The sequence below is a fragment of the Rhinoderma darwinii genome, chromosome 3 (genome assembly GCF_050947455.1).
Source record: "Rhinoderma darwinii isolate aRhiDar2 chromosome 3, aRhiDar2.hap1, whole genome shotgun sequence".
In the NCBI taxonomy this organism is placed as follows: Eukaryota; Metazoa; Chordata; class Amphibia; order Anura; family Rhinodermatidae; genus Rhinoderma; species Rhinoderma darwinii.
Genome location: NC_134689.1, coordinates 90,995,064 through 91,067,152, shown reverse-complemented (window position 1 = coordinate 91,067,152; position 72,089 = coordinate 90,995,064). Strand labels below are relative to the sequence as shown.

General features: G+C 44.1%; 1 protein-coding gene across 2 annotated transcripts; it reads right to left on the bottom strand.

The window, feature by feature from the left end:
* Nucleotides 1-32,698: 32,698 nt before the first annotated feature.
* On the bottom strand, nt 32,699-65,612 carry GDF9 (growth differentiation factor 9). 2 transcript variants are annotated; one of them, XM_075860002.1, is made up of 2 exons: nt 65,465-65,612; nt 32,699-33,741 (listed from the first exon to the last, which is right to left on the bottom strand). In XM_075860002.1, the coding sequence occupies exons 1-2, from the start codon at nt 65,595-65,597 to the stop codon at nt 32,816-32,818; spliced, it is 1,059 nt and encodes a 352-aa protein (XP_075716117.1). In that variant the 5' UTR covers nt 65,598-65,612; the 3' UTR covers nt 32,699-32,815. The 2 variants fall into 2 exon arrangements, with proteins under 2 accessions (XP_075716117.1, XP_075716118.1); XM_075860003.1 differs by lacking the exon at nt 65,465-65,612 and adding an exon at nt 60,195-60,274.
* Between the last annotated feature and the right edge of the window lie 6,477 nt (nt 65,613-72,089).

The window sequence follows — 72,089 nt, the reverse complement described above, 5'->3', positions numbered from 1 at the left end:
CCCTCAATTAGAAGTGTTATACAATGCTTGCCGTCAGGAACAGAGAGTTGGTGTCTAGTCAGGAAGCAGGAGCAAGAGGCAAGAGAAACAAGTGTGGGACAGTTTGTCTTTTTAAACCTTCCTGTGCACTTCTGTATGACATGTGCAAGTGGGGGGGTGGGGGCAATGAGACTGTTTATGGCTCCCCCCCCCCCTCATGGAATCTCATTACTTGGCGAGGGGGGGGGCGAGGGCAGGCAGTGGAAATGCCTTGGATGTGTCCACTGTCTTCTCCCCATTCCCCCGGAGGCCTTCCTGGAGGGACAAATATATATAAATATAGCCTCACATGTACATATAAATAAATATATAAAACACTTCCCTTTACAACCTTGCTTTCCCTGAGTAACCCTTGCTGTAACCCTTGCTGTCCCTGAGTAACACTTGCTGTCCCTGAGTAACCCTTGCTGTCCCTGAGTAACCCTTGCTGTCCCTGAGTTAACTCCTTGCTGCCTGAGTCAACCCTTACTACCCCTTGCAGTCCCAGAAGAGGCTGGACGCAGCTGCAGGCTTGAGGGAAGCCGACATGACCGTCCTGGTAGGGAAAGGGTTAATGTTAAGAGGTGAGGGAAAGGTGAAGAAGCTGAAGGAGGGACGGGGAGGAGCTAGGGGGGACGGGGGGGCCGTTACTGCGCTTCCCGCTGTTTCTCGGCATTGAGCCGGAAGCAGCGGGAGGAGTAGTACACAAGAAGCAAAGCTCCCACCCTCCCACCCTTGTTTTGTTACTCCTTAGGTCTTCTGTACGTCCGTATATGAGCGTTGTGTTTTATTTTGTGTGTTTATTTAACATGTTTTTCTTTTTTCCGGAGTAGGTTCTGTTGTCATGGCAGCTGGCGGGGGGAGTCCTTGAGGCCAGTCAGTACAAAATGGTGGGGGGGTCGCATCGGGGGTATGCGTCCCCCAAAAAAGGTACATGGTTGAAGACTTCATCGGGTGTTATCCCTTTGAAGTGGTCTTCTGGTAGAAGGTATGTCACTTGAAGGCTTCATCGGGTGTTATCCCTTTGAAGTGGACTTCTAGTGGTCGGTATATCACTTGAGGGCTTCAACGGGTGTTATCCCCTTGAAGTGGACTTCTAGTGGGTGGAGCCATCTGCAGAGGTGAACGGTGCTTCCGAGCTGGTTTACGGCTGGAGGTAATTAGTGGTTTGCAGATGGCTAATTCGGTGTGTTCTTGAAAGGAACATCTGAAGGGGCTTCAAGGACTTCCTCTGCTCGGGTTAATGTTAACGTTTAATGGTTATTTATGATTCTGACCCATGTTGGGTCATGTGAATTATTAGGAGGAATTCTCTGGTGGATTCCTAACTAGTTATCCGAATGTTTCGGATTTAAATTGTTTTTATAAAACTGTGAAATTAATAAACGGCTGCTGTGGCCATTTCACATCCAACCTCGGTGTCATGTGTCGTTACTAAATGGGGGTGGGGGATAGTATGGTTTAAGGTTAACACACGACTCTACCTAGGCAGGTCATGAGTTAACCCCTTGCTTCCCCTGAGTCCCTAAGTTTAAACCTTTGCTGACCTGCTCATCCCCTGTTGTATCCCTGGTTAACCCTTGAAACGATTAACCCTTCACATTTTTAATCCTTTACCTGATTAACCCTTAACATACAGGGACAGTTATATTAGGAGGGAGTGGGACAGAGATAGTGAGCATGTGAGAATTACAAGTAACTTATGTGTATTGTATTGTAACGTAACTATATGTTAAAGGGGTGGGGTACACTTACTAGTGTCGCCCACCACAACTACCTCTTTTATAATCAGGGTCACTAGGGTTATGCCTAGCTTCCCTACCTTTCTCTTGAATTAACATTAGTCTACTTGCTTTGCTACGAAGTGTATACGACTGCATAGTAAATAAAGGGTAATATTTATTAACACATACAGTAATCACACTTAGATATAAAATACACCAAACACAGTAAATAATCACAGTACAGTATCAGTGCATCCCAATACACATAACAACGTAATATGTATTGAATACACGGCACAGTATAAACAAGGTATCACAATCCTAATCTATACCACCACTCACTTACATAACATAATTCACGATATAGCATCAGCATACCTCAGTGCATATAATAACTACACATGCCACAGTACCAGTACAATATAGTATAGTACTATACTAACACCCACCCACTTAACTAACATACATATAAGTTACAGTACACTCACTCATGCTTGTTTCTATGACCCACCCCCACCTGGCTCTAACTTTCCCTATACATTCAAGGGATTAAATACCAGGGGAAATCTGTAGAGCAGGGAAGGTAAAAGGCAATTAGGGTTAATGGGGAGAGGGTGGTCCTAGGTTGGTCAGTCAGGAAAAAAAGAGTTGGTGTCTGGTCAGGAAGCAGGAGCAATAGGCAAGAGGAAAGAGAAAGAAGTGTGGGACAGTTTGTCTTTTTAAACCCTCCCGTGCACTTCTGTATGACATCACATGCTCATGCACGTGCAAGTGGGGGGGGGCATGGGACTGTTTATGGCCCCCCCTATGGAATCGCATTACCTAGTGAGGGGGGAGGGCAGGCAGTGGGAATGCATTGGATGTGACCACTGTCTTCTCCCCACTCCTCCGGAGGCTAGAGATACACCTTTCTGGAGGGACAAATAAATATATATATCTATATCTACACTCCCATGTAGATAGATATAAATATATAAAACACTTCCCTTTACAATCCCCCTGTTGTCGGGAACACGACAATGACATTTGTGGAAGTGTTTGTTCTGTATTTACCCCCTCAACCTTGTTACTTTTTACTGGTAATGGTCGTAGATGGAATGAATTGTAATTTTGGATTTCGATACTTTGGACATCAATTATCCCCTCAAGGACACCTTCCTGCCAGTCCTCAAACTCAAAAGTCCATATAATTAAACTCTGTCCATAGAAACGCAAAGCCCATCGAACAAACCTCAAAGTCCATAAAACAAAGCTGAAAGTCCATAGAAACTCAAAGTCTATAACAAAACTCAAAGTCCTGGATGTTCTTCGATCTTGATCTTTCTTTATGAATCTTTTCCTCTTTAGCGGCGTCAGCAGGTCTTTCCAGCGGCCGATCCCATTTTAGGGTGCCGACCCGTATAAGGCTACTTATTCCCTCACACGGTCAGCTTTGGAATGGCTTAGTCCAGCCTTACGACAACCTTCCTTCAACACAGTTTGTTAGTCGATCCTTGCGGCACCACCTTCAGCTAGGTGTGTGGTCAACTTGACTTCTTCCAAATCTCCCTAGCACCTTGATTGAAACGCAATCTTTGTGGGCCGATACCCAGGTCTCTACCATGGCAGGTTAGCATCCCTAAGTAGGAGGTGATGTCTCGGTACCCTATATAATTGTGGGGCAGAACATCCTTCATTTTCCCCTCTACCTAACCTTCAATCCATCATCGTATGGACCATACCAGTTCTAAGATTGAGGTGGAAATTACCTACAGGGGTGTGTGCACCTTACCTGTCCCGAAGGGTTTCTACACACTACCCAAACATACACACAAAATGTAAAATATTCAAACATACAAAAATATCCCCCCCCCAAAACCATACGTATATGTACATATAGAGATTCATGTTTAAACAGCATCTCTCACTACTCCTCCATAAACAAGTGAAAGGTACACATATAAATGGGGTGACTACAGGCTGCAAATATGTGCCCGCCTACACGTACGTACACACACACTCACTCACTGTGGGACAGGCATGTCCTCACTGAGTATGCCTATGTTGCGGGCACATATCTACACCTAGAATGTCTATTTGTACACCTTGAAAGCTATTGTACGACACATTGATTCATATTACACTACACAAATATAAATATATATATATATATATATATATATATATATATATACATAAACTTGGCAATTACGGGTCGCAGGACAGTATTGGTATTATGTCCTTAGTCCAAGTTCATTCTTTTACGCCTGACCTAGTTTAATTGGTCGGCAAGTCCTTTCACCCATCAGTACTATCACAGGGTGGATGAGCAGGATGAAGAAAAAAATTGCTTCTGAGTCTCTTTCAGGGAATGGTATGGAGGCTCGATTCTCAAACTCTTTAAGCTTCTCCACGATATCCTCTTCCTCACTGAACTCAAGAGGGATCATCTGGAGTCTTACAGGAGCATCTGGGCGGACATCGAGCCTCTACTCAGGGGTGACTGCAGTTCTTCCGTTCTGCTACATCGATACCTGTGACAATACAAAAAGGTACAATGCTCCTTGGAGGAGTATTCCTCTTCCGGTGCAATTAGTCGCACAGATGGTGTAGTAAACATATTGCACTCGGTACCAAAACCAATACCCTTGACGCATGTATCTTAAGCTTGAAGAGGGTATTTGGTTGACCTTCATCTCACAGATCCCCTGAGTATCTCAACACTGGTGTCTAAGCACCCGGTCCTAACTACCTTGGCAGAGGATCGCATCCTCCTTCTTTCAACATCCATGTGTACAGACAGATATGGATGGCTGCCCTTATGGGTTAGGATATCCAAGGGAAGCTGTAGATGAAGCACTGTTTTGTGTTTCTTCACAATACTCAGGTTTGTGGAGCTATATCCCAGTCTTACCCAAGCCGTTTTCTTAAAATCAAGATACGGGTGTAATGCCAGGGTTACCTACCCCTGTCAACCTTTCCTAAAGGAACACTCCAGTTAAACACAAAAGAATCAGCCATACTTTTATTCGCTATATTTAATTGCACTCACAAGAGGCCTCAGATGAAATTGTGTGAAATAACAATTCCAACGTTATTATCCCGAATAGAGAGCAATTAAAACATTTTGCGGTTATAGATATAAATGCATTACGATCCTGAACTTCAAGGTCTAGGTGCGCAGTATAACATAACACTACAAGTGAACTTATGTTACCTGTTCACACCTCTATATCTAATCTTAGTTCGGAGAACTAGCAAAAACACCACTATCCAATGGTTGATTCTCTAGACGTTTTCCTGGAGTGGTTTTCTAATTATGTATTATAAATACAGGCAACACCCATATAGTATAACTACATATTACTGATAACCAGGGATACACCACAATAGAATCTATGAAGGAAACACAAATGAAAACAAAAAGGACAACTGGGGACAAACACAAGATCATAAACACACAGTACAGACATCAAAGAGATAACGCCTCACTGTAAACATGGAATTTATGGACTACTTAAAATTCACAGCTGAACTCCTCCCCAGTTGTGGTTGGTCATTTAGACCCTTGAGCACATGGTGGAGCAGACGGCTTGAGGAGATTCTCATGCAGCCATTTTGTCTTTGTCTAAATCCACCATTTGATGTAATGTGGCAATTTTCTATTGCTTCATTACTAGGCTTTCCACAGTTGCTTATACCATGGCAGTTCCTAGTAATGTGTCCCATCTGACCACATTTAAAACATTTAACAGGACCACATTTCTTAGTACCCAAAGACTTGGAGTACTTAGCAATGTGGCCTGAGCCGGCACATGCAAAACATTTAATAGTAAATGATATGCTGGACTTAAAGAGGCTCTGTCACCAGATTATAACTTGACTATCTTCTACATAATCTGATCGGCACTGTAATGTAGATAACAGCAGTGGTTTTTATTTTGAAAAACGATCATTTTTGAGCAAGTTATGAGCTAGTTTAGATTTATGCTAATGAGTTTCTCAATGGACAACTGGGCGTTTTTTTACTTTTTACCAACTGGGTATTGTACAGAGGAGTGTATGAGGCTGACCAATCAGTGACCCATCAGTGTCATACACTTCTCATTGTTCCAGCCCTGCATGATCCACAGCACAGTGTGATTGTGCAGTGAAAGATTGTGCAGTTTTCAAAATAAAAACCACTGCTGTTATCTACATTACAGCGCCGATGAGATTTTGTAGAAGATAGTCAAGTTATAATCTAGTGACATAGCCTCTTTAAGGCAGTCAACAGTGCATGATCTCTTAAAGGAACAGTGTCATCACAATTTTTTTTTTAATATGTTAAAGATGTTAGTGCTTTATTAAAAACGTTTATATTTGTGTGTTTGTGTTTTACTTTTTCTTATTTTTACACTTTTTCTTCCCTATGAGGGCTGCCATTTTTTTTTCCATTTCTGTATGTGTCGATTAACGACACATACAGACATGGAATACGGCAGCCACAGTCCCATAGGGACTGCGAACGGGTCCCGTCCCATCCACTTCTGTGTACGCCGTCTGTGTGGGAACTGCGCATCCGCCGCTCCCACACAGTCCAATTTGAAATGCGCGCCGTCCGGCGCCATTTTCCTGTGGACCGGAAGTCGCGGCCGGACAGTAAGATTACTACTTCCGGTCGCGGCTTCCGGACTTGTGCACTTGGACCAGCGGCAGCAGACGGACCGGACGGGCCGGAGGGAGCCGCGGCGGCAGGAGCAGGTAAGAGATTTCTATGTATGTATTTCTATGTATGTTCGTGTTTGTGTGTGTTTTACTACTGTATGTAAACCTACTACACTCTGTGTTAGCTCAAAAAATGGCGACACACAGTGTAGGAGGTTAGACCGTTCAAACCCCTCGTTTATCCCGGCACTAGCCAGGATAAAGGAGGGGGGGATTCTCAGAGCTCACTAGAGCGAGTGCTTTTTTCCCAATTTTGCAGCAAAAAGCAATGTGCACATGCAATGCTGCAATTTTAGGAATAGCTCCATCTAGTGACAAGCAATGGGAAATATTATAAATTAGAATCTAATTTATAATATTTCCTGACTCGTGAAAAAAATAAAAAAAATGTGAACAATGTTTAATCACCTACACACTAAATGTTTAATTAAAAAAAAAAAAACATGTTTTGCTGGCAACACATTCCCTTTAAAGTTCTGCATGGCTAGGGACGCACTTCTAAATATTGTACGCTTACATTTGTGTAACACTTTCGTAACAGTGTTACCTTCAGGTTTTTGGATGGGATCACTATTTCTACTCCCCCTTTTTGACCTGTAGAGGGCAAACTTACAGCAGAATCAGGCCTTGACTTTAGTGAAAAAGACAGGGCCGGTAACATTTTTGAAAAATCCTTTATGATGTTTTGCATGCTGGTTACCAATTGTGACCTAGCAGCAAGCTCATCATTTAACTTGGCAATGATCGCATCTGTAGATGCCGCCTTATCCTTAAATGCATTGATCACAGCGTAAAACTCAGTGAGCTGTGCATCAATATCATCACCATGATTTTTCAAAACTATCACCTGTGATTCCAGCATGCAAATCTGCTAATCTCTAAATCTAAAACAGATATATTTAGCAGAGGTTGTTGGGTTTCTCTGCGGCCTGTACCCGGTCCCGCATGCCCAGTAGAGTCCTGTTTCCTGCGCTCCCGTTTGTCGGGTTCGCAATTCCTGTCACACATCGATGGGAAACCCCTTACTAGGTGTCAATTTTTGTCAGTGTTTAGATCGACACTAGCGGGTTCGGGCCTCCCGCCCAAAGAATTTGGGACACATTCGTTCCACATTGGCGCAACTACCACTACTAGCGTAGATTTTGTGGGTATTTGAGCCAAGAGAAACCACCATTATATTTTTACCACTACTAGCGGCCTGGGTTTGCCCGACGACGAAGTCCACCGTATCAGTCCTTGGCGGTCAGATTGCTTTGCTGTGTATATCCGCCCTGATTTGGTTTTTCATTACATTTTGTTTCTTGTTTCAGGTTCACGTCCCACAATATGGATCCTCGGGTGCTCGTATGTTTTCTGGGCAGAGCGGAGAGCGACCATACGACCAGGAGTTCTCTCGCTGGGTTTGATGGGGGCCGATGTTCGTTGGAGGGGTCTCAGAGGCCTGAGATGGTTGGACGTTTTGCCCGGGGTGGTTGCTATCAGCAGGAATCGTTCAATTTCTACGGTGTTGGTGATCCATGTTGGGGGTAACGATTTATGTTCGTCCGTTTGGGGGAGCTGATTGCTCTCATCCAGTCTGACCTGGAGAGGTTCACGTCGTTTTTCCAGGACTTGGTTTTGGTCTGGTCAGAGGTAATACCTAGAGCGGTATGGCAAGGGGCCAGAGACATGCATGCCATTGAGTGGTGCAGGCGCCTCTTGAATACCAGGGTCTCAAGGTTTGTTAGAGCCGGTGGCGGCATTGTGATCAGGCACAGGCAGCTTGAGGGAGACAACTGGTGTCTGCTACTGCAGGATGGGGTGCACCTGACCGATATCGGGTTGGACATATTTTTGTCCAGGCTCCAGCGAGTATGGAGGAGGCCATTATGAGGTTGACCGTGGGTCGTGAGGAATAGGTGTGTGCAGTGGAGAGTGCACACCCTCCTCATGGCAGCGTTGGGTAGAGATCCGACCTAAGTTAAAGGTTATACATATACAGTGTTGCAATCAGTTATTGTTATAAATAAAAGCGAAGTAAATAAACAAATATAAATCTAATAAAGCTGTGGCCGACCCTCGTGTCAACCCACGCTATAAAATAAAGAAAGCCTCGTTTGAGTTATTGTTATAGGGCTATGTATTTCTCCCTAGCCAAATGGGGGGTATCATCGGTATGCACACAGTCATCACAATCCTAATCTATACCACCATCCACTTACCTAACATAATACACGATATAGCATCAGTATACCCAAAAGCATTTAATAACTACACGTGCCACAGTACCAGTACAATATATTATAATTCTATAATAACACCCACCCACTTAACGAACATAGATATAAGTTACAGTACACTCACTCATGCTTGTTTCTATGACCCACCCCCACCTGGTTCAAACTTTCCCAATGCACTCAAGGGGTTAAATACCAGGGGAAATCTGTAGACCAGGGAAGGTACCAGGGAAAGTAGGGTTAATGAGGGGAAGGGTAGGATAGGGGAGAGAGAAGGGGAGTATACTTAGCACATTGTTCCTGACCGACCAACCTAGGACCACGAGAGTTAGTGTCTAGTCAGGAAGCAGGAGCTAGGAGCAAGAGGCAAGAGAAAGAAGTGTGGGACAGTATCTTTTTAAACACTCCCGTGCACTTCTGTATGACATCACATGCTCATGCACGTGCAAGGGGGGCCCATGGGACTGTTTATGGGTTTTTGAGGCAGATTTTTCCACCTGCAAAAAACTCAATGTGAACAGGGCCTCATAAAACTATTAAATGGGAAACATGATTTTACCGGGAACCAAATATTTAACTGCAAGAAATACAACACCAAGCAACGAAGTAGGCCCAAAACCAGCAGAGTGGAGGAGGACAGCGAATTTATGGCATGCACTACACGGAGGTTGTCATTCCAAAAGCACACTTTATCCTTTGAACCCCACACTTCCAGAGCAACAATTATAGGAAAGAGTACCACCCGGGGAAGATTGCGGCACAAGCCACGCTCACGCCAGTCAGAGGGTCAGGGGGACGCTCACCAGGAGTCACCCAAAACAGCCCCAAAATCCAAACGAACCAGCAGCATCAGTCCATAAAGCTACATCCACATTTAATACTTCACCCCACATCCAGCAAGAATGATCATCAAACCCAAAGATCAGAGAGGAGGGAACATGTCAAGCGGATAAATTGGTCCGGGACCTGTACCCCCCATCACCAGAGACAAGCTTCAAGCAGAACCTGGGTTACTGGGTGAGCCACGGCTCCAACTTTAGTATGTGCACAGACATCACCTCTGCCACCATTACTCTGGTATTGGTTTTTGGCCCTAGGTTTTTGTTTTTTTTTGTTTTTTTTAACAGCACAGTGAAGATTGGGCGCTGCCGCAGAAAGCACATTCATGCCGGAACTTGCACATGGAGTAGAACCAGCAATGCCCTTAGTTATACAGCCAGAAGGCTACTGATCCATGCGCTTGATCAAAAGGGCACTAAAGATCTGTGACCCATCATCAGACAGATTCAGACATTCGTGGCCTGGGAATCCCAACCCGCATTAGGACGCAGAACCAGGTGCCTATGAAACTCCTCATTGTAGTGTAACCAGGCAGAGCCCCATGTGTTCGGTAAGCGCTAAAGATTGTCAAAATAGACAAAAAGCCAGGACCTCCAAATCTTGTCCCTTACCTCTTCAGACAGGTGCGGCCGAAGGGTAGCAACCCTACAAAAATAGGTATTGTGAACAGCCAAGGCAGCAAAGAGGCACTCTGCGGGTTGAGAAGCAACGGACTGTGCTGTAGGACCTGGGAGAAGGTGAAATCCCTGTGGCCGCAAAAGGGGCACCTGAAAAGGATTCTAGCCTGCACAACAAAATCTGAAAAACCTCCAATAAATGGCCACCTTCAACACCACCCTTTCCCCACGTCCGAAGGCAGTCAAACTCACTGGACTGTGTTAATTGCGACAGAGGAGAATCCATGACAGGAAGAAAAGTGGACAATCCAGAGGGGATGACAGCCACAGGAGCTGATGGGGGAGCAGAGTTTGGAAGTTTCGGAGAAACCGTTGCAGAAGCATCTGCGGGTAGTCTTGTGCCGGTAGAACTCCGCTCTACCAACGACATGCTCCTGCTCGGGGGGGGGGGAGGACTGTGAGAGCTAGATGAAGCTGAACGACTCCTGGTGGACGAGACAGACTCAAGGAAATCCCAGGCTGATCTAGGCCCATGACACTGGACAGAAGACCCCCACATACCCCAAAGGGGGCTGACCGAGGAAACCCAACACAAAGCCTGGCCATGCATGTGCTGGCATTTGAGGGGAGGAAGGGATAAGAAAAAGGGAAAAACAAAGAGAAAAAAAGACCATCTCTCCACTGGTCTCCGCCTGGATACTGTGGCCAGTTCTAGATCTAGACCCGCATCTGTCAGACATTTATGCCATATCCACAGGAAACGCCAAAAATGTCTAAGATGGGAAAAATCCTTTAAGTTATATGGTCTGCAACGCGCTTGTGTAGGACTGGTGTCCACCACAATGTGGTGGTAATATTGGTCTTTGGTTTACTACACACGTTTTACTACACAATTAAGAGTGGTCGCATTATTTCTATATAGCTGCCCAAGATAATCCAGTCCGACACTGCAGATAGAATAGGTTCACACAGGTCTGAACAGGCTGCAGATCTTACATGGGATGAAGCATCATCCCAGCAGCATGGAGAACAAATCTGGGGAACAAGGAACCATCACTACGACAATGCCAGGGAAGTATAGACTTCAATTTAAACAAATCTTGTTTTTTTCTTAAGAATTTGAATTTTTTTGCAATGGATCCTGAGCTTTTCTGCTGCAAAAATCGCAACATTCGATATTTGTTGCAGCTTTTACCTTTCCATTGGGCTCAATGGGAGGGGAAAAAAAAGAAAAAAGCCCAACTAAGAGCATAAATGGTCATTGAGCCTTTGAATGAGATTTGTTCAAATCTCATCCACTTTGCTGCTACTGTAATACGATGCATACTTTCCACAATTAAATATGTTGCAGAAAATCCGCCAAGTGTGCACATACCCATAAGCAAGGGGCAGGAAGACTGTCACTTTCCAGTCTTGGCATTAAAGTGGAGCATTTAACCTCATTCTTTGCTGCAGCTATAATGCAAATGCATGCCATGCATGTGCCAGCCAGGGGTGTAGATATAGGGGTCGCAGCTGCGACCGGGCACCTAAGCTATCGGGTCCAAAGGTCCCTTTACCACACTGTGCACTACAACCAAGGACGTGGGCGGAGGTCTTTACGCTTAGAAAGTGCCAAGGGGGGGTGTGCAGGTGGAGTTATTGACGCTCGTCCAAGCGAACTTCTGACTCCAACCCATCGCAAACTGCGCCCGTCAACACTGTGTGACTAATGCGCTCCGTTCTTTATGGGCAAGGGGCTAGGTGAGTAGAAGGTTTTTTATATTTGGGGGTATTGTGTGGCCCGATCTACAGAGGGCACTGTGGCATTATCTACAGGACGCAGTGTGTGGCACTATCTAGAGGGAGCAGTGTGGGGCACCATCTACAAGGGGCACGGAGTGAGACACCATCTATGCTGGTTTTTACGCTACCAGTAGTGGTCAACACATGACTCCCTTTATCACTAGGGCTAGGTGATATCATCTGCCTGTATACAACCAAATAAACAGTGGGAGATACCGGCCACCATAGTAGAAGTCAGACAAACTAGTGCCGAAATCGCGAGTGGCTTAAAAAACTTCTGAAAATCAGGAGCTGTTTTCCCCTAAAAACAGCCCCGTATTTTGAGATGTTTTTTATTTTGTGTGTGCACATACCCTAATACCACACAACCGGTGGACAGATGTGGTACAGTTTGTAATCTAAAGCAGTCATAGTTTAAAAAAACAAAAAACAACACACGTCCATCAAGTTCAACCAAGGGATAGGAGAAAGGGAAGGGATGAAACAAAAATGCCACACATTTCACTAAGCAGCTGATATTTTTCATTCTAGGAAATTTTCTAAGCCATCTACTGTTGCTGCTGTGACCAACTCCTGCGGTAGGCTATTCCATAGATTCTCAGTTCTCACAGTAAAGAAGGCTTGTCGCCTCTGGAGATTGAACCTTTTTTTCTCCAGACGGAGTGCCCCCTTGTCTTTTGAGGGGGTTTTACATGGAACAGGTTTTGACCATATTTCTTATATGGGCCATTCGTATAGGAGTTAATCATGTCCCCCCTTAGTCGTCTCTTTTTGAGGCTAAATAGGTTTAATTATTTTAATCTTTCCACATAACTTAGATTCTCCATGTCCCTTTTTAGTTTAGTTGCTCTTTGTATTTTTCCCAACTCCAGGGCATTCTTTCTATGAACCAGAGCCCGGAACAGAACTACATATTCTACATAAGGCCGCACTAATGCTTTGTAAAGTGGTAATATTATATCCCTGTGCCACGAATACATGCCTCTTTTAAAACATGACAATATCTTGCTGGCCTTTGAAGCAGCCGATTGACATTGCACGCTGTTATTTAGTTTATGATCTACAAGTACATCCAGATCCTTATCAACAAGTGACTCTCCCAGTGTAGCTCCGCCTAGGCCATATGATGCATGCCGATTGTTGGTACCCAGCTGCATAATTTCACATCTACATTAAACCTCATTTGCCAAGTGGATGCCCAAACACCCAGTGTGTCCAAATCGGCTTGTAATTCATGAACATCTTCCATAGACAGAACAATACTACATAGCTTGGTGTCATCAACAAATATAGAAATAGTGCTATTAATCCCATCCTCTATATCAATAAATAAGTTAAATAATAGTGGTCTCAGCACTGAACCCTGCGGTACACCACTTATAACCGGTGACCACTCAGTGTAAGAATCATTGACCACAACTCTCTGGATACGATCCTAGAGTAAATTTTCAACACAATTCAAAACTATACTTTCCAAAACTGTCCTTAATTTACCCATTAGATGTCTATGAGTGTCAAATGCCTTCTCAAAATCCAAAAACACTATATCCACAGCAGCCCCTCTGTCTAGGCTTCCACTCACCTCTACACTAAAAAAAAAAAAAGTTGGTTTGACAACTACTGTCCTTTGTAAATCTGTGCTAGCTGTCACTTAGACTACAGTTTTTTGTTACATACTCTAGTATATAGTCCCTCAAACATATTCCCCACAATGGATGTTAAGATTACTGGTCTATATTTACCCAGCCCTTTTTGAAAATAATTACCACATTCACCCTTCGCCAGTCCCTTGGCGCTATACCAGTCACTAGAGAATCTCTGAATATTACAAAGAGAGAGAGACAGAAATAATTGAACTAAGTTCTTTAAGATCTCTTGGGTGTAACCCATCTGGTCCTGGAGCCTTGTGCACATTTTATTTAACTTAGCTTGGACCAGATCTACATTCAGCCAATTCAGTAGATCAACTGATATATTAACAGCACTGGCAGCGGCTACAACTGCTGCTCTTTCTTCTGTTGTATATACAGAGCTAAAAAAAAACATTTAGTAACTCTGCCTTCTCTTGATCCCCTGTTACCAATATTTAGGGGTCCTACATGTTCAGACCTTGGCTTTTTTGCATTTATATACTTGAAGTCTTTCATTTTGTATTTTTGATGATTTTATTACCGATTTTATTAAGCTTTTTATAATTTACAAAGGCTACAGCTGTACCCTCAGATTCGTATTTTTCAAGTGCCCTTTTTTGTCATTTATTGTCCTTTTTACAGAAGGTGTAAGCCACGTGGAGTTTAATTTTAGTCTTTTATACTTGTTACCCATAGGAATAAATTTTGCAGTATAAATTATTCAAAGTGGATTTTAAGATTTCTCATTTATACCATTATTTGACATTAGTTGTTCCCAGTCTATATCCTGAATTGAAGCCCACATACTGGGGAAAATGGCCTTCTTAAAATTAAGTGCTTTTGCCCTCCCAGCCTGTGTTTGTTTTTTACAGTATAAGCAAAACGTAACTACCGTGGGATATAAAAGATCTACACACCCCTGTTAAAATGCCAGGTTTTATCATGTCAAAAAATCTGCACAAGAAGAGTAATTTCAGAACTTTTTCCACCTTTAATGTGACCCATAATCTAATAATAATGCAAAATTACATTGAAAAACATACTCAAATCATTTCACCCCCTTGAGGACATGCAACGTACGGTTACGGCACGGTCGCCAAGGTCTTTACACAATCCAACGTACAGTTACGTTGGATCGTTAAGCTCTCATCATGTGTAAGGACATGGTGACCAAGTAAAGAAAACGCCCCCCGCATCGGCGATCGCAACGATTGGCCGGTCAATTCTGACCGGCCAATGGCAGCTTTTTTCGGCATACACCGATCACTTTGCCACACAACACAGTAATAGGTGGTGATTGGTGCGGTCTAGGACAGCACCAATACCTGCCTTGCACTCACTTGCCGGTGGAACCCGGCGCCCCCTCCCAGATCACTACAATTAGTCGGTTTGCACAGACCGACCAATCGTAGCCATTGCGGGTGTTTCAAATACCCTGTACCGGCTCTGCCCGCCAAATTCCGGTTAGGAATGGTGAGCAGAGCTGGTGCATACCCTCTGTGAACCGTACTGACTTAATGCCTGTGTTGCTGGCGATCGGCATCTCCTGTATCCTTCTGTCATCATCATCAACTGTGCTGCTGCTGTTTTTTTGGGGTGTTTTTTAGCAGTAGCACTGTGATCTGTACCTAAATTTCCCTGTCCCAGTCCCTGACCCCCACCACCCTTCCCTGTCCTGCTGCCACTGAGCGCTGATCAATTTTTTTCCACAGTACTTATTTTTGGTAAATTTTTCCTCTGCACCATCTCAGTGTGTGCGCCCTAGGCCGATCAGCATCTGGTAACTTTTTTTTGAAGCAGGTTTTTTTTCCTTTGCCTGCAGCCGCTGAGCACTGATCAGTGACTGCCATCACGGATTGGTATTCGTGCAGGTTTTTTTTTTATTTTGGGCCTCTTTACTGCACCATCTTTTTGTGTGCACCCTGCGGCCACTTAGTGCGGAGTCTACAATCAGCTGCAGTGTTAATTTGTTGACGCAGGTTTTTTTCGTTTTTTTTATTTTCTACCTGCACCAATTTTATATAGTTTTAGTCTAAATTTACTGTAGTAATTTTTTTTTACTACAGTGTTTTAGTAGTAATAAATAGCGTTACAGATTTAGCGTCAGTTAGTGACGGACGTTCAGTTTGGCTTCTACTGAAGTTCGTTCACTAAATTTTACATAGCGTAGCTTTTTAGTTTTAGTCTAAATTTACTGTGGTATATTTTTTATACTACAGTAAGGGATAATTTTTTCGTGTTAGGAAGTCAGAACTCTTTTTGCAGTTTCATATTGCCATATTTTTTTTTACTGAAGTTTATTCAGTACTCTTTACTTTCCAATTTTTTTTTAATTTTGTACATCTATACACATGTAAAAGCACAACACAAACCAACCCCCTGTGTAAAAAGAAATTGGGTTTTACACATGTAGAAGCACTACACACCCGCCTAATAAAAACGTCCTAATCATCCCAAAGGGTCTATCTTTCCAGGAGGCATACACCATCCTGGCCTGACACTGATTCTGCCAGCGAGGGAGAAGAGAAATTCCTCAATGCCCCATACATCTTGTCCTCCTCCTCCTCCTCATCTGGTGATGAGGAACCCCCACAAAGGCACCCCAGAACATCAGCTGAGGAAACCCCCCAAATCACTGAGCTCATGTGGAACCCAACCCCCATAAAACGATCAGCCTCAGATACCTGATTTCATGGGCAACTCCGGAATTAACTTTTGAGATTGAAGGCCTCACAGAAATAGATTTTTTTTAAAGTTTTTTTTTAGTGAAGAATTTGGGAATTTAATGGTGGCCCAGACCAATTTATATGCTCAGGAATTTGTTGCCAAGAAACCCACATCATATGCTAGACCCCTCAGGTGGACCCCCGTAGATGCAGCGGATATGAGGACATTTTGGGGCCTGGTACTGCATATGGTTCTAGTGAAGAAGCCGAAGATTAGGCAGTACTGGAGTATAGATATTTTGTACAACACCCCAAATTTACCACATGGCCATGAACCGGACTCGCTTTGGAGCGATTTCAAAGTTTTTGCATTATAATGATAATGCACAGTGCCCGCCCCATGATGACCCCACATATGACCGCCTATTTAAAATCAGGCCAGTCATTGATCACTTTAGCACCAAATTTCAAGAAATGTACACCCCCGAAAAGAATAATGCATTAAGGAGAGGCTAAAATTCCACCAATACCTGCCAAGTAAGAGGGCAAGGTATGGGTTAAAAACATACAAAGCAGTGCGAGAGTAGCTCAGGGTTATGAAAGGAAGGACTCCAGGATTGAACCTACAGAACACCCCCCCATCCTGGGAGTTTGTGGGAAAATAGTGTGGGATATGGGGTCACACTGTTGGACCAGGGTTATCAACTTTATGTGGATAACTTCTACACCAGCATCCTATTATTTAAATGCCTCTCCCCCAGAAATGCTGCAGCATGCGGCACCGTGCACAAAAACCAGAGAGACCTCCCTAAAACCCTGCTTGGCCATTGTCTCAGAAGGGGTGAGAGCAGGGCACTATGCAACGAGAAACATGCGGTGTCAAGTACAAGCAGGATGTCCTTCTATACATGGGAATGGTAGTACCCCTGTCCCTGTACGAGGTACCAGTACAGTGACCCCCAAACCAGATTGCATCCTGGGATATAATAAATACATGGGAGGGGTTGACCTTTCCGATCAAGTGCTGAAGCAGTATAGTGCAACGCGGTAGACAAGGGTGTGGTACAAAAAAGGTGGCCGTGCACATTGTACAGATGGCATTGTAGAACGCTTACGTGCTATCCCGAAGTGCAGGCCGGACAGGGACATGACCTAAGGTATGTTTGATGCCTTCGCTATCTATGACCTCCCCCCACCAGTAACCCAATAAGGGACCACGACTTGAATTGGTGTAAAGACCACAGCAGCCATTTATTAAATACACAAAAATACTCAAATGCAATCAAATAGCATAACACATTATATAACAAACACTCCATAAATTAACATCCTGCTCTATTCTGTAACATTCCCCTATTAAAGGATCGTTGAAGGCACTTCAGGCATTATATTTTCACTCCATCCTTTCCTTCTTAGGTCTGGAACCTATTGCCCTACAGCCGTACTGCACCTGACCCGAGGGCACAAACCATCTACAAGACCTCCCTTCCTGGGGACCCTGCCCATCAGGAATGTATGAAACAAGCTGGATAACCACTCCCCAGCCCCTACGATACTACCCAGGGTTAAATGCCCAGAGTGCTTTTCCAACAATGCCATATGTTGTTCTCCTTCTTCCCATTACATGCCTTCAAAGACTCCCTCCTCCTACCGCAAATGCTACTGTGACAATCTCAAACCCACCGTCTGCAACCTAACAGAAGAAAAAAGCGACGGGCGGTCAAACTCCCGCTGGACAACAGAAGAAAAAGAGGGCTGCCTCTATCCCACCAGGGTTTATATACACCATACTCCTCCCTCCACTTAAGGATACACCCCTATGGCCAATCCCCTTTTCCTTAACCCCTCAAACTTGGCCTCCAACTTATAGCATTACCCAAACCACCTCGTCATGCGCTCTCTTCATTAAGTCTGCGTCTACATTACGTTGGGCAGACTTTTCTTCAGGTTCAAGAGGTAGTTAAAGGCACTTCTATTTCGAAACCAGGAAGGAGAGGGACCAAATACATCTGCGTGAAGCGAAGGCCCCTTTATTGTACCAGGGCAGCACTTTCCCAGCAATGTTCCCCAAAACAGATAAGAAGGGAACGACCCAAAACAGGTGCAGAAGGTGTTCCAAAAGGGGGATAAGGAGGGATACCACTTATCAGTGTGACACCTGCCCAGAAAAACCTGGCCTATGCATAAAGGAATGTTTCAAAGTGTACCACACATCTATGAATTATTATTATTAATGTATCCCTTTTTTATATACGAACTTATTATACCATGATGCACTCCGCACAGCTTACATATGTTTCCACAATTACAAATTAAAATACAAGCAAAATCCCCCCCAAAAAATACTACTTATTTTTACCTCTAGCTGGAGATGCCATAAGGGGTGGTTTCTAAAATGGTCATTTAGGGGCTTTGCCAATGCGACATGGCCCCTAAAAACCAATCCAGCAAAACCTGCATGCCAAAAAATGCTCCTGCCATTGAAGTTTACTGTGTGCCCAAACAGCAGTTTAGCACCACGTATGGGGTATTGACGTGCGCAGGAGAAATTGCTTCACAAATTGTACTATTTCTACTTTAGACCTTGTGCAAATGAAAAAACTAAAAGCTAAAACTACATTTTATGGAAAGGAATGTAGCTTTTCATTTTCACAGCCTATTTCCAATTAATTCTGCAAAAAAAACCTGTGGGGTCAAAATGCTCACTATACTCCTAGATAATTTCCATAAGGTGTGTGGTTTCCAAAATGGGGTCACTTTTAGGGGGGTTTCCATAGTTTTGATCCTTCAGGGGCTTTGTAAATGCGCCATGGCCTCCGCAAACAACTTCTGCTAAATTTGAACTCCAGAAGCTAAATGGCGCCCTTTCCCTTCTGAGCCCTGCGCCCAAACAGCCATTTAGGACCACACGTGGGGTATTGTTTTACTTCGAAGAATTAGCTTTACAAAAGGTGCATTATTTTTCTCATTTAGTCCTAGTAAAAATGAAAGCATTGTATGTTTTATTGGGGGGGGGGGGTGAAGATTTGTTTACAGCTTATTTCAAAGAAATTTAGCAAAAAAAAAAAACTGGGGTCAAAATGCTCACTACACCTCTAGATTAATTCCTTGGAGGGTGTAGTTTCCAGAATAGTGTCTTTTTGGGGTGGTTTCCACTGTTATGGCACCACAAGATCTCTTCAAACCTGACATGGTGCCTAAAATATAATCTAATAAAAAGGAGGCCCCAAAGTCTACTAGGTGCTCCTTTGCTTCTGTGGCCTTTGCTTCAGTAAATTACCACACTAGGGCCACGTATTTCTAAAAACGACAGTCTGGGCAATAAATATGGAGTTGCATTTCCCAGGTTAAACCTTCTGGGTTACGTTTTTTCCTGTATTACCAGGGAATTTTGGCAAAAATAAAAAAAATTAAGTTTGCGAATGTCACCTCGGCATTGCTTTAATTCCTGTGAAATGCCTAAAGGGTTAAAACACTTTCTAAATGCTGTTTTGAATACTTTGAGGGTGCAGTTTTCAAAATAGGATGTTTTATGGGGACTTTCTAATATATAAAGGCCCTGAAAGCAGTGGCGTAACCATGGCCGGAGGCTCCGCTAGCAGCCGCTATGGCTGCTACAGCGCGCGACGCCACTGAACACTACGGCAGAGCAGGGAGGTATCTCCCCGCTCTGCCATTAAACAAAAGACATGTATCATCGCTGTCATTGATAGGGAGAACGGGGGACTGAAAGTCCCCTGAAGTTCTCCATCACAAACCTCGGACTTCCAGGGTCTGTCGGCAGCTCCGTAGAAATAAATGGAGTGCCGGTCGCGCTTGTGTGCATGCCTGACCAGCGCTCCTTTCATTTTTATTGAGCTGCCGACACAGACCCCAGAAGTCAGAGGTGTCATGGAAAACTTCAGGGGACTTTCAGTCCCCCGTTCTCATCAGTGCCAGCGATCACACATGTGTCCCCTATCCTGTGGATAGGGGATGCATGTTATTTGTAGGACACACTGTAGGTCGCATTTTTTGGGGGGTTGGGGATGCTGTATGGCGTTCCCTACAGGGGGGGGCTGTATGGCGTTCCCTACAGGGGGGGGGGGCTGTATGGCGTTCCCTACAGGGGGGGGGGCTGTATGGCGTTCCCTACAGGGGGGGGGGCGCTGTATGGCGTTCCCTACAGGGGGGGGCGCTGTATGGCGTTCCCTACAGGGGGGGGCGCTGTATGGCGTTCCCTACAGGGGGGGCGCTGTATGGCGTTCCCTACAGGGGGGGCGCTGTATGGCGTTCCCTACAGGGGGGGGCGCTGTATGGCGTTCCCTACAGGGGGGGGCGCTGTATGGCGTTCCCTACAGGGGGGGGCGCTGTATGGCGTTCCCTACAGGGGGGGGCGCTGTATGGCGTTCCCTACAGGGGGGGGCGCTGTATGGCGTTCCCTACAGGGGGGGGCGCTGTATGGCGTTCCCTACAGGGGGGGGCGCTGTATGGCGTTCCCTACAGGGGGGGGCGCTGTATGGCGTTCCCTACAGGGGGGGGCGCTGTATGGCGTTCCCTACAGGGGGGGGCGCTGTATGGCGTTCCCTACAGGGGGGGGCGCTGTATGGCGTTCCCTACAGGGGGGGGCGCTGTATGGCGTTCCCTACAGGGGGGGGCGCTGTATGGCGTTCCCTACAGGGGGGGGCGCTGTATGGCGTTAGCGCCATACAGCCCCCTCTGTAGATAACGCCACACAGTCCCCCCCTGTAGATAACGCCATACAGTCCCCCCCTGTAGATATCTACAGGGGGGCTGTATGGCGTTATCTATGGGGGGGCTGTATGGCATTATCTACGGGGGGGCGGCTGTAAAAAAAGGCACTATCTACAAGGGGGGGGGTTGTGTGACACCCAGGGGAGGGGGGGCCCAGTCAAAAGTTTGCTATGGAGCCCAGTCTTCCCTAGTTACGTCCCTGCCTGAAAGCCACTTCAGAACTGAACTGGTCCATGAAAAATAGAAAAAACAAAAAAAACAAAACATTTTCTTGAAAACTTGAGAAATGGCTGCTAAAGTTCTAATCCTTTGAACGTTCTTTTTATTTTAGGACGTTAGAAGAGCGTGCAAACATAAAGTGAACATATGGGAAATGTTAACTAGTAACGATTATGTGGTATTACTGTTGTACAAGCAGATACATTTCAATTTAGAAAAATACGGATTTTTTGCAAATTATCTAAATTTGAGTTTCACAACTATTGAATTTAATCAATCAAATTTTTCCACTAGTCGGCACACCTTGCTTGTGTTTCAAAGATTATATTTATTAGATTCTCAGGATGAATGCCAGAGGCTATATGCGCGACGTCGACGTTTCGGCACTAGAGGAAACTCATCAACCAGGAGCTACACAGTGCCACATTGGCCGAATATATCAAAGTAGGATCAAAGAGGATTATGCGTACCAATCATCTTCAAAGAAGATCCTGATTACTGTACGCAATTCTAACACATCCTCAACAAATGTTCCTTTGACCTTATGACACTCACTGTATCATACTTACAAAAGAATATCGCAGAACTTCGGGAGAAAATCACAGCCTCTGAACAGCAATTGAAAGCTACCCTTTCGACTTCAGAGTTCTCCGAGTTTGACAAACTGAGAACGAATCTCAATACGCATCGGAGCGAGGTTGAAGCTCTCAAGAGAAGCAAATTTCAAAGAGACCAGGAAGACTATCTGAGGAAGAGAGTGTACAGATGGCACGAAGGATTTACATCTACGCGACCACCACGCAGAACACCATACCAGTCATCGGGCTCATCACAATCCTGATCGGGTGGAGAAGGATCGGACTACCACTATCCTGGCTACTCAAACCAAGGCAGACACCATTTTTTAGACCAACACAGGGGCAGACGCCCTAGAAGAGGACGAGGAGAGGCGGCATCAGAAGCCGCAAGTCGACTGATGACAACAAGGCACAGGTATGACTAGCACCCCATTCTTCCAAATCACTAAGTCCAGCTGAACTCCTCCTGCTACAGAAGGGTCTTTCCTTCTGCCCCACCTATAGGTATGATCTATTCCAGCTGGACAAGGATCTAAACCGCTTCTACAGAACCTTGCGTCTACGGGTCTTTTTTTCCAACAAGGGGGAAACCCGAGGACCGGAAGGTCCCATAACGACGTGTGACCTCTACGATCACCTCGAAAGAACTGGGTCTGAGGAACAAAAGCTTGTTCGCTCCCCCAAAGATTTCACCCCCATTGGAAACATTCATTGGACTGGTCCAGAGAGACGTGGAAATTTTCCGCCACGACTTTGACCAAGGCCTCTTCAAATGCCAGACCAACATGGACAATGTTGAGAGGCAAGCCCTACTCTCCCTAACGATAGGGATCTAATTATCAAACCCGCGGACAAAGGCGGGGCTATAGTCGTCATGGATAGGAACACATATATAGAGGAAGTGTATAGACAGCTGAGTGATGCGTCAGTCTATAGACCCATTGACCATGACCCAACAAGTAGAATCATGACCAGGGCCACCGACATTCTGGATAGATACGTAGCCAAAAGGCACCATAGATCAGGAAACCGCATCATTCCTGACAAGTAGACATCCCATCACACCGGTATTCTATGTTCTCCCAAAAATCCACAAAAAAGACTTGATAAACCCCCCGGCAGGCCAATAATTGCATCCACTGATTCTATCTTTTCACCTATCTCCACATTTTTAGAAAAAATACTTACAGCTCTAGTCAGGAAAACAAAATCTTATCTGCTAGACACTACAGAATTTCTTGCACATATCAGAGGATTAGGCACAGTATCCACAGAGACCATTCTGGTAACATTAGATGTCTGTAGCCTATACACATCTATCGAACACACGAAGGGCACAAGAGCAGTACACGAAATACTAACCAATACGAACACAAATCCGGACGTCGTAAACCTTTGTGACGACCTACTCAATCTTGTACTGACTGATAACTTCTTCCTCTTTGAGGACCAATATTACATACAGTTACAAGGCACGGCAATGGGTTCTAATGTTGCCCCCCCCCCCATACGCCAATTGCTACATGGCCCATCTGGAAGAACATTACATTTACCCTAATAACCTCTTCAGACAACACGCCCGAATGTGGAAAAGGTATATAGATTACGTCTTTTGCCTCTGGGAAGGCACAACCACTAGCCTTCTCAATTTCACGACATATCTGAACAGCATCTGGCCAGAGCTACAATTTACTCTGAGCCATGACGCATCCAAAATTAACTTCCTTGACACAACCATTATAAAAGATGCATATGGCAAGCTCAGCAGTGACCTTTACACCAAAGAGACAGACAAAAATGGTCTATTACATTACTCCAGCTGCCATCCATTGACAACCAGAAACTCTCTTCCCAAATCACAGTATACACGGGTAAACCGCATTGTAGATAACCCATCACTGCTGAGAGAGAGAACCAAGAACATGACCAAGAAGTTTTCGGAAAGAGGCTATCCCAGTAGAGTGTTGGAGTCAGCCCAAATACCGAATGTTCCCCAAATTCAGGCCAAACCAAAACGCATCCCCTTCGTACATGTCTATCACCCATGTACCTATAAGATCCATCACGTCATCAGGAAACATTGGCCTATACTACAAGAAGCCTACCCACAAATCACTGAGTTTAAATCCCCCTTCTTACCCTGTTTAAAGAAAACCAAAAATCAAAGAGACAAGATTGTCAGGGCATATATTGGATCATCACGTAAAATATCGAGACAGACGTTCCTGAGCAGAAGCTGTCTCCAATGTTCCCATATTATTAGAGGGGATAAAATTCATCATCCATCATCTGGTCAGAGTATTCCGATTAAAGAATACTTTGATTGCAACACCAACTACGTGGTCTACTTGATCAAGTGTCCCTGTGGATTAGCCTACGTAGGTGAGACCACGCAGCGGATCAAAGACAGAATCAGCCAACATAAGTCCAATATTAGATGCGGCAAAATATTACTTCCCATCCCTGCACACTTTGCCCATCATAAACACAATATTTCCCAACTCATGTTCCAAGTCATTGAACACGTTCCAGCACATAGAAGAGGGGGTGACAGGATCAGTCTACTGAAACGTAGAGAAGCCTACTGGATTCATAAACTCCAGACACTAGAACCTAGGGGTCTGAATAGGGAGTACGAGATTAGCAGCTTCCTATAAACAGTATTAGAATACTTGACGTTCCACTACCTATTAGCCAACTAAGATAGTATATCCCAAATGTAACTACTTATCTAGCTCAATATGTCACCCTTCCTGATTCTATATGTATATATCGCATTGTCCAGGTACAAACGTACTATACAGCTATTCTATAATTGACATGAACACATCTGTATCTGTTTTTATCCCAGACTCGATAATTCCCTCTGAGCCTGCTTGTACTAGAAGGGATCCTACCTACGCAAAATCTCTATTGACACGGTATCCTTTTATAATAGGGCGTACTAGAGCTTACCAGTTTATTTCTACCCATTCGGTCTATAACTGTACTACTAGGCACATACACAAGATGGCACCATAATTCAATATTACTTTACTGAATATTTCACTAAATAAAACCACTCATGATTGTGAAGACCCCCACCTATTAGTCCTTCTACTATTTAGTCCATGTTATGGCTTTTGATATCTCTTTAAGGTGCTCAACCAGGTGACAGCGATCTCCCTTTACCCAGGACATCCATCCACTCTGAGCATGCGCGTGCGTTCCACGCCTCACTACCAACATGCGGTGGAACGCACGGCCATCTTGACCGATGAGTTCCACCCAACCAGACACGCCCCTCCGTACAGCACATAAAACCAGGAAGTGACCAGGGAATATCAGGGCCCATGAAGAGCGGTAAGCCGCCAAATACGATTCATAGCAGCGCTACTACGCATTATAGATTGCATCGATCCAGTCCCCAGTACGGCTCAGGTAAGGAACATGTCATCAGAGTGTATGGAGGTGTCTATACTCCATTGTATACCCAGTCTTTGCACTACTGTAACTTCGCTGGTACAGCTAATCCTCGCCTGTGGTTTTTGGTCTTACTTATACTGCATGCCTATTTCTGTGATACTTTCTAGTCTGCATGGTTTATGATTTATAAGATGTACCTCAATAATGCTCTTTTAAAGGGACCACCACCTGGTGAGGCACCCAATGATAATCATGGGTTTCATATAGACATACATACCCCTTGCTTCCACTACTGCCATTCCACCACAATAAGCCCTCTTCTACCATCCCGCTGTATTTATATTTATGCCTTAACAGTGACGTAGATCATTGACAGATAGTATCCTACCTATCCAATATGCTCACGAAAGTACACATACTTGTAGGTATACGACTATCTAAGACATCAGCTATCTCCCTATGGACAACTGGCGCTCCCTCTGATGTGGTGAATGTACCTGGGATATATGTATCTGTTTCCTACCATTGTTTTTTAATCTCCTTGTCAATTTCATAGTCTAATTTTTGTACGAATTACTATGTTAAGATTGACCCAGTTATATATTCTATATTGCATCCTGTATTTATATGACATATTATGTGATGTTATGATGTGAATGATGTGACAGCTCTCCAAACTCATGATATGCTTTAATCGTGTGCACATATTTCTCTAGTGCCCGAAGGTCTAACAACCTACATCCGGGTTGGGACCCTACCTCGAGCACCCAAGGAAACCGGTGCCATCTGAACACAACCATAAACGATATATGTCATGAGAAAATCGCAGAATCACTTGGATAAGTAAAAGCATGCCAAAGTTATTACCACATAAAATGACATGTCAGATTTGAAAAAAAATAGGCTGTGTCCACAAGGCCAAAGCTGTCTGTTTCCAAGGGGTTAAAGGGGAAAAATAAAAACTACAATAATTTATTAGCCAAATCACATTTAACCTCGTGTTAAATAGTCGTCAGTACACAGCTGCTATTATTTAAAGTGAATCTGCGTAACCCCGATTTTCCTGACATTTCTTTGTTGCATATGACAGCAAAAGCTATGGTCCGTAAAGAGCTTACAACACATCAAAGGGATCTGATTGTTGAAAGGCATCAGTCAGGAGAAGGGTACCAAAGAATTTCCAAGGCATTAGATATACCATGAAACACAGTGAAGACTGTCATCAAGAAGTGGATTACATTCCGCACAGGGACATTACCAAGAGCTGGACATCCCTCAAAACTTAATGAAGACAAAAATTGGTCCGGGAGGCTATCAAGAGGCCTACAGCCACATTAAAGGAGCTGCAGAACTTTGTCAAGTACGGGTTGTGTAATGCATGTGACCACAAAACCTGCAGGCCTCTGCTAAAAAGATGACGAGCCAAAGCATACCTCCAAATCAACAAAAGAATAGCTTCATCAGAAGATCAAAGATTTGGAATGTCCCAGCCAGAGCCCAGACCCGAATCCCATTGAAAAAAAAATAATATCTGTGGGGTGACCTGAAGAGGGCTGTACACAGGAGATGCTTTTGCAAGGAAGAGTGGGCAACAATTCCCAAGTGAAGATGTGTCATGGTGATGGACTTCTACCCCAAAAAGATTGAATGCTGTAAAAGTCAAAGGGTTATTCAACAAAGTATTAGTTTAACCCCTTAGTGACCACCAATACACCTTTTCACAGCAGTCACTAGGGGCCTTAGGCTAGGCTGCTGCCTTTTTACAGCGGCCCATTCTAAGCCCTGCACGGGTGTCCTGTGCAGGCTGGAGCCAGGTCTCGGCTGTCTGACGACAGCCGGGCTCCTGCTCCACCGGTCACGATCCAAGTTTACTTTGATCCCAGCCGGTTAACACGTTAAATGACACGATCAATACCGACTGCGGCATTTAAGTCATTTGCAAAGTGTGGGAGCTCCCTCTCACTCATCGGAGGCCTGCAAATGCAATCACGGGTCTATGATGAAGTGTCATGGCAGCCGGGAGCCTGATAAATGCCCCCAGGACTTCCCTGAGCATATGGCTATTAGAACGTGCCAGAGGCACTACAGCAAAATAAATAAAACCATTTTTTCCCATAAAAAGTGGATTTAGTAAAAGTGTAAAAAAATATAAAACTATACATTTATGGTATCGCCGTGACCGTAATGACCCAAACAATAAAGTTAATATGCAATTTAAACACTAAAAACCACGCAGAAAACAAATGGCGAAATTGCTATTTTTTTCCATTGCCCCCCCCCCAAAAAAAAGTCATAAGTTAATCAATAAGTCCCACATACCCCAAAACAGTACCAATCAAAACTACATCTCGTCCCGCAAAAAAACAATAAAAAAAAACCTTTATATAACTACATTGACTGAAAAAATATTAAAATAAATTACAGCTTTTGGAAAGAGACTATGCAAAAATAAAATAATTTCAGTTCAAAGGAGTTGTTCTTGTGCAAAAGCGGTGAAACATCAAAAACCTATACATGTGGTATCGTCGTAATCGTACTGACCCATAGAATAAAGTTCGTGTTATTTACGCCGCACAGTGAACGTCAATTTTAGAAACGCTTAGAAAAATGGCGGAATTTCAGTTTATTTTTTCCTATTCACCCAAAAAAAAAAGTTAAAAGTTAAAATCGAAAAATGATATCTACCCCAAAATGGTGGCATCAAAAAGTACAACTAAACCCTCAAAAAAAAAAAAAAAAAAAAAATTATAGCGGTTTGAATGAGACTATAAAAAAAATAGTTTGGTCATTAGGGCCTAAGGTCTCATGCACACGACCGTAGCCATGTGCATGGCCGTGATTTTCGGGTCAGCCGGAAGCAGAGTGTCACCTGCGAGCTGCCCACAAATCGCGGGCCATGCACATGGCCACGTCCATCATTTCCTATGAGCTTGGACTGCAGAAAATGGCCGTAATAAGACATGTCCGTTCTTTCTGCGGTCCGGGCTCCGGGGCCATGCACATACTGTGGAAACCACGGTCGTGTGCATGGCCCCATAGGACTGAATGGGGCCGCAATTCGCCCGTAGATTTTCAGGGGAATTGCGGCCGCAAAAGCACGTTCGTGTGCATGGGGCCTAAAAGAGGCTGGTCACTAAGGGGTTAAAAATGTGGTTGAATAAATATGCACACCCTTGTTTATTTTTCCACCCTATAAAGATTTGTTTGTTTGTTTTTCCAATACAATTGTACAGGATTATAGGTGACATTAAAAAGGTGGAAAACTTTCTGAAATTATTCATATTGTACAGCTTTTGACATGCCAAAAACCTTGCATTTAAAATAGGGGTGTGTACTTTTTTATATCCACTGTATATCGTTATCACCGTGAGGTTATGTGCGCACACAATAAAAAAAATTCTCAAAATACAGAGCCGTTTAAGGGAAACAGCTCCTGATTTTCAGACGTGTAAGCAAACTTGCGTTTTTCGAAGCGGTTTTTGGAGCCGATTTTCTAAAGAGTATGAAAAACGGCTCCAAAAACGACTGAAGTAGTGACATGCACTCCCGCAGCAGGTTTTTTCCGCAGCAGTTTTTCAAAACTGCCGCGTAAAAAACACCCCCTCGGAACAGAACGCATGTTTTCCCATTGAAATCAGTAGGCAAATGTTTGCAGGCGTTTTGCTTCTGATTTTTCAGCCGTTTTTCGGGACGTTTACGGCCCGAAAAACGGCTGAAAACACTGATTGTGAACATACCCTCAGGGTATGTTCATGTGCTTAACAGAAAACACGGAGCTGTTTTCAATGGAAAACTGCCTCTGATTATTAGGTGGTCAAGCAACTTGCGTTTAGGGACGTTTTTGGAGTGCTTTTTCTATTGAGTCAATGATAAACCGCTCAACGAGGGACATGCACTTCTTTTTACAAGGCTTTTTTTATGTGGCAGTTTTTAAAAATGGCCGTGAAAAAATTCCCCGTGGGAACGGAACACCATATTTCCAATTCAAATCAATGGGCAGATGTTTGGAGGCGTTCAGCTTCTGTATTTTCAGCAGTTTTTCATGCCTGAAAAACAACTGAAAATAAGCAGTGTGACCATACCCTTACCGAGGTTCACGGACAGTGACATTCCCAACAAGCTCTGCATTGTTTGGAATTAGCAGATCCAACCGTAGTCGGGTCTTCCACAAACTGCGCCAGAAAGCTTTCGTGCAACTGGTTGAGGAAAGGTCTCCCCTTGGCAATTGTAGCTGAATCATGACACCAATTAATATCCTGGTAATTCAAGTCTCCCATTATCACTACTGTACCTGCCTGTGCAGCCCGCTCCATCTGTTTAAAATAGCTGACCTTTTATCTCCTCAGATATATTGGGGGTCTATAGATTACTTCCCTTTGAAACCTTGTGGGTGGAATTACAATCTCCTCGGAATCTTGACCCAATATGGTCTCTTTCACACTCCTCTTCATATCACTTCTCACATACAGACATACACCACCACCTTTCTTATTTGGGCTGTCTTTCCGGAGCCGTGTAAAACCGTGTAGATTTACAGCCCAGTCACGTAAATCTAGTTGGTGTTGCTGAAACATGGCTAGACTTCACATGTTCCTCCAGTACCAAGGCCTCCAGCTCCCGCATTTTGCTTTCTAGACTTCTGGCATTTGCAAAAATACACTTTAACTTGCCTTTTAACCAGTTGAGGACCGGGCTATTTTGAGCCTTCAGGACCAGACACGGTTTAGCCCTTTTTAGCACGTGTTAGTTAAATGGCTATAACGGTTTTATTTGTTGGGCTAACGACGTGATTTTTGCGATGTTTTTTCCGTAGACAATGCAGGTTTCTTTTTTTATCGTTTTTATACACACCTTTTTTGCGATTTTAGAATTTTTATTCATAAAGTTTGAAAATAGTAAAAAAAAATAAGCTTTTTTACATTTCAGCTATTTTTTTTTGGTAATAACCTAGTTTTACCCTAAAATAGACCTTTTATTTGTGATCGTCATTGTTTACCATAAATTTTAATATATTACATGTCTATATTAGGGTAATTGGGTCAGCGCTAGCTTTACAACAATGACTGGCGGGGGGGGGAAATGTTTTTTTTTGGGATGGGTATTTTATGTGTATTTATTACATTTTTTTTTGCACTTGACTTTACTATTTTTTTATGACTATGGTCTGTCCCTCAAAAGGTCAAAAAAGACCTTTGGGGAACTTTATATATATTTTTTTCTCTTTTACACCATGTGTCCACTGTAACTGGAGCTGCACAGCAGCCCCAGATACAGGGGAAATCAGCCCTCTCATAGTGACGATTGTCACTAATAGGACTGTGCTGGGTCTAGTAAGACCCAGCAGCAGCCTGCCACTAACGGCACCCGGCGATCATGTGACCAGTCACATGATCACCGGGAGGAATAGAGACAGCACCACTGCTGCTGCCTCTATTCCTATACACAGCGTTCATTGAGCGCTGTGTAAAAAAATCATCGGAGAAGACAGAAGCAGCGAAAGATGCTTCTATCTTCTCCTCAGGGTCCCCGGCAGTCACTGACAGCCAGAGACCCAACATTCAGCTGCCCAATCGCACGGGCAGCAAGTTAAAACCAGAGCCGTAAAAAGTCTATGGCTCGGGTTTTAAGGACCCTGACCGCTGGCCGTATAAATACAGCCAGCGGTCGGGAACCAGTTAATATTTCACATTCAGCATCCAGAACGACGACATTTTGTGGCCATTTTTATCTTCAATGTTGTTTTGTAACACATGGATCTCCTTATCCTGTTGTCTAGTCCTCTCCCAGCAGTCTGTTTCTCCCCCCACCAATATAGTCTGACCCCTCTCTAACCGGACTACCCCTTTATTTTCTACATTAACCTACCTCCTCAGCCCTAGTTTAAATACTCTGTCCCCCCCAGCTAGAATTCTTTCCCCCAGCATAACCATGATTTTCCTTATCCTGTGCACCCCCTTTAAATGATTTAATAAAAATTATATTCAAAAGAGATTCCCTTTAAGCCATGCACCACAAAAAGTTCTATGTGAACAAGAGACAGTATGTATATTGCTCCTCAGAAAAACTATTTCCTACCAGTTACATAGCATTTTTTCGACTGCTTGACGCTAAATAAGTGCACGAGACAGGTTTTGCGTTTCCCCTTTAATTTTGTGTATAGTGATAGCTAACATTTTGTATATAGTCTACCAAAAACATTGTGCCATTGGTGCCTTCTCGTTTTAGTAGTTTCACTTGAGAATGATAGAGGTGCAGCAGTATTAGGCACTAACTGCTCAAAGCAAACATGAAACTTCAACCACGTGCTCACACAAGTTATACATTTCTACCCAACAGCTTTAAAAGACATTTTAAGACAGTGTTCTTTAAAGCGCAGCGCAACAAGGGAAAAGCCCAGACATTAAATTAGAAAGTGCTAATATATACCCACTTAACTGGCAGCTCCTCAAGCGGAGGGCAACCCCAATAAATTTCTCTATAGTCTCACAAATTAAGACGTTAAAAGAGCATCTCATAAGAGAGCTCCAGTCTTCAAAAATTTCACATTAACAGTAGCTCAATTCAACAAATGAGGACTTACTGGAAATTGTTCAGTGAAGATGTGCATAAGTAAATATTTACATGCAGTCCCAGTCCATTTTTTTTTTTTTTAATTATTTTCTTTTTTAGACATTCCCATAGATATTTCTAAAATGACATACCCATCTACCATTTTTTTTATTTATTTTTTACTTCGAAACATCCAAAATGCTACCACTTTACATGTAAAAAAAAAAAAAACTTGGTCTAGTTAGTTTAGCAAAAGTGCAATAATACATAGCGCTAGTTACAATGCACATAAGAGGGCATTATTACCGTGTTGTATAAAGGAGGTTGTCTAAAAATTCAGACAACTTTTCTCCCCAAAAACCATCGCGGAAGGAAGGCAGTTGTCCCCTGGACAACCATTTGACCTGCTCTTTAAAAAGATTTAAAAAGTGACATCAGCAATCTTAAAACCTCCTCCTTGGCATATGGGGACCTTTAGGTATTAAAATCTACAACACTGCAGCATTAAAATATCTTTTAAAGTGAGAAACATTCAACTTATGTCCTTGAGTCTCCTCACTGCACATGCTGGCTGGTCTCCATTTTTATTGGAGAGCAGTGTACTTGTCAGAAAAGGGAACATTATATACGTCTAAGTTCTTTAGATGTTGCATGGTTGCAAGACCCGTCACCCCTCCTGACCGGTCTGTTTTAGTCGAAACTTGTATTCCCCATGAAACAATTCTTGCACATTTTTTCTTAAGACTCTGCATTGTACAAGGATTCCGCCCAGTATTTTAGGATTAAATTTACAACTGGCCGTTCACATTCCCCTTTTAAAAAGGGGTGTGTCCCTTTAGTTTCCCGCTGTCAGCACTTATTGGACGTTGTCAATCTGTGTTGGGAGACACCCCCACCTGGTTACACCAAGTTCTCAATTTATTCATACATTTCCAGGAGGACTCATAGGAACGTCACAATGCAAAATTCGAAGAAAAGATGCTCCAGAGATGCTATTTCATGGGGAATACAATTACTTACTAAAAAACAGAAATGTCCAGAGAGGGGACAGGTGCTCTTTGAGACATCAGCGCTCCTGGTTTACTATCTAACCTGATGGCGTGGGAAACATAGTCGGAAATGAGACTAAAGAAGCATTAAAGAAAGGTTAACGGCATGTACATCTAGTGGCAATCATATCTTCATACTCTTTATAAGCAATAGAGTTATCTGGTTCAATCGTAAGTACACTCATAGGTCGATATTCAGACGGGATACAGGAGGGCCGAGGAATTGAGGAGTCCACTTTTTCATAGATTATATTTTGAACTATGGTGTGCACTGGAGAGCCATACTTATGGCCGACCATCCTAGGGCAATCTCCTTTACAGTAATCCGGACTGTACCGATGTGGTGCTAGGATCCATTTGTCCCAGTTCAACTGACTGAAACTAAGTCGAAACTTATGAAGTTCACATTCATTTTGATGGTACACAAATTCCTTAAAAAGCTTGCTGAAGTTGTAAGTCATCGATTCTACAGTTGGGCTGTTCATTTCAACATCTTTGCCTCTACGATGGCGGGACACTTTAGTTGCTGGTATGATTTCTTGCAGATCATTTAGGTGCAAAAGAAGGTGTTCACTAGACCAATTTACTGGCTCCACATGCATTTTTCGCCGGTGATAGGCCTTGTTGCTTGTGTCATTTAGATACAGAAGTAGACATGGTGGAGATCTTGTAACTTGCAAAGGTCCCATAATCTCAAAAACATGGTGATGCTTGTTCCAAAGGCAGGTCAAATTAAGGGACAGATTAATAATTTTTCTGCTTGAAACAAATGGTTGAAGGAAAGATGTTACATCAATCTCAACCCATCTCTGCCTGTTACGGAGCTGGAATTCAAATGTGTGGGGGACTGTAGGACAGATCGGGCTTGCAAGTTCATTATCGGTGATTTCCAGGGCACAAATGCAGGTGATGTTGGAGGAAGAATATTGCTTGTTAACATAATAAAGCAATACAGATTGAAGATTCTGCTCCAAGACAGATACACGGTCAACATTAAAAGTCAAATCCAAGGGTTTCAGCGGTCCTAAATTGGGAGGAAAAAAAAAAATTTATTTAGAAGGTCCAGTAATATGGGAAGGATTTACATACATATACCTCAAATGCCAGAAGTCTTTTTTTTCTACTATACTTACAAGTAAATTATTTGCTATGTAGAAATATCACTTCTAGCAAAAACATTGATCAGGTTAGTGATTTGACAGCTTTTTTTCTTTATTATTTTTTTATTTTAACACTACTGTTAATCAATAAAGTGCCATTACATCAAGCACCTCTACAAAGTGTACAAGAGGTGAGAGCTGGCAGAGTAGCTGAAGGTTTTTATTTGTAAGCTGCCGCATGGACTGGCCTAGTTCCATTATTGAGTTATATTGAAGCCAGTGTGGCAGCTCACTACTCAAATCACCATGGAGAAGTACCTTTTATTAACACAAATGACTGACCTGATCCAAGTTGGCTGTAAGAAAAAGGATCAAAATTGCAAGTGAATTTTTTAAAGGGGTTTTCCCTACATTTGAAATTATTCACCTATCTACACCAATCACTCGAACAGGAGTTCCCGAGCTCCCTATTCCTTCTCACAGCACGAACACAGCGAGGAGGAAAACTTTGAATGGAGCGGCGCTACCAATGCTCAAATGCTGCTCTATTCAGAGTCTATGGGACAGACATCGCTCCATTCAAGCTCCTCCTAAAAAGTGGGACGTGGTATTGGGGAAAAACCCTTAAGACCGGGTTCCCACAGTTCGGATAAGCTGCGTAAGAATCACGCAGCGTGTCAGTCCTGGAACCAGTGGCGGATTATCATATGGGCGGTTTGGGATGCCTGCCGATGGCCCAAGGCTCCCAGTGGGCTAATGGCCGCCCAAACCGCACATCATTTGAAAAATCACTATTGCAGTGCGCTAGCTCCGTTAATTGCCGAACGCCGCTGTTAATGGGGAGGAGGGGCGGGGAAAGCAATAGCAGGGGCAGGCTGGGAGAGAACAGGGCTGCTGCTGATGGGGAGGGAAGAACCGCACCTTCCGGTCTGCTGCCTCTGAGGGGGCGGAACAACTGAAAACTGCCGCCAACCCCTCCTGCACCAATTATACCTGCATCTATAGGACGCAAATACAATTTCATTACAATGACGCCAATTGGCAGGGCAGAATAACTTGCCCCGCAAATCAGAACCTTTCAACGACGCTAGCAACCCAATGACATTGCGCCGCTTGCGCCGTTCAGCCCCAGCAGACAGGCGCAGAAGAGAGCAGGACTGCATTGACACAGGACAGCATTGGAACGGGATCAAGGTGAGTAGTAAAGTTTTTTGGTTTTTTTTCCCAAAAGTGTGAGTGGGAATATCTACTTGGGTAAGCTATATGTGGGGCGCCATCTACAGGGGGTTATAAATGGGGCACCATTAGGGCATAGTGTGTGGCAGCATAAGAATTTTATCTTCCCGCAGAAATGTTTGAAAAGTGAGAAACTAAAGACATCTGAGCATCAAACTGCAGAAATAGGCTGTGGCTGGGAGAACTCATCATAGAGATCTGGACGAGATGGAGAAGAAAAGAGAGACTAAACAACTAGAATCTGAAAAGACATCACCGGTGAATCACTTAATGTAAAGGTTTATTCTGCCTCTAATCAGTACTGTAGTCATATGATCTATGGTATATGATCTGCAGCAAGAGGACGTGTGGTATGATTTTTTTGTGAAGCAGCAACTCCCAACATATCCTTACCATTGTTCAGGTCATGCGGTGAGCTGTAGTTTTACGCTATACAAACCTATATGGCAGGGGTTTCACGAAAGATTTGTTCTGGTGCTGTATACATGTATCCCCTGTATGTTTTTTTCAGACGCAACAAAACCTATAAAATCAAACTTTCAAAACGACGCACACTTTGTGAATAACTCATTAAAGGGTCATATGGCGGTGCCGCTATCCTGAAGAGTCACATAGCCCTAACTCTAAACCCACCTTTCCATGCTTGATTGACATCCCTCTAGCTGTTCTACATCACTATCAGTCTTCAACTTTCTTGGATGCACCATTGCCTTGTACTACTTGGGCTAACACTGTGCAGCGAAGTGTACTTTGACTGGCTGCACTGTGCATGCTGGTATAAGGCAACAGTGCATCTGCAAGAGTTGGAGGAGGCTGCCAGTGATGTAGAACAGCCAGGGGGAGGTCAATCGAAACCTAGGGGCGCCATTTCAATTATTGCCTCAGGCAGCAGAGAAATCGGTTCCATGGGAACACAGCCTAAAAAAAAAAAAAAAAAAAAAAAAAAAAAAAAGACGCAGAACAGCACTCAGTATGGTCTGACAATTAAGCATCAGACTTCTGTAGCATGTAGTTACACGCCTGCATGATGCAACATAGAATAACCCTTGTAAAAAATTAATGCAGTAAGGTTACCTTCACACAATTTTTTTCAGCTGGTTATAGAAGCCATGAAGGAGCGTTTCTCATGTTTTTGTTTTGCTACAAGAATTTTGAAAAGGTTTTTTTCTTTGTTTTTTTTAGGCCTAGAGACAACAATGCTTTGTATTTTAAACTATTAAAAGGTCACTATAGGGTTTAAAGTAACATTTTAAGGGTTTTCGATTTTGGGGCCAACACAAAAATTCATATTGTGGCCAAATCTTGTTTCTATGGTTATTTTCTCACAGGACAAAAAACAGATCGACAAGTGTGGGTTGTAGCTTCACACGCAAAAGCCACATCTCTTAATTCTTGTAAACATGGACATTTTTATTTGGGGGGAAAAAGGCGGCAACCCCAAGTATATCTACCAGGAGAAATTTATAAAAGATTTATCTATATCTCTATATAAAGCCATACTGCAGTACGGCAATAAGGAGACAATTGGTTACTTTATTACTGTACAGTAAAGCAGTTATAAGCATAGTCAATGCGAGGCCAGGGACATCAACCGAATGCAGGAGTCCCACCCTGAACCGCTTGCGTATAATATTAGCGTGGGGTTAAATACTGCGTCTCCATGGATCACTGCAGGAACAACCCCACAGTATCTCCCAAGAGTAAGGCAAGAGGGCCCTTTTTGTAGATGTCCTAAGCAGCTCCTCATGGTAGTAAACCACTACCTCTCCCAGTATCACACTCAAGCAGTTGCTTACAAACGTCACATACAACCTAATTCACACTGCCAACATGGAAACAGCACCACAGTGTCTTCGTGTGAAGTAGAGTCAGATTACAAGCTAATGTCCTTTTAAAGCAGACTTAGCGTTAATCTCTTCATGATATTTGACATACTTGCGTCGTAGCCGGGAAGCGGGTCAAAATAGATGGAGCGGACTCAGCCCGTGAGCTCTAGGTCACAGGGGTGTTGGCTGTATGATACAGCCGACACTCCACTGTAATGAGTATTGAACCCCACGTTAGAGGACGGTCACTAAGCCCACTCCAACATCCCATTGCCCTCCCCGTGATCGTGGAGAACCGATTGTTGCCTTCATTAGGCCACCAGGCTTCCATGACAGCCATGTCTGCCATCTCTGTGCTCCTGCCAGAGGCAGGGCTTAATCGAAGCCCATGAAAAATCACGACATACTGCTAAGAACCCAAAAACTGTACCAATATAAAAAAAACTACAGCTCATCTTGCAAACAGACGGAAAAATAAGTTATGGTTCTCAAAATATGGCAACAAAGCAAATTCTCATTTGTTGCGACTTTTACAGGGAAAAATGTTTGGGATTTTTATGTATTGCATATATGGCTTCCCATGCAGTCAGTTTTTTTAACAGACCAAATGAATAGAAAGGCAGAGACTGACCTGCATAAAACAAACAGAAGTAGGACCTGTACGGTTATTTTAACGGTTCCGTGCGTCCGTTCCGTGAAAAATAGAAGTGTGCATGGCCTAAGAAATGAATAGGTCAGTGTGCTATCCGCTATTTAAAAAAAAAAAAAAATGGACAGCACACTAAAGCATTTCACTGAAGGGTGGTTGAGGTCCAAGTACTACACTTGACTTTAGGCCCTGTTCACATGGCAGAATTTATAAACACAAACAGAAAAAATGGGACATAAAGATCATCAAAACCACAAAAAAGGCCATACTCACTAGGTAGGTGGGTGGGTGAAAACCCGTTCCCATCAGGACGCAGACGGGTCAAAGAATGCTGCAGAAGGAGTGTGCATTAAATAGTGATAGCCCCTCCCACTAGTCTTGAGGGGAGTGGCGGACTAAGTGCTCAAAGGTGTGCGATAAATGAGTGTCAGTGTAGTGCTAGGGTGTGAATGGATGGTAAAAAATAAATATGTATGTATGAAAGTGTGTAATAATGTAATAAAAATAAATAAATAAATGTGATGAATAGGGGTCAGTGCTGTGAATAGTACATGGGGTGTCAGTACTATGTGTAATACGTGGAGGGATAATGTGCTGGTCGTCAGGCATGGCGTATCTTGCCGAATAACAGCCTATTTGTAACGCCGCTAGTGTTAGCTAAAGCGGGCTGCTCTGCATTCCAAACCAAACGCCAGCACATCATGCCCTCCCAGCATATAAGACCCGGCTGCGTCCTGAAAAAAAGTGTAGTATACGTAGTAAGAAATATCCATGAAACATGGGGTATTAGTTGTTATTTTGGCCAAAATACGCAAAGCTCGCAACCCAACGTCAAGGGTCCCCAGTGCAGAATTTATGCAGCGGAACAGGCCCACAAAATTCTGCCTCATGTATTTTAATTGGAGTCGGAGGCTCTCCATCGCTAGCCAAGAAGTGACCCCATTTAGGAAACTACACCCCTCAAGGAATTCATCTAGAAGTGTAGCGAGCATTTTCACCACAAAAGGTTTTGCAGAAATTAGTACACAGATGTTGGATTGAAAATTGCCATTTTCCACAGATAAGCTATTTTAGTGCCCAATGTGTTGTGCTCAGATTGTGCCACTTTGGAGAACCCACTTAATTCATGGGGTGTGTCTAGAGTACAGCAATACCCCATATGGTCATTAATGCTGTGTGGGCACACTGCCAGGCCCAGAAGGTGCACCATTTAGCTTTTAGAGCGTAGATTTTGCCTGGTAGTAGTTTTGTTTAGTGTTTTACAGGTGTTTCAGTTGATACTGTGGGGGCATAGGTAATCTGTGCAGAGTAAAACAGGGTATATGTAAGCTGTGCGGAGTGCATCAGGGTATATGTAAGCTGTGAGAAGTATATCAGGGTATAATAGGATGATGCAATAATGGGGTAAATTAATAATAGTTAATTATCCATGGATAGGGACGTACGCTTTGAACAAATCCTTTATGCACAGGCCAGTTTTTTTGGGTTCAGGAGTCGCACTTCTAATCCTTGACTTCTTCACTTGCCCCATATGTAGCACAGACCACAAAATGGCATAGTTTCCACTGCATTTACAAGGTCTACCAGCAGGGGCGTAACTAGGAAAGACTGGGCCCCATAGCAAACTTTTGACTTGGGGCCCCCCCTCCCCTGGGTGTCACACAACCCCCCCCCCCCTTGTAGATAGTGCCTTTTTTACAGCCCCCCCCCTTGTAGATAACGCCATACAGCACCCCCCCTGTAGACTGTGTGGCGTTATCTACAGGGGGGGACTGTATGGCGCCAACGCCATACAGCCCCCACTGTAGGGAATGCCATACAGCACCCCCCCTGCGGGGAACGCCATACAGCGCCCCCCCCCCCTGTAGGGAACTCCATACAGCGCCCCCCCCCCCACCCTGTAGGGAACGCCATACAGCGCGCCCCCCCCCTGTAGGGAACGCCATACAGCGCACCCCCCCTCCCCAAAAAAAAAATGCGACCTATAGTGTGTCCTACAAATAACATGCATCCCCTATCCACAGGATAGGGGATACATGTGTGATCGCTGCCATTGATAGGGAGAACGGGGGACTGAAAGTCCCCTGAAGTTCTCCATGACTGAACTCGGACTTCCGGCGTCTGCGCAGGTCAATAAAAATGAAAGGTGCGCTGGTGACGCATGAGCACAAGCGCGACCGGCGCTCCATTCATTTCTACGGAGCTGCCGACACAGACCCCGGAAGTCCGAGGTTTGTGATGGAGAACTTCAGGGGACTTTCATTCCCCCGTTCTCCTTATCGCTGCCAGCGATCACACATGTATCCCCTGTCCTGTGGATATCCTGTGGAGAGGGGATACATGTCTTTTGTTTAATGGCAGAGTGGGGAGATACCTCCCTGCTCTGCCGTACTGTTCAGTGGCGTCCCGCTGTAGCAGCCATAGCGGCTGCTAGCGGAGCCTGTGGCCATGGTGGGGGCCCGTGCCGGCGGGCGACACGGGCCCCCTCATGCCACGGGCCCCGTCGCTACGGCGGTAGTTACGCCACTGTCTACCAGTGGGGGCTAGCAAATGATGACGTGGGGTTTTAGGTGAAGAACTGCTGCACATATAAAATTAGTCTGGGCCATTTTGCATTATTGCGTTCGAGAGTCATAACTTACTTTTCGGTTGACTAGCTGTGTGAGGGCTTGATTTTCATGGGACAAGCAGTAGTTTTTATTAGTATAATTTTGGGGTACATGCGATTTTATATTTATATGTTTTTCATTGTGTTTTGGGAGGTGAGGAGACAACAGAAATTCACTGGTTTTTTGTATAAATTTTTAGTGGTGTTCTGTGTGCAGTATAAATATGTTTACTTTACTCTGCAGTTCGATAAGATTAAATACCAAATTTATATTGTTTTCATACGTTTTACACAATAAAAACTATTTTCTAAATAAAATAATGTTTGTGTCACCATATCCCGAGAGACATAACTTATTTTTAGATGACGGAGCTGTGCTAGGGCTTGTTTTTTTGCGTGACAAACTCTAGTTTTTATCGGTACCATTTTGGGGTACTTGCAACTTATTATCCCATTTTTTATGGCCAAAAAAGGAAATTCTGCCAGTGTTTTTTACGGTGTTCACCGAGCAGGATAAACATTTTTATAGGTCAGGCCGATACGAACGTGGCAATACCCATTACTTAGTTTTTTTTCTTCATTTTTGTTCTAATTATAAAGGACTTGATCAGGGAAACCGGGCGATAAGTTTTACGTAATAAAATCAATCTAAAACATTTTTCACTTATTCCTATTTTTTTTTTTACACTTACCTGGGGACTTGTACTGGGGATCAGAAGATCATTTCAGGGGTTAAACGGTGACGATCAGAGATAACTGATCGCCGCCGTTGCAGTGGGATGTCGGCTATATATTACAGCAGAAACCCGCTGAAGACGAAGCGCGCACAGCTCCTGTGCCTGCTTCATCCTCAGAGCAATACTGTATGTCCATTTGCGGGAATGCACTGCTAAAAGGGATGTACAGTAACAACCCCTTCCTGCAAATGGGCAAGGCTGAGGAAAACCCAGTATCTTAAGCTCCAGTAGCGCACTCTACAGCACACCCTGCCTCCCACTTCCTGCCAGACAGCTCTATATTTATTGAAGGGAACCAGTCACCAGCGTTTCACCTATTTAACTAGTGGGTGAAAAATCATTATGTAACCTATAATTATCTACTAAGTAGGCTCTGTACCTTTAGTATTCAGTTTTTTAGTGTTCCCACACTATGCCAATTAGCATAAAAGTCATATCTTCTTTCCTCAAGCCTCTGAGTTAACCCTGCCTCCTTACTTTTGATTGACTGCCCCTCCCCTCAGCACATACGAAACTCTGCGCTTGCGCATCGATGTCCTGTTCTGATGCACGCACACAATGGGACATCATAGCGGCGCACGCACAGTAACCAAATTTGAGTAAACAGACGAAGTAAGGAAGGGTGTCGGACTACACGAGGGGCGCATGCGCGCTAAGACAAGATTTTGCCATTCAGGGAAGCCTGTTTTTGGTGGTTGGCAGGCATAAGAAGGGGAACGAACGAGACCGACTTATTATTACCACAAAGGGCACCAAATGTTTGCAGACCATTTAGGGTCAGGAGTTTAGGCAACACACACACCGAGACTTTACACCGCTGAAGAGGCGTATGCCATGATCGCGTCGGATACGGACTCAGCGAGTGGTGAGGAACCACAGTTCTTGCTCTCATCCCCCTCCTCCAGTGACAATGTGGAACCTCCTCGTAGTCGCAGGAGGGTTAGTGCCCAGGTTCTGCCTGACCCTGAAACTGCCGATCTGCCTGACCCTGGTACTGTCAGCAGTGTTTGGTCAACTCCAACCAATTACACCCACGAAATCCCAGAATTTACTGCTGCGGACGACATTCACGTACAGACAGAAGGGCTGCCTATTGGATTTTTCAAATTATTCTTGACCGACAATTTAATCCAGCTCATTGTTGATCAAACTAACATTTACGCCCAGCAGTTTATTTCAGAACACCCCAACTCCTTTCATGCCCAGGCCAATCAGTGGCTACCGTCTAATTGTGAAGAAATGCACAGGTATTGGCGGTTAGTCCTCAACTCACTAAAAAGCCCGAAGTGAGATCCTACTGGCCCACGGACATTTTCTATCATTGTCCACTGTTCCGCAGTACTATGACCAGATCCCGCTTTGAGGCTCTCCATACATTTCTTCATTTTAGTGACAATTCCCAATGCCCCCCTGCGGAGGACCTAAACTTTGATAGACTTTAAAATTAGGCCCCATATTAACATTTTATCCCAACATTTTTCATCAGTCTACACCCCTTAAAAATAAATATCTAGAGGAGTCCCTGGTGCACTTAAAGGGCAAGCTGAAGTTTCGCCAATGTTTACCAAATAAGCGCGCCAGGTACGGGATAAAAATGTACAAGCCGTTTGTATCCTGTGTCCGATTCACACACTTACGATTTATGAGGGGAAGGACAGGACAATACAGCCCCCAAATTGTCCCCCCAACCTGTCCACAACAGGGAAGATAGTGAGGTACCTCCTGTACCCACTGCTTGATCAGGGGTACAACTTGTGTACCAGTTTTCATAGTATAAGTACCCCTGTTAAAATCTCTAAAAGACAAAAAAAAACAAAAAACCGTGGCATGTGGGACGGTGCGAAAAAAAAAAATCAGAGGCACCTTCCCAAGACCCTCATCAGCCAATCCCTGCAAATTGGCAAAAGCAGGGCATTGCTGCAGGATGGGATCCGGTGTATGAAATTTAGACACAAAAAAAAAAAAAAAATACATATACATGCCGCCAGCTGCACCCATCCCCACACGTGGATTCACATAATCCAGGGGCATAGCTAGGGGGGGGCAGGCGGGGCATGTGCCCCGGGCGCAGCTTAGAGGGGGGTGCCAGCACCACTTCCTCCTGCACTATAATTGTACTTGTGTCGCAAGGACACAGGTACAATTAGAAGCAATGAATGACAGGGCATGTTCCGTGCCCAGCCATTCAGGCGCCTTTCCACGAGTGAAGCAACTGGTACCTTTTGTACCAGTGAAGCTTCCGTCGATGAAAGGCGCTGACTGACAAGAAAAGTAATCCTGCCCAGCCAATCAGCGCTTTTCATAGACACTGCGTTCAACCCCCAGGAGACCTGCGCAGAAGAGAGCAGGTCTCCATGGCTGCCGGACGGCGTGGGAGCGGGAATAAGGAGAGTTTGAATAGTTTTTTTGTTTTTTATTTATTGTAATAAAGGGGGGGGGGGACGAGGACTTTACCTACCAGGAGGGGGGGGGGGGAGAGAGTCTATCTACAGGGGGCGCTATGTACTGGGGTGGGCTATCTATGGAGCACCATATACAGGGGTGGGCTATAGCTACAGGGGGGCTATATAGTATATAGCCCACCCCTGTAGATATAGTATCCCACAAATAGCTCCACCTATAGTGCTCGACAGAAAGCCCACCCCTGTATATAGCCCCCCTGTACATATAGTCCACCCCTGTATATAGTGCTCCACAGATAGTCCACCCCTGTATATAGTGCTCCACATATAGCCCACCCCTGTATATAGTGCTCCACATATAGCCCACCCCTGTATATAGTGCTCCACATATAGTCCACCGCTGTATATAGTGTTTCACAGCCCCCCTGTACATATAGTCCACCCCTGTATATAGTGCTCCACTAGATAGCCCACCCCTGTATACAGGGGATAGGTAAAAGCATTCCCAAGTTATTACCACAAAGTTATACATGTCATATTTGAAAAAATAATGTGTCCACAAGGCGAAAACAGGCTGTGTCCTAAAGGGGTTAAAGTCCCCTAGTGGGACAAAAATATGCATAAAAAAAAAGTTGGAAAAAATGTGGAATAAAAAAAATTAACTACAAAAGCCGCTTTTTTTCCTATAGTCATTTATTAGAGAAAAATTGAACATTAAAAAAAAATTACACATATTTGGTATTACCGCGTTAGTGAAGACCCAAATTATAACATTCATTTTCCTGCACGATGAACGCAAAGAAAGATAAAATGCCACAATCGCTGTTCACCACCCCTGCTAAAATATAGAATAAAAAGTTATCAAATACTCGCATATACCCCGAAACACCAATAAAAACTAGAAACCGTCCTGCAAAAAGCAAGCCCTTACACAGCTTTGACTGAAAAAAACAAAACAAAAAACACGCAAAAAATAAATTTTACAAAAAGAAACAAACAAAAAACGCACTACATATGTATGGTATCCCCGTAAAATCGCATTGACCCGCAGAATATAGTAAAATTATTATTTATAGCCTATGGTGAACGCGGTCAAAAAAAAAAAAAAAGTGCAGTATAGAGAGAAGGGACAGCCCTTTCCGAGGTAAAAGTAAAAGAAATTCATACTTACCCGGCCGCTGCCTTGATGACGCGTCCCTCTCGACATCCAGCCCGACCTCCCTGGATGACGCGGCAGTCCATGTGACCGTTGCAGCGGTCACATGGGCTGAAACGTCATCCCGGGAGGCTGGACTGGGAGAAGCAGGGAGTTCTGGGTAAGTATGAACGTTTTATTTTATTTTTATTTTTTTTACAGGTTGATCTATATTGTGATCAGTAGTTTCTGTCCACGGTGCTGAGAGTTACTGCCGATCGTTACCGATAACTTTCAGCACCCTGGACAGTGACTATTTACGGACGTCGCCTAGAAACGCTCCTGTAATTACGGGTGCAAACACGTAGTCACCCATAATTACGGGAGCCCCATAGACTTCTATGGGCCTGCCCGTGCCGGCCTGAAATAGGACATGTTCTATATTTTTCAACGGCACGGGCACCTTCCCGTAAGCATACGGGGAGGTACCCAAGGCCAATAGAAGTCCATGGACCCGTAAAAACGTGCTGTAATTAGGAGCGTGTGCATGGGGCACAGTAACACAACTTTTTAATCAGTTATTATGTACCAATAAAAACTACAGCATGTCCTGCAAAAACTAAGCCCAAACACTGCTCAATTGACCAAAAAAATAAATAAAAATGCGTTCTGGCTCCCGGAATGTCGTGAAAGAAAAACTAATTTTTTTTTTTTTTTTTAAAACAAAAATTGTACACACACCCCCAGATGTAAAAAAAAAAAAAAAAAAAAAAAAAAAAACCAAGGAACAATGGAGAAAGCAGCTTTTCCCAATTTCAGACCGCAAATAATTTTTCAGTTCACCAGTACATTATATGTTACTTTAAATGGCGTTAGGGCTTGTTTTTTACAGGAGGAGTTGAAGATTCTAACTCTACTCCATTGACAGAAAAAATGAAATAAATAAAAAGTTATGGCTTTTGGAAGGTGGGGAGTGAAAAAGAAAAAGCAAAAAAATTGATCAGTCCTGAAAGGGTTAATTTCTCATAAAAACCATTTATGACCACATGTGGGGTATTACCATACTCGGGAGAAATTGCTTTACAAACAAACGTTGGTGCTTTTTCTCGCTTTCGTGAAAATTGAAAAAAAATGCAACATTTTATTGGGAAAAAAACTTTGATATTCATTTTCACAGCCTAACTAATTCTGCAAGAGACCTGTGGTGTCTAAATGGCCACTATACTCCTAGATAGATTCCTTGCAGGGTGTAGTTTCCAAAATGGGGTCACTTTTGGGGTGTTTCTACTGTTTTGGTCCCTCACAGGCTTTGCAAATGCGTCGACACCCGAAAAACATTCCAGCTAAATTTGAGCCCGAAAAGCCAAAATAGCACTCCTTCCTTTTAATCCCTGCTATGTGTACAAACAGCAGTGTATGACCATGTTTCGGGTATTGCCATCAGGAGAAATCGCTTTACAAATCAGGGGGGGGGGGGGGCTTTATGTCCTTTATTCCTTGTAAAAATTCTGTTTTTCCAGAAATTGATTTTTATTTTCAGACTTATACCAATAAATTCAGCAAAAAAACTTGGGGTCAAGATGCTAACGATAGCCCTAGATAAATTCCTTGGTGGGTGTAGTTTCCAAAATAGGGTCACTTTGTGGTTTCTACTGTCTTGGCACCACAAGACCTCTTCAAACCTGACATGGTGCCTAGAATGTATTCTAAAAAAAAATAAGTAGGCCCCAAAATCCACTAGGTGCTCCTTTGCTTCTGAGGCCTGTATTTCAGTCCATTACCACACTAGGGCCACTTGTGTGATATTTCTAAAAACTGCAGAGTCTGGGCAGTAAATATGAAGTTGCGTTTCTCTGGTAAAACCGGAGTTCCAAAAAAAATTTAATTACAAATGAATGTTGCCAAAACAAAAATGAAGTTTGTAAATCTTTGCTTTACTACCTGTGATACGCAAAAAAGGGTTAAGAAACAGTCTGAATGTCGTTTAATACTTTGAGGGGTGCAGTTTTTAAATTGTGATTTATGGGATTTAATATATAAAAAGGTCCTCAAAGCCACTTTAGAACTGAACCCTAAAATAATAAAAATTGCCTTTTAAAAAAACTTGAACATTTGAGAAATTGCTCCTAAAGTTGTAAGCCTTGTAACGTCCTAGAAAAATAAAAGGACGTTCAAAAAAAACTATGCAAATAAAAGTAGAAATATAAGAAATGTAAACGAGTGACTATTTTGTGTGGTATTCCTATCCGTTTTACAAGCAGATACATTTAAATTTAGAAAAAGTGCTAATTTTTGCAAATACTAAAAATTTGGGTTAGTCACAAATAAATATGGAATTTAAAAAAAACCACATTTTTTTCCACTAACAAAGTACAGTGTCACGAGAAAACAAATCTCAGAATCACCTGGATAGGTAACAGCATTCCCAAGTTATTACCACAAAGTAACATGTCGGATTTGAACAAAGGCCAACACATGCTCAGCCTTGAAGGGGTTAAGTCACTGGTACTGCAGTGACACCTAGTGGATGCAGATAACATTGCAGCCATACAGATGTAGACAAAACAGAAGTCACCACTCCACACAAGAGGGAACACAGAATGTAGGCATCAACAAACATGGAATATGCAAACGGAAGACCGTTCAATTAAAGGGGCAGCATCATCCCCTTACAGTTTTATATCTATGCCAAGATATGATCTCTGAGTTACAACCTGTAGTGGGCGATTGTCTTGTCTATTTTGGTCTTTGTCTGGGGGCCACACAGAACAGCTGCATTCTTCTAACGAAATAAATGAAGTTCCATCATAAGATGGGAGCTCCGTTCTCAGAGAGCATTGTAGATATGTAGTTTTACCTAGAGTACTCCTTTAAATGGGTATTCCCATCTGAGGGTATGTGCACACACACTAATTACGGCCGTAATTGACGGACGTATTTCGGCCGCAAGTCCCGGACCGAACACAGTGCAGGGAGCCGGGCTCCTAGCATCATACTTATGTACGATGCTAGGAGTCCCTGCCTCTCCGTGGAACTACTGTCCCGTACTGAAAACATGATTACAGTACGGGACAGTTGTCCTGCAGCAAGGCAGGGACTCCTAGCATCGTACATAAGTATGATGCTAGGAGCCCGGCTCCCTGCACTGTGTTCGGTCCGGGACTTGCGGCCGAAATAGTCCATCAATTACGGACATAATTAGTGTGTGTGCACATACTCTGAGACATTTATTGCAGATTTCCTAAGTGACCCAACAATGCAGCACAAGCAGCCGGGGCGTCACTAAGGCTGGGTTGACACACTATTTACAGACGTAATTCGGGCGTTTTTGCATTGAATTACATCCGAAAATGCGGCTCAAAAGCATTGGCAGACATTTGCCCATTCATTTGAATGGTTTTTACGATGTTCTGTGCAGACGGTCATTTTTTTTACGCGCCGCTGTCAAAAAGCGGCGCGTAAAAAAAGCCGCCCGCTTCAAAGAAGTGCCTGTCACTTCTTCAGATGTAAACGGAGCCATTTTCCATGGAAAAACAGCTCCAATTACGTCCGTAATGGACGCAGCGAAAAACGCCTGCACATGCCATTACGTCTGAAATTCCGGAGCGGTTTTCTCCTGAAAACAGCACCGTAATTTCAGCCGTAATGGACGCTGCCGTGTGAACATACCCTCAGGGCTTAAAATGTCAGGGAAAATAGCCCCAATACATATGTGTCCGCCCAAAAAAAAAAAAAAATGTGTGTATAGGAGACAGAATAGCATATCTATAGCACTACGACCCTATAAAACTATGGATAGGATTAGATACATTGGCTCAGCAGACAGTATCACACATGATAGTATTAGATACAGGGCTCAGCTCGCTGACATTGCGGCTCCAGCGCTGGACCCAGGAAAGGTAAGAATAATAATTTTGCTTCTTTATGTGTTACTGATTATTTTTGTGTGTTTGTTTTTTTTACAGGTTCGGTTGTTGGACTTCGGATTCGAGGACTTCAATGATGGCGGTTTTTTTATTCTCAATAAAATGGTTAATGGGGGTTGTGTTTTTTTATTTCAATAAAATATTTTTTCTATGTGCTTGTATCTTTTTAAACTTTATTATCACCACCTTAGTAATGGCCGCTGGCTGATTGACAACCTCCATTACTAAAGGCGGGGCTTAATGTTAGCAGGTGCAGAGGCCAACACTAACCCCCATTATTACCCCGGTACCCCCCGCCACCAGGGGTGCTGGGAAGAGCCGGGTACGAACCAGTACCCGTCCATCTGTAGTGACGGGCAGGCACCGGGGTGGCCGCAGGCTGGTAGTATTAGGCTGGGGAAGGCCAAAAATAGTGGCCCCTACCACCCTGGTAATGCTGCTGCTGTGTTGTATCTGGCTGGTTATGAAAATTGGGGGGGGATCAGACATCGTTCTTTCCAATAATATTTTTATGTTTTTTTTTAAATGACCTGGGGTCCCCCCCATTTTTCATAACCAGCTAGATACAATAAAGCAGCAGCCTAGCATTACCAGGGGGGGGGGGGGAAGGGCCACTGTATCTGGCCTTTCCCCTCCTGATAATACCAGCCTGCGGCCACCCCAGTGGCCGACCGTCACTACAGATGGTCAGGTACTGGATCGTACCCGGCTCTTCCCAGCACCCCTGGTGGCGGTGGGTACCGGGGTAATAATGGGGGTTAGTGTTAGCCTCTGCACCGGCTAACACTAAGCCCCGCCTTAGCAATGGATACTGTCAGCCGGCGGCCATTACTAAGGCGGAAGTAATATAGTTAAAAAAAACAAAAAAAAACACGACATAGAAAAAATATTTTATTTAAATAAAAATAAAAAACCCACACAACCCTCATTAACCATTTTATTGATAATAAAAAAAAAAAAGCAGTCATCGAAGTAGTCCTGGAATCCACCGTAGTCCAACGACCGAACCTGTAAGAAAACACACCAGAAAAACGATTAGTAACACGTGTTAGGCTTAGCTACAGGGCCCATGTGCGATACTGTCTGTGGGACCCTGTATCTAAGCCTACCACAACGTAGGCTTAGATAGAGGGTCCAGCAGACAGTAATCTTATACAGTATAAGATTACTGTGTGCTGGGGCCCTGTATCTAAACCTACAGCATGGTAGGCTTATATACAGGGCCCATCAAACAGGATCACACATGGGCCATGTATCTAAGCCTACCATCTGATTGGCTTAGATACAGGGCCCAGCAGACAGCATCACACAATCTGTGATCCGGTCTCATGGGCCTCCTAAGCCTGCTACATCGTAGGCTTAGGGGTTGTGCAGTCCCTAAACATTGATGGCCTATCCACAGGATAGGCCATCAATAGCTGATGTGTCTCCCGGGACACGCAAATCAGCTGTTTTGAAGGGGCCGCAGCACTCATACGAGAGCTGCTTCCCCTTCATTTCACTACTCGCTCACACTGTGAATCGCCGACACTGATTCACAGTGTGACCGGAATGAAGTGACCGGAATGAAGGTGAGCAGCTCTCGTACGAGTGCTGCGGCCCCTTCAAAACAGCTGATTGGCGGGTCCCGGGAGTCGGACCCCGCCAGTCAGGGCTAATCTTACCTTCCTCTTCAGCCACGGCGGTAGTTCGGTCGTCTCGATGCTGTGCGCGGCGCATAGCGCTGTGACGTCAGGACCTCCGCTGTGATCCGGAACTAGGAAGGTAAGTACAGTCTGTTACTATAGTAACAGGGGCCCGCGGCCCGAGATACTATAGTAACTTTTTATTGATTTGGTGCGGGGGGCTGTGGGCCCCCCTGGCTTCGGGGCCGGTCGCAATTGCGACCCCTACAGCTACGCCAGTGCCTAGCCCTTTAACCCCTTAGTGACCACTAATACACCTTTTTACGTCGGTCACTAATGGGCTTTAGGCTAGGCTGACGCCCTTTCACGTCAGCCTAGTCTAAGTCCTGCACGGGTCTCCCGTGCAGGCAGGAGCCGGGGCTCTGCTGTCTGATGACAGCTGGGCTCCTGCTCCAACGCCCGCGATCGAAGTTTACTTCGATCGCGGCCGTTTAACCAGTTAAATGCCGCCGTCAATAGCGACCGCGGCATTTAACTTTGTTTACAGAGGGAGTGCGCTCCCTCTGTCACCCATCGGCGGCCCGCGAATGCAATCGCGGGTCTCCGATGGGGTATCATGGCAGCCGGGGGCCTGATAAATGCCCCCAGGTCTGCCTTGGACATGTGCCTGTTAGGACGCGCCGGTGGCACGTCCTAACAGATTGCCTGTCAGATTTACACTGACAGGCAATAATGCTCTGGTATACGAAGTATACCAGAGCATTATAGCAGCGATCGGAAGATCGCACAGTAAAGTCCCCTAGTGGGACTAATAAAATAAGTCATCAAAGTGAAATAAAGATTATTAATAAAAAGTACAGTAAAAAAAAATAAATAAAACCATTTTTTTCCATAAAAAGTAGTTTAGTAAAAGTGTAAAAAAAAAAAAAAAAAAAAGTACACATGTGTAGTATCGCCGCGACCGTAATGACTCCATTAATAAAGTTCATATGTAATTTAAACCGCAAAGTGAACACCGTAAAAAAAAAAAAAAAAAAAAGCAAAAAACCATGGCGAAATTGCAATTTTTTTCCATTGCCCCCCAAAAAAGTCATAATAAAAATGAATCAATAAGTCCCATGCACCCCAAAACAGTACCATTCAAAACTACGTCTTGTCCCGCAGAAAACAAGCCCAAAAAATCACTACATTGATGGAAAAATAAAATTACGGCTCTTGGAAAGAGACGATGCAAAAGCAAATAATTTTAGTTCAAAAGTGTTTTTATTGTGCAAAAGTCGTAAAACATAAAAAACCTCTACATATGTGGTATCGCCGTAATCGTACCGACCCATAGAATAAAGGTAACATGTTATTTACGTCGCATAGTGAACGGTGTCAATTTAAAAACGCATAGAACAATGGCGGAATTTCAGTTTTTTTTATAATCCCCCCCAAAAAGTTTAATAAAAGTTAATATAAAAATTATATGTACCCAAAAATGGTGCTATTAAAAAGCACAACTAATCCCGCAAAAAACAAGTCCTCATACAGCTATGTAGACGAAAAAATAAAAAAGTTATAGCTCTTTGAATGCGACTATAGAAAAACGAATAAAATAGCTTGGTCATTAGGGCCTAAAATGGGCTGGTCACTAAGGGGTTAACCCCTTCCTTCTGCAGCCCCTTTTGACCTTCCTGACAGCCTTATTTTTCAAATCTGAAGCGTCACTTTATGTGGCAATGACTTTGGAAAACTTTCACCTATCCAAGCGATTCAGAAATTGTGCTTTACGTTCAAAGTAAAATTTGGTTGATACATTTATTGCTTATTTGGAAAAAACACCAAGATAGAGAATTTACAAAAATTTGCCTGAAATTTTAATGTATCTGCTTGTAAAACACAGCGATACCACATAAAATAGTTACTATTTACAATTGCATTGTACAATGCATTGCATTGTTTTTTGAAAACTTATTTTTCTAGGAGTTTAGCAGCAATTTCTCACATTTTCAATTAAATTTCAAAACCGTATTTTTTTTTAGGGACTAGTTCAGTTCTGAAGTGGCTTTTAGGGGCCATACATTAGAAACACACATCAACCCATTTTAAAAAAAAATGCACCCCTCAAAGTATTTACCAGCATTTAGAAAGTTTACCCCTTGAAACAAAGTGGAGGTGAAGTTAAAAAAATGTCGCTAAAAATTCCATTCTAATCAATGTTTAACTTTAACACAGAAGATTTACCATACAAACAAATCAATATTTATTGCTCAGATTCTGTAGTTTTTAGAAATACCCCACATGCCCTAGTGTGCTACTGGACTAACACAAGCCTTAGAAGCAAAGGAGCACCTAGAGGATTTTGGGGCCTCCTTTTTATATTAGATTATATTTTAGGCACCTTGTCAGGTTTGAAGAGGTCTTGTGGTTCCAAAACAAAACCACCCCAAAAAAGACCCCATTTTGGAAACTACGCCCCACAAGGAATTCATCTAGGGGTGTAGTGAGCATTTTGACAGACAGGTGTTTCATAAATTTCATGGGCCTTGAAGATGAAAAATTATTTTTCCAATAATGTGTAGAATTCTCATTTTCCCAATGACTAAAAGGAGACAACTCCCCCCAACATTTGTAAAGCAATTTCTCCTGAGCCATTTGGAGCAAGGATTTTGCTGAATTGGTTTATGGTCGCCATGACGCTTTGAAATAGGTCAAATAAATGATCCAATTAACAATCCATGGATGCGTGAAACTGAAGAATTCCTTTATGCACAGACCAGGTTTGTAAAGGAAGGGTGTCACACTGATAAGTGGCGTCTCCTCTTCAACTTTCGTAACACACTTTGCACCTTTTTTGGGTCCTTCCTTTTTACTAGTGGAGGGCTTATTTACTGGGAAAGTGTTGCCCTGGTACAATACGTGAACAATCTCTTCTAGAATACTGGGACCCTCCCCTTCCTGGTTCTCAAATACAAGGGTCATCAAACACCTCTTGAAAGTGAAGGAATGTCCCAGGTTGGCCTGCACATTGTGTTATCCCAAACATTATACATTGCCACCTGTACAAAGTGCACAGACAGCTTTATTTTCCGCATGGCACTGTACGGCTCCAATACTTAATCAGAGAGATGAACCCCTTCCATGCACTTACAGTGAAGGAAATAAGTATTTGATCCCTTGCTGATTTTGTAAGTTTGCCCACTGTCAAAGTCATGAACAGTCTAGAATTTTTAGGCTAGGTAAAATTTTACCAGTGAGAGATAGATTATATATAAAAAAAAACAAAAAACAGAAAATCACATTGTCAAAATTATATATATTTATTTGCATTGTGCACAGAGAAATAAGTATTTGATCCCCTACCAACCATTAAGAGTTCAGCCTCCTCCAGACCAGTTACACACTCCAAATCAACTTGGTGCCTGCATTAAAGACAGCTGTCTTACATAGTCACCTGTATAAAAGACTCCTGTCCACAGACTCAATTAATCAGTCTGACTCTATCCTCTACAACATGGGCAAGACCAAAGAGCTTTCTAAGGATGTCAGGGACAAGATCATAGACCTGCACAAAGCTGGAATGGGCTACAAAACCATAAGTAAGACGCTGGGTGAGAAGGAGACAACTGTTGGTGCAATAGTAAGAAAATGAAAGACATACAAAATGACTGTCAATCGACATCAATCTGGGGCTCCATGCAAAATCTCACCTCGTGGGGTATCCTTGATCCTGAGGAAGGTGAGAGCTCAGCCGAAAACTACACGGGGGAAACTTGTTAATGATCTCAAGGCAGCTGGGACCACAGTCACCAAGAAAACCATTGGTAACACATTACGCAGTAATGGATTAAAATCGTGCAGTGCCCGCAAGGTCCCCCTGCTCAAGAAGGCACATGTACAGGCCCGTCTGAAGTTTGCAAATGAACATCTGGATGATTCTGAGAGTGACTGGGAGAAGGTGCTGTGGTCAGATGAGACTAAAATTTAGCTCTTTGGCATTAACTCAACTCGCCGTGTTTGGAGGAAGAGAAATGCTGCCTATAACCCAAAGAACACCGTCCCCACTGTCAAGCATGGAGATGGAAACATTATGTTTTGGGGGTGTTTCTCTGCTAAGGGCACAGGACTACTTCACCGCATCAATGAGAGAATGGATGGAGCCATGTATTGTCAAATCCTGAGTGACAACCTCCTTCCCTCCACCAGGACATTAAAAATGGCTCGTGGCTGGGTCTTCCAGCACGACAATGACCCGAAACATACAGCCAAGGCAACAAAGGAGTGGCTCAAAAAGAAGCACATTAAGGTCATGGAGTGGCCTAGCCAGTCTCCAGACCTTAATCCCATCGAAAACTTATGGAGGGAGCTGAAGATCCGAGTTGCCAAGCGACAGCCTCGAAATCTTAATGATTTACAGATGATCTGCAAAGAGGAGTGGGCCAAAATTCCATCTAACATGTGTGCAAACCTCATCATCAACTACTAAAAAGTCTGACTGCCGTGCTTGCCAACAAGGGTTTTGCCACCAAGTATTAAGTCTTGTTTGCCGAAGGGATCAAATACTTATTTCTCTGTGCACAATGCAAATAAATATATATAAAATTTTGACAGTGATTTTCTGTTTTTTTTTTTTTTATATAATCCATCTCTCACTGGTAAAATTAACCTAGCCTAAAAATTCTAGACTGTTCATGTCTTTGACAGTGGGCAAACTTACAAAATCAGCAAGGGATCAAATACTTATTTCCTTCACTGTATAGCCTAGGAGGCAATCTGGCTTTGGGGTCATTTACTACCTCTGACAGGAACAGGGGTGCTGCAGTAACAGTGTATGGTGGTAAACAAAAGGTCATCCCTCTTGTTCTTGTACTTGAACAACAGTATGTTCTCGCTGTTTAGTACCCTGCTTTCTCCCCTTCTTAGTGGTTGCCCAATCCGTTTAAGAGAGGACTCTAGTTTTTGTGCACGGTGCCGCATGCTCCAGTACTTCTGGTAGAGAGGCACTTAAAAAATAGTGTGATAATGTGTAACCTTTATACCAGCAAGGCCTTATTCACACAAACATGTTATACATCTGTGTGACGGAAGTCAAAATAATGGCCGTCACACGGACCTACACTACCGTTCAAAAGTTTGGGGTCACCCAGACAATTTTGTGTTTTCCATGAAAACTCACTTCTATTTATCAAATGAGTTGCAAAATGACTAGAAAATATAGTCCAGACATTGACAAGGTTAGAAATAATGATTTTTATTTGAAATAAGAATTTTCTCCTTCAAACTTTGCTTTCGTCAAAGAGTGCTCCATTTGCAGCAATTACAGCATTGCAGACCTTTGGCATTCTAGCTGTTAATTTGCTGAGGTAAATCGGGAGAAATTTCACCCCATGCTTTTAGAAGGCCCTCCCACAAGTTGGATTGGCTTGATGGGCATTTCTTGCGTACCATACGGTCAAGCTGCTCCCACAACAGCTCTATGGGGTTGAGATCTGGTGACTGCGCTGGCCACTCCATTACAGATAGAATACCAGCTGCCTGCTTCTTCCCTAAATAGTTCTTGCATAATTTGGAGGTGTGCTTTGGGTCATTGTCCTGTTGTAGGATGAAATTGGCTCCAATGAAGCGCTGTCCACAGGGTATGGCATTGCAAAATGGAGTGATAGCCTTCCTTACTCAAAATTCCTTTTACCTTGTACAAATCTCCCACTTTACCAGCACCAAAGCAACCCCAGACCATCACATTACCTCCACCATGCTTGACAGATGGCGTCAGGCACTCTTCCAGCATCGTTTCAGTTGTTCTGCGTCTCACAAATGTTCTTCTGTGTGATCCAAACACCTCAAACTTCGATTCGTCTGTCCATTACACTTTTTTCCAATCTTCCTCTGTCCAATGTCTGTGTGCTTTTGCCCATATTAATCTTTTCCTTTTATTAGCCAGTCTCAGATATGGCTTTTTCTTTGCCACTCTGCCCTGAAGGCCAGCATCCCGGAGTCGCCTCTTCACTGTAAATGTTGGCGTTTTGCGGGTACTATTTAATGAAGCTGCCAGTTGAGGACCTGTGAGGCGTCTATTTCTCAAACTAGAGACTCTAATGTACTTGTCTTGTTGTTCAGTTGTGCAGCGGGGCCTCCAACTTCTCTTTCTACTCAGGTTAGAGCCTGTGTGTGCTGTCCTCTGAAGATTTCCTACAACGGTGTGTACTACTCCCTTCAGTTTCTTGGCAATTTCTCGCATGGAATAGCCTTCATTTCTAAGAACAAGAACAGACTGTCGAGTTTCACATGAAAGCTCTCTTTTTCTAGCCATTTTGAGAGTTTAATCGAACCCACAAATGTAATGCTCCAGATTTTCAACTAGCTCAAAGGAAGGTCAGTTTTATAGCTCCTCTAAACAGCAAAACTGTATACAGCAGTGCTAACATAATTACACAAGGGTTTTCAAGTGTTTTCTAATCATCTATTAGCCTTCTAACACAGTTAGCAAACACAATGTACCATTAGAACACTGGAGTGATGGTTGCTGGAAATGGGCCTCTATACACCTATGTAGATATTGCATTAAAAACCAGACGTTTGCAGCTAGAATAGTCATTTAGCACATTAACAATGTATAGTGTATTTCTGATTAATTAAATTTTATCTTCATTGAAAAAAAACTGTGCTTTTCTTTCAAAAATAAGGAAATTTCTAGGTGACCCTAAACTTTTGAACGGTAGTGTATGTTGACCCATTCTTTTCTATGGCTCCATGCACACTACCTTGATTTACACGGATCGGTGCACGTGCTGCAAATCCGGACCGCAAAAACTCAGGACAAGTCACAGATTCCCCAATACTGGTGAAATGTTGTGGATCCTTGAGTCCGGATGAGACACGTATGCACAACAAGGGTTTTTTGCAGACCTACAGACCCATGGTATTGCGCACAGCAAAACAAATATGGTCGTGTGCATGAGGCCTTAGGCCCCCACGCACATGGCCATATTTCTCATCCGTGATTATGGACCCATTCATTTCTATGGGCTACACACACACACTTTTCCTTATTTTTACAGATGTCTGCAGGGCCGCCCTTAGGGGTGTGTGATCTGTGCCATTGCACAGGGCGCATCACTCTATCAGCGCTGCGCTAGCTCCCTTCCCCTGATTGTGTTTCAGAAGCGCCCGGGCGCTTCTCTCAGTGGCGTTGCTACCGCTGTAGGTGCCATAGTGGCTGCTAGCGTCGACGCCGGGCATGAAAGGGCCCGTCGGAACAGACCCCCCCCATGGGCTGCGGCGCTGCTAGCAGCCGCTGTGGCTGTTCTAGCGGTAGGGACGCCACATTCAATAGTATCTGCGTCCTTAGGACGCAGATGCTATTGAACACTATAGAAGGGAGATAACTCCCTGCTCTGCTATCTACTAGTGCCACTGTAGCTCCCTGGATGGAGCGCTTGATGTCTGTCCATATATGAACAATGACGTCAGGGGCAACTCCTGACGCGGAATCCCCGTCCACAGCGTTGCCGACGCAGTGGCCGGTGATTCGGCACCAGGAGATCCCCCTGATGTCACTGTACATAAACGGACCAAGATGTCAGGGGCTTCTCCTGGAGTGAACCCCCGTCACAGCGTCGGCAACGCTGTGGATGGGGATTCCGCTTCAGGTGTTGCCCCTGATGTCACAGTCCATATATGGACAGAGACAACAAGCGCTCCATCCAGGAGCAGAATTCCTGGCCACAGGGGATTTTGCACCTTAGGCCCCATGCACACAGCCGTACTTTTTATCTGTAATTACAGACCATATTTACAGACCCATTCATTTCTATAGGCTATGGACACCTTTCCGTATTTTTACGGATGGGTGTCCGTGCCGCAAAAATTATAGAACGTCCTTTTTTAGTCCGTACTTACGGTGTGGACTCTATAGAAATCTATGGGCACTTGCTTAATTATGGACGGCTACGGTTGTGCATCCGTAGCCATTTGTAATTACAGAAGCGTTGCTATGCAATGCCAGGGGATTACCCAACATTCCTCACAGTTTGTTTTGTGGATCCGCAAATACAGAAGCATTTAGGGATGTCAGGATACCAGAATTTGGACTTTGATACCGATTCTTCACGTAGTATTGCGATACTCTATACCAAAACTATACTTTTGCAACAATTTAAAAAAAAAAAAGTTCTTCCATTTTCTGATGTGGGGCGCGTGGTGTAATGAATTTTGAACCTCCACGTGCCTCACATTAATAGTAATTAACCCAATCATGTTCCTCAGTCATAATGGACAACATTGGGTTAATGTGTGAGGTACATGATCGGGTTAATTACTATTAATGTGAGGCGTATGGAGGTTCAAAATTCATAATACCTCGTGCCTCACATTAATAAAGTGAAAGAAAGTAGATTTTTATTTTATAACAACGTAAACATGGATGCTATAAATGTGTTATTACGGTTGCAACGCTACTGAATGTGTACATTTTATGTGTCGAGACTTATTTTAATGTTTATTGTAATGTGTGTGTTTTTATTTAACAGTTAATTTTTTTACTTTTAAACTTTAATGTACTATCATTTATCTATATACAGATAGTACGCAGGCAGTTGTTAGGACATACCATGTTTCCTGTTAGGGCATACTTGGGTGAGACAGCTCTGGGGTCCTTCAATGGACCCTGGGCTCTCTGCCCATATATGGTATGGCCCTCGATCGAGTCTCAGGAGTTCCCTGTGATGCGAGCCGAAGGGCATCTCCCCTAAATGCTGCGGTCAGCTTTGAGTGCAGGATTTAGGGGAATAACAGCGGCGATGAGGTTTCTCTGCCACAGGGCTGCGGCTGTGTAATACAGCCATTGCCCCACTCCTGACAACAAAAGTGCGCACGCGGTCAGCATTAGGTGATGCGGCCGGCGCTGCACTAATGAGCGTCAGGGCAGGCACAGAACATGGGGGTGTTTTGCGGTGCGACCACCATGTTCTCTCTTCAGTGCCGCCGCCCATTAGTGAAGCGCTGGTTGCATCACATCATGCTGACCGCGCGCGCACTTCTCAGGAGCAGGGCAATGGTTGTATTACACAACCGCAGCCCCGCTCTCATAGTCATGTATTACTATATTAAGCTGTGTGGCTGCACAGCTTAGTATCGAAATACACAAAACAGTATTGAACAGTTTGAGGGTGCACGGTATCACTACGGACCGTATTTACAGACACCCTTCCGTATATGCAGAGGACTATAAATTACTACCGTTCCGCATTTACGGATGGATAAAAAGCTACAGCCGAGTGCCTCAGTGTATTTTAACACAGTAACCGCTTCCCTCTTTGTCATATGTATTTTGCGGGAAGTGCTAGCTTTCCATGACATACTTACGACAAATGTCGGGAAGGAGTTAAGCTACTGGTAATGGGCCCTGTTCTTCGACCGTGCGGCAGCAATTTACTTAGTATACCAACGTGGCACTCACCACACACACAGCTCCCCCTTTCCCCTTTTTATTCAACCCTCCCAAACATGCTGAACCCTTGACTGTGCATTGCAACCAGGGCCGGCCTTAGGTGTGCAGCGTGTGCCATTGCACAGGGCGCATCACTCCAGCAGGTGGAAGGGGGTGCTGCGCTGGCTCCCTTCCCCTGCTTGTTTCAGCAGCGCCCGGGCCTGGCGACTCAGCAGCCGCCTGGGCGCTTCCTCACTCCGTTGCGTCGCTACCGCTGTAGCAGTCATAGCGGCTGCTAGCGGTGACACCGGGCACAAGTGCCGCACGTCGGGATAGCCCCCCCCACGGACGGCGGGCCCGCTAGCGACGCCACTATAGCAGAGCAGGGAGGTATCTTCCTGCTCTGCATATAAAGAAAAAAAAAGGAGGAAAAGGGATTTGTGAGGAAAAGGGCAAGAAGCATTAGGATCAAAGGATCTCATGATAAAGAGATGTAGGACCAGCTTGGAATGGTATGTTATACCTAACAGGGATAGGGTGAACGGTCCTTCATTAAGAACACCCTATTATGTTAGCAAATCCCATTTGGCGTGTGTCACCCCTAGAAGAAGCTGACTGACGTCAGTGAAACGCACGTCGGGACGAATCTGGCTCTAGTTCAGGGTTAGCACAATCTAGGGAAAGGTTAGGGTGTCATTGTAGATCCATAGTTTCATGCTATTACCTGTGAGTGAGTAAAATTTCAGCTGGGCATCAGCATGCTCGTAGCCGATGTGACCGCTAAGTGAGACCGGTAGCAGTGACTCATTACTGCTTTCACTTACCATCTGATGGTATGGCGGTGTGTGTATCAGATGTCAGATGATAGCCAGGCATCAGAACAAGGACGGAGCTCTGTACTCTCGGCACGAAGTGCCCAGTGAGCCGGGAGTTCGGAGCGCTCGCACTACTGAATGTGTGGATGTTATAACACCACACACACACAGCATACAGATACTTTGATGCCCTCAGTGGCTACATTAGAGCAGCAAGCACCGCCTGTATGAGAGACACTTTGCTTCAAAATAAGGAACACAGGAATAATAGTTTAAGTGAAGTCTTCTCAGACAGTAATAACTACGAACTACTAAACCCAATCTGTCATTGGGTGATGCACTCTTCGCAAAAATTGTAAGAGTGGTGTTCCCCAGGTTGTTTTCACCATATAGTGGTCTATGTTGCCAGAATTTTTTTAATAAATACTGTCATTGTTACTAATCAAATATAAAATACATACATCAAGTATAGAGACATTCAAATGTATTCACTACTGGTCACTTAAAATAATAGACTCATTGCTCATTCATAAGAGCAACAATACTGGGCTATGTAGACAATTGCCCAAGGACTTATCTGATATTTACACCATACATCATCGAGTGTAGGTCTGAGGAACATAATCGGATTGTGGCTTGATTCTAGAGCAATCCGTTAACCAATGTGGTTTGTGCCCCAGGCCAGGAAGATAAATGTTACAATCTGGTTCTGCTACTGTAAGCACCTTACTGCAGCAACTTGATCCATGTACCTTCCCTCTCTACTCCCACTTTTCTATCAATTTGGTAACACACGGCAAATGGGATTTGCTAACATAATAGGGTGTTCTTAATGAAGGACCGTTCACCCTATCCCTGTTAGGTATAACATACCATTCCAAGCTGGTCCTACATCTCTTTATCATGAGATCCTTTGATCCTAATGCTTCTTGCCCTTTTCCCCACAAATCCCTTTTCCCCCTTTTTTCTTTATATGCAGAGCAGGAAGATGCCTCCCTGCTCTGCTATAGTGGCGTCGCTAGCGGGCCCGCCATCCGTGGGGGGGCTATCCCGACGTGCGCACTGGTGCCCTTGTGCCTTGTGTCACCGCTAGCAGCCGCTATGACTGCTACAGCGGTAGCGACGCCACTGAGTGAGGAAGCGCCCAGGCGGCTGCTGAGTCGCCAGGCCCGGGCGCTGCTGAAACAAGCAGGGGAAGGTAGCCAGCGCAGCACCCTCTTCCACCTGCTGGAGTGATGCGCCCTGTGCAATGGCACACGCCACACACCTAAGGCCGGCCCTGGTTGCAATGCACAGTCAAGGGTGCAGCATGTTTGGGAGGGGTTGGATAAAAAGGGGAAAGGGGGAGCTGTGCGTGTGGTGAGTGCCACGTTGGTATACTAAGTAAATTGTTGCCGCACGGTCGAAGAACAGGGCCCGTTATCAGAAGCTTAACTCCTTCCCGACATTTGTCGTAAGTGTCATGGAAAGCTAGCGCTTCCCACAAAATACATATGACAAAGAGGGAAGCGGTTACTGTGTTAAAATACACTGAGGCACTCGGCTGTAGCTTTTTATCCATCCGTAAATGCGGAACGGTAGTAATTTATAGTCCTCTGCATATACGGAAGGGTGTCTGTAAATACGGTCTGTAGTGATACCGTGCACCCTCAAACTGTTCAATACCGTTGTTTTGTGTATTTCGATACTAAGCTGTGCGGCCACACAGCTTAATATAGTAATACATGAATGCATGAGAGCGGGGCAGCGGCTGTGTAATACAACCATTGCCCCGCTCCTGAGAAGTGCGCGCGCGGTCAGCCTGATGTGATGCGACCAGAGCTTCACTAATGGGCGGCGGCACTGAAGAGAGAACATGGTGGTCGCACTGCAAAACACCCCCATGTTCTGTCCTCTGTGCCTGCCCCTGTATCTCCCTGAAGGCGCGGAATCCCCATGTGGCCGGATGGATCCTGCATGGTGCGCTTGATGTCTCTGTCCATATATGGACTGTGACCTCATGGGCAACTTCTGAAGCGGAATCCCCGACCACAGCGTTGCAGACTCTGTCCGGGGAATCCACTCTAGGAGTAGACCTAGACTTCTCCTGGAGTGGAACGCTGTGGACGGGGATTCCACTTCAGGAGTTGCCCCTGGTGTCACTGTCAATGAGCGGAATCCCCGGCCACAGGGGGGGGGATTCCGCTCCTTCAGGTAGCTACAGTGGCGCCATCTACAGGCAGGGTGGTGCTATATACAACGGGGCCGGGTGGCTGATGGTCATTTTACTGCGAGTGGCGGGCCGATGGTCATTTTACTGCGAGTGGCGGGCCGATGGTCATTTTACTGCGAGTGGCGGGCCGATGGTCATTTTACTGCGAGTGGCGGGCCGATGGTCATTTTACTGCGAGTGGCGGGCTAATGGTCTTCAAGTGGTTTCCACCTCTGAGCTCCAATTTAAATTAATAGGAGACAGAAAATACCTGTAGCGCTTGTTTGGCGCTTCTTCGCCTGCGGCTTTTGCATTAGCTTCAACGGCTTATGAAAAAAGTAGTAGAAAAAAAAAAAAAATAAAAAGTCAAACGACGCTGTCAACTCAAAATCTGGTTCAAAATTCCTGAAGGAATTTTGAGGCACATTTTTTTTTTATGCCTTACAAAAAACGCTGTGTACCCTACAAGTGTGGTGCTTGATTTTAGCCATTTTCGGTCTTTCTCAAAACAAATTTTGGTAGGGGTGCCGTGATGGAATTTTATTTTTCCAGTGGTGCCTCAAGTCCAAAAAGGTCAGGAAGCTCTGTACTAGGCTAAGGCTATGTTCACACGGAGTATTTTGCCAAGTTTTTTTACGCGGAAACCGCGTCGCAAAAACGGCCCGAAAACGCCTCCCATTGATTTCAATGGGAGGCGTCGGCGGCTTTTTCCCGCGAGCAGTAAAACTGCCTCGCGGGAAAAAGAAGCGACATGCCCTATCTTCGGGCGTTTACGCCTCCGACCTCCCATTGACTTCAATGGGAGGCAGAGAAAGCGTATTTCACTGTGTTTTATGCCCGCGGCGCTCAATGGCCGTGGGCAAAAAATGGCGCGAAAATCGCCGCGAAAATCGGCGTGCAGGGAGAGGAAAATCTGCCTCAAAGTTCCAAACGGAATTTTGAGGCAGATATTCCTCCTGCAAAATACTCCGTGTGAACATAGACTTAAGGATCACGTCGGCCTACGCAAGGATCCCGTCGTGGAGCAGCTCAGTTAGTCGTGGGAACGGGGCCTAGGGGAGTACAATTATTTTTTTGCTCGGGGGCATTATCTACATGGGAGAGGTGGGGGGCTGTATGGCACTGTCTACAAGGAGGTGGGGGATTATGGCACTGTCTACAGGGAGGCACTATCAAGAAGGGGGGGGCTGTGTGTAGCAGCCAGGGGAGGGGGTGCATTATACTGTGTGGGGGGCCACTAGGTGGATATTATACTGTGTAGGGGGTACTACAGGGGGCATAATACTGTGTGGGCAAAATTACAAGACAAAACACTGTCCTTGAAGGGGTTCTAATATATGCGATATTATTAATATACTGTATGGGGGCACTAAAGGGGCATTATACTGTCTGGGAGCACTATATAGGGCATTATACATTTTTATGGGACTTTTTAGGATGGGGGTGGAGCGCTGAAAGATAATTTTGCACGGGGCACCATCTATCCTAAGGCCGACCCTGGTTGCAAAAACTAAAGTGCCGCTTCACCCTGCCCTCCCTCTACACAGGCTTCCCACCATCATCCAGTGTGAGAACGGTGTCTTTGTTATGATGCACAGCGGAACTGCCATGATGCCCCTTCTCAGCTCAGGAGCACGCAGTCCTTTCACCACTGCCATAGCGTCCAAACAAATAAATGAACTCTGGGAGGGAAAAAAGACATTGACACCACTCACAGGGTGGTGAACTACAAGTCACATCAGGACACGCACACACACACACGGTGATTCCATAAGGATTAGTAGCACACTTTACATGCAGCTTTCTACATTGTAGTTAATTGGAGTTAAAAACAAAATGCTAGACTATAATGGGTTCAAATAGAACTAAAGTGGTTATGCTCCACTGACATTTTCCCTTCTGATTTCTGTCAGCTACAGCGTCATCATGGAGACCTTATGTTCAAATTACCACCCATATGGATGTACAGTGAATCCTCCCCAGGAGACCAACTCAGAGGACTGCACCCATAAAAGACCACCATTTGGGTGGTGACCATGTATTTCCCTATTTAAATCCAAAGTCTCCATGTCAACACTGCATCTGACATGAATCAGGAGGGGGAAAGAATCGGAACCAAAGGGTGAGAACAAACGGAGTGGCAGCCGCACGCTGCTGAAATCATTCCTACATCTGGTGGCAAATGGCAGCACAATTGCGCAGTTAATGGTGCAGTCATTTGCCAACGCACGGGCGCCTGGTTTCAGCCACCACTCTATGTTTTCACACGACAGATTCATGAGGAAAACTGATGCGAAATTGGCAGTGAATCCGCAGCAGAAATTCTAGACTGACCATCGTAATACCACTGCAGTTTTGTAGTTAGCCATGTTTCTGCATGCAGATTAGTCTTATTCAATGCGGAAAATCTGTGTGCGTTACCTGGCAGCTTTCAGGCCACTAACTGAAATTTCCACCCCGGGGCTGATTCTCTTTGAAGACAATAGAAGGCTTTTGAAAAAGTTTTGTTTCCCCCACACGGATTCTGACAATCATTGGCATCAATGTGAAAATTCTGCCTTGTGAACAGGACCCAAGAGTAGTGCAGACCATCTTTGAGCCTGTACTATCAAGTGACCATACATCAGCAAAGCAGTAAGACATTAGGAAATATCTATTAAGCACTTTGTGGCATAGAAGTCACAATTTGCACAGAAACACACACCTTTTTGAGACACTTTTTAAAATGGTCTAGTAAAGTACAAAAAGTTTTTAAAAAGAAGTTACATTTAGCACACTGCAAGTACGCCAGTGCTTTTGGCACATTCTGCTTAGTCCCCACCCCCCGAACATACGCACAGTCCCATTACAGGTTTTGTAAAGGTGTACTTTTTTGTCCTGCACGCTCAGCACCTTTAAGGATATATTCACACGGAATGGTCCAGTCACGGTTTTTCACTAACAATCACTGTAATAAACAGCGATTTGACCACACAGCGGAAGTACACCCCTAGGATCGGTGACACCACATTTTTGAAGAACGACCTGCGCATACGGCAGGAAAGAGTAACGGTACGGTACTGTAATGATAGATTATTTTAATACTGACCTCTGGTCTCCAGCTTCGAGCCTGGTTTACACTCGGTCTTTGGAGTGAACAGCCGGACGGTATTATAGTCGGCATTTCTGTGGACCCTGGGTACACCCTCCTTGGTGGCGGACACCTTGTACAGTTTTTTCATGTACTTGATGGCTACTGACTGGTGAACTGGCGTTCCTTCTCTCCAGCCTGGGCGCTCGGACAGCTCCTTGAGCAAAGGAGGGAGCAGCTTAAAAGTTTGGCTGTCATACACCAGTTCTGAATCGCTTGAAGAGGTGAGCAGCCAGGTGGAACAGTACAACATGGCCAGAAAAAGTGTCACAGCCATTCCTTGGAGCTGTAGTTTCCTATCCAAATCCCTCCATGTCAATTAGCAGACTGCGCCAGGGAGGATGTTCTGCTGCTTATTCCCTTAAATGAGCTTCAGCTGCTTTTTCCTTAACCCTTTATCTGCTGGAGACTTGTGTAGCCTATATCACTTGTTTGTGCCAAACCTTTATTAACATTTTCTACTTGATGTCTTCATATTATAACCGTATATTCAATCATTCGCTCATTAGCTTGCGGAATGCTCTGCCTGGCAGATTTTTACATAGATGAGTTGATTTTTGTAAGAGATGAATACACTTCATTGTTTGAGATTTTAACCTCTTTTTTCATGCCTTGCAGTTTTTCCTCAGGACAAGGAGTTTTTTTGAAATGCAATGTTACGTATGAAACGCATCACCAGAAAAGTTAGGGTATGTTCACAAGCAAACTCAAAAACGTCTGAAAATACGGAGCTACGGACTTTTGCGGTGTTTTTTACGGCCGTTTTGGAGCTGTTTTCTATAGAGTGTATGAAAAACAGCTCCAAAAACGTCCCAAGAAGTGACCTGCACTTCTTTTTCGCGGCTATTTTTTTATGCATCCATTTTCAAAATGGCCACGTAAAAAAAACGGCCCATCGGAACAGAACGCCATTTTTCCCATTGTAATCAATGGGCAGATGTTTGGAGGCGTTCTGGCAGATTTTGCTCTGCCTGCACGCCGATTTTCGCAGCATTTTTCGGACGTAGCCATTGAGCGCCGCGGGCAAAAAACGACATGAAATACGCTTCTTCTGCCACCTATTGATGTGAATGGGAGGTCAGAAGCGTAAACGCCCGAGGGCATGTCCCTTTTTCCCGCGAGACGGTTTTTCCGCTCGCGGGAAAAGAACACCTCAATGGGAGGCATTTTCGGCCATTTTTTGGAGCCTTTTCAGATGCCGTTTCCGCGTCAAAAAACGTGTCAAAAAAAACTCAGTGTGAACTGGCCCTTACAGTGCACTTTTTAAAATTTTGACAACAGTTATCTGTCATCAAAAATGGCACCGCAAATGAGAATTTGGTACAAAAACAAGCACAGTATACACCTGGTTTGATTTGGTTTATGTCCCTCGGCAGGTTATTTTTGGTGTAGAAACTGTTGCAAGCAGCAACAATTAGAACCAGGCTCCATGGCAATATTATCGGACTTTGCGATCGTGTTAAATAGCAGTGTATAATATTGCGCATTGTTAATTCTAATATTAGCCTTGGCATATCACATAAAATTGCATTCTGTTTGATGCACCCATGTTCTTGTGATCATAAAAATTTGATATTGCCTGGCACTGCAAAGTTGTGGGTGCATAAAAGAGCATTTACACATATGAGTTTATTCACCCCCGCCCCCACATACGCATAGGTAATGACATTGTACTGCCATCCAAGGCCAGGATCACACACGTATTTTTGATGCAGTTTTTGGCTTCTTTTTTTTTAGTCAAACACAGGAGTGGACACAAAAGAAAAAGATGCATCTGTGTATTATTTTTACTCTTTCGTCCTTTCTGATCTACATCTGACTTTGGCTAAAAAAAAAACTGAGACAAAAACTGCCACATAAACAGCATGAAAACAACACGTGTGATTCTGACCTTTTAACCCTTAATGACCAGGCCATTTTGCGCGTTAATGACCAAGGATTATTTTTTGTTTTTTCACGGTCGCATTCCAACAGTCGTAACTTTTTGTTTTATTCCGTCGACATAGCCGTATAAGGGCTTGTTTTTTGCGGGACGAGCTGTATTTTGTAATTGCACCATTTTTAGATGCATATAATATATCGATTAACTTTCATTAACTTTATTTTAGGAGAGAATTGAAAATAAGCAGCTATTCCAGCATTGATTTTCACGTTATAAATTTACGCCGTTTACTATGCAGCGTAAATAACATGTTAACTTTATTCTATGGGTCGGCAAGATTACGGGGATGCCAAATATGTAAAGGTTTTATATGTTTTCCTACGTTTGTACAATAAAACCCTTTTACAAAAAAATTACTTATTTTTGTATCGCCGCATTCCAAGAGCCGTAACTTTTTTATTTTTCCGTCAATGTGGCCGTATGGGGGCTTGATTTTTGCGGGCCTAGGTGTAGTTTTCATTAGTACTATTTTGGGGGTAGATAGGACTTATAGATTAACTTTTATTAAATTTTTTATGGGGGGAATGGGAGAATTTTGCCGGATTTTTTAGCGTTTTTTTTGGACGCCTTTCATGCGGTTTAATTAATGTGTTCAGTTTATTGTTCAAGTCGTTACGATAACGTGGATACTATATATGTGTATGTGTTATTTGTTTTCATAATTTTACTAAATGAAACCAGTTTTATTTTATTTTGACTGTAAAATTTTTTATCACAAACTTTATTTAACTGCTTTTCATTTTTTTTTTAGTCCCACCAGGGGACTTCACTATGCGATCTGCTGATCGCATATACAGTGAAGGAAATAAGTATTTGATCCCTTGCTGATTTTGTAAGTTTGCCCACTGTCAAAGACATGAACAGTCTAGAATTTTTAGACTAGGTTAATTTTACCAGTGAGAGATAGATTATATATATATAAAAAAAAAAAAAGAAAATCACATTGGCAAAATTATATATATTTATTTGCATTGTGCACAGACAAATAAGTATTTGATCCCCTACCAACCATTAAGGGTATGTTCACACGGCCAAATTTCAGACGTATACGAGGCGTATTTTGCCTCGTTTTACGTCTGGAAATACGTCTCAAATACGTCGTCAAACATCATTACTTTCTATGGGTATAACGCTGTATTGTCCACACGACGCGTAATTTTACGCGTCGTACGGCAATTACGACGCGTAAAATTACGCCTCGTAAAAAGAAGTGCAGGACACTTCTTTGGACGTTTTTGGAGCTGTTTTCTCATAGACTCCAATGAAAACAGCTCCAAAAACGGACGTAAAAAACGCCGCGAAAACGGCGTGAAAACGCCGCGAAAAATGCGAGTTGGTCAAAAAACGTCTGAAAAGCAGGGTCTGTTTTCCCTTGAAAACAGCTCTCGATTTTCAGACGTTTTTGTTGACTACGTGTGCACATACCCTAAGAGTTCAGCCTCCTCCAGACCAGTTACACGCTCCAAATCAACTTGGTGCCTGCATTAAAGACAGCTGTCTTACATGGTCACCTGTATAAAAGACTCCTGTCCACAGACTCAATTAATCAGTCTGACTCTAACCTCTACAACATGGGCAAGACCAAAGAGCTTTCTAAGGATGTCAGGGACAAGATCATAGACCTGCACAAGGCTGGAATGGGCTACAAAACCATAAGTAAGACGCTGGGTGAGAAGGAGACAACTGTTGGTGCAATAGTAAGAAAATGGAAGACATACAAAATGACTGTCAATCGACATCGATCTTTGGCTCCATGCAAAATCTCACCTCGTGGGGTATCCTTGATCCTGAGGAAGGTGAGAGCTCAGCCGAAAACTACATGGGGGGAACTTGTTAATGATCTCAAGGCAGCTGGGACCACAGTCACCAAGAAAACCATTGGTAACACATTACGCCGTAATGGATTAAAATCCTGCAGTGCCCGCAAGGTTCCCCTGCTCAAGAAGGCACATGTACAGGCCCGTCTGAAGTTTGCAAATGAACATCTGGATGATTCTGAGAGTGATTGGCAGAAGATGCTGTGGTCAGATGAGACTAAAATTGAGCTCTTTGGCATTAACTCAACTCGCCGTGTTTGGAGGAAGAGAAATGCTGCCTATGACCCAAAGAACACCGTCCCCACTGTCAAGCATGGAGGTGGAAACATTATGTTTTGGGGGTGTTTCTCTGCTAAGGGCACAGGACTACTTCACCGCATCATTGGGAGAATGGATGGAGCAATGTACCGTCAAATCCTGAGTGACAACCTCCTTCCCTCCACCAGGACATTAAATATGGCTCGTGGCTGGGTCTTCCAGCACGACAATGACCCGAAACATACAGCCAAGGCAACAAAGGAGTGGCTCAAAAAGAAGCACATTAAGGCCATGGAGTGGCCTAGCCAGTCTCCAGACCTTAATCCCATCGAAAACTTATGGAGGGAGCTGAAGATCCGAGTTGCCAAGCGACAGCCTCGAAATCTTAATGATTTACAGATGATCTGCAAAGAGGAGTGGGCCAAAATTCCATCTAACATGTGTGCAAACCTCATCATCAACTACAAAAAATGTCTGACTGCTGTGCTTGCCAACAAGGGTTTTGCCACCAAGTATTAAGTCTTGTTTGCCAAAGGGATCAAATACTTATTTCTCTCTGCACAATGCAAATAAATATATATAATTTTGACAATGTGATTTTTTTTTTGATTTTTTTATATAATCTATCTCTCACTGGTAAAATTAACCTAGCCTAAAAATTCTAGACTGTTCATGCCTTTGACAGTGGGCAAACTTACAAAATCAGCAAGGGATCAAATACTTATTTCCTTCACTGTACTTAGGCCTCATGCCCACTTCCATTTTTTCCTTCAGGGTGCTAGACGTTTTTTTTGACGGCTAGCACCCTTACCCATTCATTTCAATGGGGCCATGCACACTTCAGTTTTCTTAATGGTCCCATTGTTCTGTTCCGACAAAAGTAGAGCATGTCCTACTTTTGTCCGAGATTCCGTGACCATGTGGCCCATATAAGTCAATGGGTCCGTCAATAAAACTGAAGGCAGACGGAAGGCATCCATGTGCCATCCGTGTGTGATGGAGCCATTGCCTAGCAACGGCTGGGCGGGCAGAGGTACACATAGAGACACTGCACTGCACTAATCGGCAGCCCCTTCTCTCTCTCAGCACTGATAGAGAGAAGAGGCTGCTGATCAGGAACGCAGCGATAGAAAGAAAAATAAGTTCCTACGTACCCCGGCCGTTGTCTTGGTGACGCGTCCCTCTTCTGATATCCAGTCCGACCTCCCTGAATGACGCGGCACTCCATGTGATCGCTGCAGCCTGTGATTGGCTGCAGCTGTCACATGGTCTGAAACGTAATCTCAGGAGGCCAGACTTGAGGAAGAAGCAGGCAAGCAGGGTGTTCTGGGTAAGTAGTAACTTTTTTTTTTGTTGTGTTTTTTTTTTTATGAAACATTAATAATCTATATTGTTAGCGCCACACATGGTATTCCCTGTCCAGTGGTAGTTTCTGTCCAGGGTGCTGAAAGAGTTAAGGGGCTGCACTTATCGGCAGTAACTCTTTCAGCACCCTGGACAGTGACTACCGCTGGACAGGGAATACCATGTGCGGTTCTCACAATATCGTGTACGTAGTGTGAATAGGAACAGTTTCCTCTCGAAACTGAAACACGGAAGTGTACACGGACTACACACGGGAACCACACTGATCCAATCACGGACACACGGATCCATGAAAAACGGCTGTGAAAACGGTGATGGAAGTGTGCACAAGGCCTAAGTATACCAAAGCATTATTGCCTGTCAGTGTAAAACTGACAGGCAATATATTAGGCAGGAATCTATTAGGCAGCACGCTTCGATTCCGGCAGTTGTGGCAGGAGCCAGGCTGTGTATAACAGCCGTGCTCCAGCCGCTGATCGCGTGAGTACACTGGCAGTACCCACGCCATCAGAGGACGGATATATCCGTCCTTTTGCTGGAACTAACTCCTGCACAGGACGGATATATCCGTCCTTCATCGTAAAGGGTTTAACCCCTTCCCGCTCCTGGACGTACTATTAGGTCATGGCAGCTGTATCGTTCGCGCTCCATGACCTAATAGTACGTCTCGGGAGTAACGGCCGTTTCGGCCGTCCTCCCGACACATACAGGAGCTGTGACAGATGCTGTCTCGTACAGCAGCTGTCACAGCTCCTACAGCGGGGACCGATCGCTGTGTCCCCGCTGATTAACCCCTTAAAAGCCGCGTTCTATAGAGATTGAGGCTTTTTAGTGGTTAAGCTGCCATCGCCGGCCTGCTACACGATAGCGGCCGGCGATGATGACTATGGCAACCGGACACCAAACAATGGCGTCCGGCTATGCCATAGACGGAAGCCTAGTGGGTCCTGACAACGTCAGGACCCACTATGCTTGCTGTCAGTGAGTAGCTGACAGTTCTAATACACTGCACTACGCATGTAGTGCATTGTATTAGAATAGCAATCAGGGCCTCCTGCCCTCATGTCCCCTAGTGGGACAAAGTAATACAGTAAAAAAAAAGTTAAAAAAAGATGTGTAAAAATAAGAAAATAAAAGTTTTAAAAGTATTAAAAGTAAAAATCCCCCTTTTTACCTTATCAGTCATTTATTATTAATAAAA

Coding starts and splice junctions, on each gene's coding strand:
- GDF9 (XM_075860002.1), bottom strand. CDS start 65,597: ATGAAAAAACTGTACAAGGTGTCCGCCACCAAGGAGGGTGTACCCAGG. Junction 33,742..65,464: donor CTCGAAGCTGGAGACCAGAG/GTCAGTATTAAA, acceptor CTCCCAATTTAG/GACCGCTGAAACCCTTGGAT.